The 72,089-nt window shown below is 35.2% G+C and overlaps 2 protein-coding genes across 7 annotated transcripts; both read left to right on the top strand.

Annotated features, from left to right (window-relative positions):
* The first annotated feature begins 9,082 nt into the window (after positions 1-9,082).
* LOC145691656 (galactoside alpha-(1,2)-fucosyltransferase 2-like) lies at positions 9,083-31,582 on the top strand. Of its 4 annotated transcripts, none has more exons than XM_081767020.1 (3): positions 9,083-9,406; positions 18,942-19,133; positions 27,379-31,582. In XM_081767020.1, exon 3 carries the CDS (start codon positions 28,385-28,387, stop codon positions 29,453-29,455), a length of 1,071 nt encoding a protein of 356 aa, XP_081623146.1. In that variant the 5' UTR covers positions 9,083-9,406; positions 18,942-19,133; positions 27,379-28,384; the 3' UTR covers positions 29,456-31,582. The 4 variants fall into 4 exon arrangements, with proteins under 4 accessions (XP_081623146.1, XP_081623148.1, XP_081623147.1 ...); XM_081767021.1 differs by lacking the exon at positions 9,083-9,406 and adding an exon at positions 9,451-9,473; XM_081767022.1 differs by lacking the exon at positions 18,942-19,133.
* A 9,342-nt stretch (positions 31,583-40,924) lies between these two features.
* Positions 40,925-68,851, top strand: LOC145691686 (uncharacterized). Of its 3 annotated transcripts, none has more exons than XM_081767029.1 (4): positions 40,925-41,185; positions 45,799-45,852; positions 46,398-46,615; positions 63,164-68,851. In XM_081767029.1, exons 2-4 carry the CDS (start codon positions 45,808-45,810, stop codon positions 64,170-64,172), a joined length of 1,272 nt encoding a protein of 423 aa, XP_081623155.1. In that variant the 5' UTR covers positions 40,925-41,185; positions 45,799-45,807; the 3' UTR covers positions 64,173-68,851. The 3 variants fall into 3 exon arrangements, with proteins under 3 accessions (XP_081623155.1, XP_081623168.1, XP_081623160.1); XM_081767042.1 differs by lacking the exon at positions 63,164-68,851 and adding an exon at positions 52,792-53,370; XM_081767034.1 differs by lacking the exon at positions 45,799-45,852 and having other exon boundaries at positions 40,926-41,185.
* Positions 68,852-72,089: the final 3,238 nt, after the last annotated feature.

The raw sequence follows: 72,089 nt of genomic DNA on the forward strand, positions 1-72,089 counted from the left end.
AATATATCCTACAAGTATCATGGCGATATATAACAAAGTAAGCATGATTTTTTTAAAAAAATCTCATTTTACCTCAGAAATTCACCATTTTCTTACCACTTACAGAACATGGTTTATTATAAACCTCAACTGTACTTTCCCCTAATTATTCTAGTGAAACTTTTTATAGTGCGCTGTGTTGGCTAAGGATGAGGCTGTTAGACACTGGTACGTTTGTTCGAATGTAGCCAACAAGAAGAAAATAATAGAAATAAAAAAGAGATTTTTTTCCAAAATTTGCCCTAAAATCTGGAATTAAAATTTTCTGTAGCTGGCAACACTACTATCAGACACACACAAACTATCTTAAGATAAGCTTTGGTATCCCTCTAATATATCCTACAAGTATTGTGGCGATATCTAATAAAGTAAGAATGTCAATAAAAAATATCTCATTCTACCTTTAAAAAAATCACAGTTATCTTCCCAATTAGAGAACAAGGTCTACTGTACTTCCCCTAATTATCCTATTGAAACTTTCTATAATGCGTTGTGTAGAGCAAAGACGAGACTTCCAGATACTGGTACGTTTGGTCCGATATAGCCAACAAGAGGGAAATAATAGAGACAAAACAGATAATTTTTTCAAAATTTCCCCCTAAAATCTGGAATTAAAATTTTCTGTAGCTGGTAACACTGCTACCAGACAGACGCAAACTATCTTAAATTAAATATTGGTACACAACGATATTTAAGGAACAAAACTTCTAATTACCAAAAATATATTACTGTAAACAGAAAAGTAGGGAAAAACTAGAAAAATCAAGGGTTAGAACCTAAATACGAATTTTTCGTGCGTTCCCTAATTACCCCATTGTAACGATCTGTACTTGCGTTGGTTAAGTAAGGACAAATGTTCGATTGGCGTAAGTTGACTTGCACTCAGACGTATAGGTACGGATTTATAAACAAAGTTTCTAATTTTTCCCCCAAATTTAGGAAAATTTTAATTTCCCTAATTGGCAACACTGCGCGCAGGCCCGTCTAATTGATGTCAACAGTTAGGTATCCATCCGAGGTATCTACCTGGCAAGTCTTAAGGATGTCTTTCTACAACGAAGGAAGCTACATGAAAAAAAGAAGTAAAGGAAATTCGAAATTAGAAAATTCTCGAATTTTTGACGGGTGAAATTTGAGAAGGAAATTCGACACCAGAAGAAAAAATAATAATATGATAAACTATAGTCCAACCATATCTTGCAAGAATAATATCCCGATATCTTAAATAGTGTCCACACACTAGCGGATTAAACAAATGACACACCCGTGTGTGCCACTTTGGCTACCTGGGCCACCGAGTATACATTTGATTACATTTTTTTTTTTGACTACTAACTCGTGTTGTTGTTGTAGTTATAGTCTCGACTAATAATAGTATAGTTGTTGTAAACAATAACTTTATAAGGAAAATTATCTCTCCGTTTTACATCTTAGTTCCAACACTGTTGGTGAGAAATGCAGGGTGTTTCAAAATAAATTTTGGGGTTTTAAGTCTTCGTAGTACTTATTACATTTTACGTACAATTATAAGCAATGCATCAAGTAAAATAGCACCTCAAACAGTCATTGCTACAAGTGTTCAATGTGAGATTCATTTGTCACACGGTACACATCTATTGTGCTGCCAAAATGTCTTGAGCCGTGGCAAAAATGCGAACTAAAGCTCACACCCTGACACACCCACGCGTTGAGCCAATAAGGGTTCAGCAGGTGCTGAGCGAGAGAGCCTTAGCGAAAGAGAGTGGAATTCCTTCAGCCGATAGCAGCGCCTGAAACGGTAGACTAGGTGTCAAGTCAATGTGGTATATTTATAGTCGATAGGCGAGAAAGGCCCATAAACTTTCCGCCATATGGCACAAAACACATTCAATTTAGGGGTCTCATTTCAAGTATACCATCTCCTGAGGATTTGCTGACGGCCAGATACAAACATTATGAGTGTTCACATTATGTCTTAGGTGAAATGTCTATTTATCACTGAAGACTACACGATACAGAAAATCTTCATTGTTATGCAGCAATATTTCACTTGCGAAATTGGCACGTAAACCGTAGTCTGTAGGCTTTAGACCTGTAGCAACTGCAAACGATAAGGACGTAGTTGCAAGCGTATCCTTAATATTCTTCACACAGAGCGTTGCACTGTACAGATTCAGTCTTTATTAAAACACAAAAAAACTTTCTGCTCTCTAGTCTACATCTTTTCTGCTTGCTCTTTCTAACGGCAGACGAAGAAACAATGTATGTACATGCGTGCGTACAAAACTGTTTGAGTTGCTCTTTCATTTGATATAATATTTATAATTGTAAGTTAATTGTAATAGATACTACAAAGTTTCAAAACCCAAATATTAATTTTGAAACACCCTGCATTACTTCAAATTGTGTCATCCTATATTCATGTCTTTTATATACATGTCATCAGGGCCGGTCCTAGTCAATTTGTCGCCCCATGCAATGGCATAATTTGCCACCTCCCCCTTTCTCCAGAAAGTACAAATCCTAAAAGTCATGATTTTAAGTATGCTACTCCAGCATGAACAACAAAGGTGATGGTAAGTGCAGTTGCACTCAGAAAGGCTTAAATATTTACTAAAAATGCAATCCCGTTGTGTCTTTTTTTTTATATATATATTAATCTATTACGTTAGTGAAAGATAAAGCAAACACACCTGCAGAGGAAAAATAGTAATCCTTTTTATAGAATTCACTATCGAGCTTCAATCTCAATGTATCAGTTTGCAATTCCAGTGCAACTAGCTCTTTTATCTTTATTTCTTAATTTCCCGTCAATATCTGTTAACATTAAAAAAAAAAAAAAAAAAAAACTTGTTTCTATCTTCAATGATAAGGAACTTGTTTCTGACAAAAATAAACTAGTTGTCATATCAAAACTGTGATAACTGGAACAGATATTCACTACTATTCGAAAACTGAATTTTTGCATTTGGCAACAATCAAGCAATTTGTGCTGGGATTTATTTAACCATTTGCTTTAGCATTGTCCATGTGGCCTTGACCAAATGCAAACTAAACATAATTTATGAATGTAGTATTCAAATAGAAGGTCAGCTTAGTAAATGTAACTACCATCATCATGAAGTCTGTTTCCAACAAGAAATATTTTATTTAAATAATATACTTATGACAGATTTTACCGGACCATCCAAACTTGCCGCTCCACGCAAATGCACGTGTTGCATATATTGTAGAGCCGGCTCTGCATATCATATATATCTAGTCGACAAATTATTTATATATGACATTTAGAAAAATACTATTAGGCAAATTAGTATTAGTTTTTACCTTTAGACAAGTTATTTGAATTTTATACTGTTCGTGACATTATTTTCGTACTTATTAAAGGCCTGCTTTCACGAAAAAACAAAATTTCATTTCTACATTTATTTCTTAGTTGATATTGATGAAAACTTCTGAAACCCGAATTGTTAATAGGTATGGCATTCATGTAAATTGTAAAATATTTGTAGCGTATCAGTATCTAGCGTTTAATTTATGTTGCATTTTACGGTGATTATACGTACATAAAAATATTTAATACTTAAATAGACGTAAGATGCATTAGAAATGACTATTTGAAAAAAAACGAAATTTAGAAAAAAAACGAGAGGCAATGTTTTTTTTTCTAAAAAAAACGTACATTTCTGAAAAAATACGAACGGTTTTTTTTTCTATTTACAACACTAATTGCTACTACTGTAGTTCGGCGGCTCCGTCAATTGATAAATTGACAAATCGAACTCATGGGTACCACATGAGTTGATACTGGCTGCCGTTTAGAGTTCTCCTCTGAGTGTACACAGGGGTTAAAGTGAATCTGAAAAGGTACGATGACGTCACACCGTTCCCCGTACCTATATTTGCCCATTGTATTTTTTTAGGAAGTGGAGGGACGCCATAGATATTTTTTGGAAGTGGGGAACGGTGTCCCCTCTCATTCCCCCCTCACTTTTAGCCCTGAGTGTAAGGAATACGCAAGTCCCCTGCATCGAATTGTCACTCCAGAGGAAATTCGATCTCTTGTGACAATCGTAAACAGTTAAGACAATGGTTGATTCTTCATCAAAGTACAATGTGTTTGTTAAAAACGCTAGATGTTGCTGGAATGATGACCCAGGGTGAAAGTGATTCATCATATCTCTCTGAGGCAATATGAAACCATCAATGCAAATCGTTAAGAATTGGGCTCCATGAATTGCATAGCAAACTTGTCCAGAAGTATCCACTAATGTTCAACAGATACGATGTCCTTACGTTGCACAACAATGTTGTCACGCAAAAGGCAGTGCAGACTCTTCATAAGTTGCAGTATGAAAACTTTCCTCATCGACTGTATTCCTCTGATATCTCTCCCACTGGATACAACCTCCTATGGCATTTCAATCACTTCTTGGGAAGCACTGATGCAAATCCCGGAGGATGAAGGGGACATGTCCCCTCCAATCTTGGAACTGGGGAAACTGTCCCCCCAATAATCCGATTTGAAATGTGTTTTTTTGGGGGGGGGAAATGTGATGATTTGTGTCCTATTACCACAAAGAAAAGTGAGATGAAATTAGTCTCCCCCCCCAGAATAAGCCTCAAATATGCCCACCTCCCAATGTTGAAGCCAACTCTGCTCCCTGATCCTCCACAGTAATATTTTGAGCATCGCTTAACTAAAAAAAAAAAAAGGGGGGGGGACACGGTCTTACTTGTCCCCCGCAATGTTGAAGACAGATTTACGCCGCTGTTGGGAAGGAAGAACTTCCCTGATGGCTGGGTGGTGCAACGTACGGTTGAGGACTTCTTTCGCCACGCAATCCATTTATTAGCAGAGTGGTGGCAAAAGTGTGTGGTTGTAGACATCGATTTTTTTTTCTTTGTAAATGATGCACTTGGGGCGAGCATTTCATTTACACCAACCTAGTATGAAGATAATGCTGACTTTAAAATAAGTTTTTGTCTGTAAGTTACTCATCTATCCAACTTTCCACCTTTCAGTTAAATCGACGGGTGCCAACATGGAGTTAGGTGATTGTTATGGCCAAAGATTAATGCGTTTGGTCTTGGATTCAATTTTCGATGTTGATTCACCATTATAAGACAATCGAGAATCTGAATGAATGAAGAGCTAGTGATTTCCAGTATAGACATAATGGCACTGATTGCTGATGCGCACAATTCAATTAATGTGCGCCATCTGTTCGGTTAACTGACTGAAGCCGTGGACTTAATCAAATTCTTCTACCACTCATTTCCAACTGGATCCTCTGTGCAATGGCGGCCTTTACATAAAGTAATCGCACGGGGCCCCAGGCCCGTATCCACGGGGGGCCGCCCTCCCCAAATTTTTCTTGGCCTCCCTAAAATTTTCATGGAACGCTTGCAAAAAATTTCGATTAATTCTATGTGTAAACACTAAGAATAAAATGCAATATAAAAGAGATTATTCCAAGAATTTTTCCATTTTAACTATTTGACAAACACTTCTAAACATATTTTAAAGGAGTTAAAGAAAAGTCTTCTCGAATCTCGATATGAATTGACACAATACATATTGAAGCAAGTTTTTACGAAAAGAAGGAATACGTTCATAATACTTCATGCCACAGTTGTAGCGATGTGGGAGGTAGGAAACGAAGTGTGAAGTGCTTGTTGCAAGCCAAATCATAAAAATAGGAACAGGAATAAAGCGTTTATCTTTTGTCGATTGCAATAACGGCGCTAGGTTCAAGGATGTTCTAAATAGAGGATCTGCCCATATGTATTTTCATCCTATTAAATCGATGAAGCCAAAAAACAACCGAGCATCGGCACGTAGGATTGGCTACTCTTGTTTCTGCCATCGTCTGATTGGCTACTTTCGTTTCCGCCATGATTGTTGGCTCAAAACATTGCGATCCTATTGGGCAGAGTGGGCAGAGTTGGGGTGCCGAAATTGTGACGTATGGCTTCAAGATTTTGTTGTAAGGGCAGATCCTCTATTGTATAAGATCCTTGGGTAGGTTATTGTTATTCTATTGTGTAGTTGTAGTACATACATGCACTGCAAAATCTTCGTCAACAGCAAACCTTAGATTAACTGCGGAACAATTAGTTGTGAATTGAATTAAGAGCTCCGAGTTCCGTTAAAGGCGATTGATTCTAGTAGGGTCCAACTTATTGTGGTGTGATATGTAAAACAAGAACTGTGGTGGAACATTCACCGAAAAAGTAATGGTTGCAAAGATTTTCATATGTTTGTTCTCGTAGAAGAATAAAGTTAAACTAAATTACCTTAATCAGATGAGTAACTGAGCAAGTGAACATATTTAACGTTTAAGTTAAGGATTAAATTCCGGGTTGTGGAGCCAGGACTAGTAAAAATTTGCAAGATTTAGAGGAGAAATTAAGTAGCAAAATGTTTTGTATTATATTTGGGATGGGGAATCCCGTGGAAGTAGCTAGTTTTCATATAAAAACGTTGTAAATTAAAACTATTTCTTAGTCGCGTACACGTAATAATGTTGTAATTCAACATGAAAGAAGCAGTGATGCTTTTACTCGATACTAGATGGCCCGACGGGATCTCATGTGGTTGGGATTCCACGTTAATCGGTAGGTCCACGTCTCATATAGCATCGCTGCTGAACAGGACGTTAAACTCAAGATCAACTCAACTCGATACTAGATGGGTGTAGCGTTTTACTTACATAGAGAAAAATCCGTTCTCCGGACAGTGGTATATTGTGCAAATATACGAAATCCTTTTGCTTACTACAAAAATCAGAACGGAGCATACGTTATCCGTATGCTACATAGGCACTAACCTTAGATATTACATCATGCTGTTGCAGGATGTCTGATGTCTAACAATCTTCCTTATATTATACATATATGTATGTATGTTATACACGTCCATTTGTATGTGAGATCCTGACCGCCTATATTGTTTCATACGGAAAGTATATATAGATGGAACACATACAGAAAGTATTATAAAACATACGTTTTCAGTTATACGCTTGCTGTACGTTGTCCAAAAACTACATGATTTACAAATCTAACATACGATATTATGTGTGCCGCATACATTTTTTTCTCAGAGTAGCTTTGAATAACATTGTAGTATTTTTTTTTTTTTTTTAGCTGTTTTGGCATGTGTCTTCTTGGTATAGTGTGCAGGTGGTTCCTTTATACAAAACGAATTTAATTTAAGATTTTAAACGAGAACTTAGTATAAATATTTTAAAAAAAAATACAACTGTAATTGTAAACAAGGGAATTACTTCAAAGTTTCACGTCCACCTAATTTTCAACAAAAAATATAATAAAATTTACAATCATGAATTTCTACTTAAACTTTACTCATTTTATGTTCTGTTACGTTATCTCGAGAGGGTGAGTACAAGGGAGGAACCACAATTACATATGGAAATGCATTATTAACCTAAAGGGGAGACTGGCGGGCCGCGCGGAGCACGGTTGTGGGTAGTTAATGGGGAGTGCGGAGTTGAGAGGGAAGAACGAGCGAAGCGAGAAGCCAAAGTAAGGTGGGATAACGCACTACTAGGTTACTTAGGTTAGGTTATGTGTACTTCGCACTTACCTTAGTACGTACTTAGGTTTGTTGAGCTCTCCTATCTCAAGCATAAACTCGTAAACGATTCTTGGTGGTCTTTGTTCTTTCATTCATTAAGCCATGAATATTCAAAAGATTAACCTCATTATCAACATCATGTTTTACAAATGTTAGTACTGTCAATTCACATCCAGCGCAAAGACACTGTATACTTGCAGGCATGTCTACTCGAATATTATCCACAATCCAACTGTCCTGAACGTAGAGACAAGTAGTTCCCTCTACTTGCGAATTAGTCCCGTCTTTATAACCGCTTGTCAAAAGATATTACACATAAATTACGCTTCACTTACATGTTATCAAGCACACAAGCAATCAAATTATCAATTTCTTCTAGGTAAATTTTCAAAATTTTGATAAAAACGGAAGGACAACTTCGCAAGTTAACCTTAACAAGAGTCTAATAAAGTTGAATTTCCTTATTTCACAGTAGATCATCTCTCGTTCTTGATCTTAATACACATGTGGGACTATTAAAACATTTATATTTTAATTCTAACACGTGTAGTTAGTAATACCCATTAAAAAAAAATCACTTTTTTTCATATTACACGGATGTATATTACAGAATGTTAATATGTGTGTGTGTAGAGGGGGATAATAGAATTAAGTAGAAGCAAAATACTTAAACATTCAGGAGCATATTTGATAAATTGCTGATGTTACTATTTGATGAACTATAATGTGGTTTTCTTGGCCCCCCTAACTTCCTCCTCTACATTTTTGGGCTGGCTACGGGCCTGCGGGGCCCCGATTTTCAGAGTTCTACCCTTGACATTTTAAAACATTTATGAGCAACAAGTTACTGGTTTTCAATAAAATTCTGGTTTTCCGTCACTGATTACATAATTTTGAGAAAGGCAAAAGCAATGCTATGGACCTATAGTTATTTAACCTATATTTATCTTTTTTATGAAGTGACGTAAGTTGGCTTTTTTTTAAATTTAGTTTTATTTTTTGAGTTTAATGTCAATTTCAGTAGCAAGGCTATATGAGACAAGACCTACTGATTAACGTGGAATCCGAACCACATGAGCTCCCGCCGGGAATCGAACCCAACTTTTTTTTGGTAATGACAATGAAATATTTATAATAAAACTACATTAAAAAAAAATGTCTAATATTCTACTGCTTTATTGTACAGGTGCCGGTACATGATTATGAATTAAAACAGTAAGTCCGTCCGGATACGGTAAAAAAAAAATGCATATTTAAAGTAAAGTGCTTTCACAAGAAATTTTATTGAATGGTTCTCTGGAGGAAAAAAAGGACAGTCTCATCTTGCGTACGGTTTCCACGTTTTGTGTATCTTCGTACTTGTGTGCTGATTGGGATCTTCGTTTAGTAAGTCTTGTTAGTTCTAACAATTGCTAACAGATGGAACTGAGTGTCATTAACGCGGTAAGGGTTGTCCAATGTTATCACTTGCTTGGTGCTGGAAGCACGGATCTTGGTTGGAATTATATTCTTTCAATTCTATCTGTATCTTTATGTCCCTTTGTTTCTATTGGATAAATTAGAAGTTAGTTGAAGGACAATACTGTTTTAGTGGGAAATTTTCGGAGATAATACTGTGTTGAAAATTATTTTATTATTAAAGTTAACACCCTAAAGTTTTGTTCACCTGAATTACTTGTTTCGAAATCTGAGAAGACAGATCTTGAACACTATGAATACATCACTGCCGGCGGTAATACGGTATTCTGCAGGCTGTCTAATATAAGCTTTTCTGGTCGGTTTCTGGTATGTTATTGATTAGTTTAGCTGTAATACAATCGTCAGGATATTTACTTAGAGTGAAACACCCTAAGTCAGTAGCACATTTACATTTACTAATTTAGTGCTTTTAAAAAAAAACGGAGTATGTTTAGTACAAGGGGTCCAGAAGCACGCAAAAAACAAAATTTTCAGAAGAAATGAATAATGCAAGTACTTAGACGTAACATAACGTAACCAAATTTGACCTAACCTAACATAAACTAACCTAAGCTAACCTGACCTAACCAAAACTAACCTAATATTGGTAGAAATAAGCGAAATACTATCATTTTGTGGAAAATTATGCGGGACCCCTACAATAATATAACATAAACTAAACTAATCTAACCTAACCTAAACTAACGTAACCTAACCTAAATTAACCTACCCTACCCTAAACTAACCGAATGTGAACAGAAATTACCAAAATTGTAACATTTTTTAGAGAAAATAGCTGGACCCCTTCTGCTAAACATAGGCCAAAAAAACTTTTATTCATGAGACTGCAATGGTATTCATTCTCAGCATAAACGTAAACTGTAAACAAACAGTATGTTGTTCCAACTTGTCATGTTATTTTAAATAGTATAAAAGTAATTCATTTCATACCCATTAAGAATACGGGTCAAATTAACATGAGAGTTAAACACACTTCGTGTAAATGGTATATCATAACGCCTTTTGGATTTTATTTAGGGGGGGGGGGGGGAAACGGAGGTTCATACTTCACAAAGATTGGACAGTTATAAAGTTGACGGTTGCTGTCAAGACACAACTGCGTGCAGGTTTACGTTTGGCGCACTACTCGAAATAATTGTTGAAAAGTAATAATTCTGTCATTAATTTCCTTATTTGCGCTGGGCGACATGAAAATATCACTTAGCATAGATAAAATTCAAGGGGACTACCAGAAGTAATTTGGGTCAATGTTCCGTTAAGGGGGTCCAGTAATTTCTTCCACACGAAATTTGCAATTTCTCCACTTCTTTCCATTGATTTTCGTTTGATTACATAATATAACGTTATATTAGATTAGGTTAGTTTTGGACCCCCTTAGCGGAATATGGACCCTAATTTATTTTTGAAAAACGCATTTATTCCGAAGTTGGGCGTCCGCTTTCTCCACGTTTTTTCACTGTTATCTCCTTTGTACACTTTCTACAATTTGTTATTAGGTTCATTACTCCGTGCTCTTCACAAACTTTTAAAAGGTTTTGTTCGTTATCAACGTATTGCTTCACAAATGTTAAAACTGTTAGTTCATTGCCCTTGTACATTCGTCATATTAATAACATAAATGCTAGTTTCTTTCCCACAATGCAACTGTTCGGTTACCTTGCGCCAAGTAGTTCCCTCCGCACGCCGTATAGTCCCATGTTTATAACCGCTTATATATAACACATAAACAGATTTTTCAAGACTCTTATATATTATCAAGCACAAAAACGATCAAATTATCCATATCTTTCCTGTAAATTTTAAAAATTTTGTTGGAAACGGACGCACAACTTTGGAACTTAACCCTTGAAAAATTACAATTCTGTTTAGATTTCCGTCTAAATATGGCTTCCGAATGTATGGCATGGAACCTACAGTGCAAAAACAAACCAATCTGTGCTAGGTGGACACTAAAAAGCACCAGTGCTATCTGAGTCAGGGCAGGGTGAAGCAAGTTGCATCGCGGAGAAGGGCAGGGTTCATTCGAAGTGAGCAGGCGCGTCAGCGATGGAGGGTATAGCTGAGCGAGGATAGTGGAAAGAAGTAGGTTTAGTTAAATTCCAATGACAGATCATCTCTATGACTTACCGTTTCCGTGATATTGGCCAAAAGATGGCCAATTTCTAGATATTTAAGGAGCCGTAGCTCGGGAACCATAAGTTGTAGCTGTTTAGGGTAGGTTAGGTTCGGTTAGTTAATGTTATATTAGTGTATGGGTCCAGCATGATTTTCCAAAATATGATAGAATTTCGCTTATTTCTACTAATATCAGGTTCAGGTTAGCTTAGGTCACTTTAGGTTAGGTTCTGTTACTGTACGTCTAAGTATTTGCATCATTAATTTCTCCTGTAAATTTTGTGTTTTTTACGTGCTTCTGGACCCCTTGTACTAAATATACTCCGAGAGATGATACTGATGTCAGGGTTGGAAAAAATAGTTTTTTTCTTTAAGAAAAAGAACAAAACATGTGTTTAAAACATGAAAAAGATGTTCGAAATGTTTTAAACATGTTTTAAAACACGAATGAAAAAAAAGAACATGTTTTAAACATTTTGAAAAGTTTAAAACACATTTCAAAATCGGGTAATAACTTATTTGTTAAGACTGTTTACTTGCAACTAGTATTACAGATTCATCCTATATATACTGATCAGTGCAACATTGATAACAGAAATAAAATCGTTTGACTAAAAATGGCTTTTATATAGTTTTTTTTAAAATGAATTTTTATTGGCCACTTGTTGTTCAAGATGATTTTCGAAAAAAAATTAAATATTTTCGTAGTACACTGGTGATAATGCACCTTAATATATCAAATTTCGTTTTTGTAGCATCAGCGGTTTTGGAAATGACTTGAGTGTCTGTATGGGATTCAAAATGCTGAGTTTGTATTTCCGTAAGCTGTCACTGATAACGCACCTTTTTTTTTTTTTTTTTTTCTAATTTAATTTGTGTAACACCAGTGGTTTGCAAAGTGACTTTCGAATGACCATTGGATTTAATATGACATTTTTTACGGTATTTGGCTCAAATAATTGTATTATTATTGGAATTATGCACACATGTACATAATTTTTACTCAATTGATCACCTGGAGCTGGATGAAATTGTAGTTGCAAAAATTTGATTGCTATTTCGCTGAATGCTGATGCTAATAAAATTATTTTAAAATAATACATTTTCGAAAAGTGATGTTTCAAGCACACTTCATGTTGTGCTAACTTTAGAATATTTTGTGCAAGCCTGTGTATTGGTTGTTGTTTAAATCAATAATTGTATTGAAGAGAAACAATATTTGGGATATTCAGAGTACAATGGATCGAAGTCTATTTTCAATAATGTTCAGTTTTGCTCAGCAAATGAACGCTATTTCAAAACGTAATATCTTTGCAGTCAAGAGTACGAAATAAATGAAACTAAAACCACGTGAAAGGGCGTGGGCTAGTTTCATATGACGGCCGCGAGACAGGAGCGTCAGTGGGGGCAGGAGGGCAGCCGCACCCACCCCCACTCTGAATTTCAGAGTTTGGGGGCAGTGAGGCAGATTTAGAAACTTTTTGATAAGAAAGTCCAACAGAACAAGTTTGAAGTCCTCACACCGAATAAATACGGAGGAAATATAGATGATCAAAACTGGAAAGTTGTAGGCACAATTTCCAGAATTTTAAGCAGGCCCGACGCTCGAAAGTAGAGCCACCTTTGGAATCCTTGGGTCACACACACACAATATATATATATATATATATATATATATATATATATATATATATATACCTCCTTGCGGTCAATGGATTTTAACTGCTCAAACTCCGTATTTATTTGGCATAAGGACTTCAATTTTGTTCTGTTGGACTTTGCTCAGCAAAAGGTTTCTAATTCTGCATTACTGTTCCAAAATTTGAAATTCAGGGTAGGCGGTAGGAGGACGGATGACCTCTAAACGGACGCCCCTCTCTAGCGGTAATCATAAAAGCTCTAGATTGCACCTTGTCACGTAGTTTTCTTTTCGGATTCGTAGTTGCGAATATATGACGTTTTCCGTCGGTTTATTCTTTTTGACACACCCTGCATTTACTTAATGTAATTATGCATCACTGACTATGACATTTAGAGCTTGAATTATTAATCTTTCTCACGCTGCAGCGTACACAATATCTTAAATTTATGAGCAGGGAGAGGGAAATTAGCCCTCCTGTTCCCCCGTTCTAGAAACGCTCTTGTCTAGCGGTTGTCCTATAAAACTCTAGCCCACACTACACCTTTTCACGTGGTTTTTGGTTCATTTATTTCGGACTCTTCGCTACGAAGATACTATGTTTGCAGAGCAAAGTTGAACCTTTTTGGAAATGGACTTGGATCGTTGTGCTCTGAACGACCCATATCTGAAAATATTTTTAAAAAGCCCTAAGTTGGAGCCAAATACATCCTACAACCCAAGTTTGTTCGAAACATATAAATTTAGTTTCTTCGGTTTACTCGAAATGATGTCCTTTTTTCTTCCCGTAAAACTCATGTTAAACGATTCCAAGTTGTACGAAGACTGGGAACCAACATGTATTGTATGTATTAACGAATGCCTGCAATATTTTAATTTCAGAATCGCAATTTAGTGAAGAGCCCTTTGTTTTCTGAATACAACACAAAAACTTGTTTCAATGATAATTGTTTAATATCATTTCTTCAAGTAGTTCAACCTTCGACTACAACACTTTCTTCTAAGTTAACTGTTAAGCATTTAAATACAATAGACGATTAAAAAAATGGAAAAAAGAGAGGAAATAAATTGTTGGTCACCACATCGATCTGCTGTAGCCACGAGAAATCAAAACAGTCACACGGGAACAGTGTTGCCACAGTCCTAGCTCTGGAATGGGCTGAAAAATAGTGCCAAATTAAAACAAAAAGGGCTGAATTCATTATTTTATCACAGTGTAATAATTACATGGCTCTATAACACGAAACTAAAAGAAGTAAAGTTCTAGAACACTCTGTCCCCTTTCTCCAAGAGTCCAAATCAGGAAATTGCTCTTTTTAAAAGCATCCAAATAGGAAGACCCTGAACAATTGTGGAAGTAGATGAAACTTTTCTCGCATGTAGGAAGTATAATAAGAGGCCGCAAATTAAAAGAGAAAACAGTTATCATCGTCGGTATGTATTGTAAGGAAATTAAACGCTCCTCTATTTCAAAGTGACCAATAGAGATCAAAACGGTATGATGGCCACATATGAAAAAAATGTATAAAACGAGGAAAAAATCAATCAATAATGAGATGTAGGGAAAGTCTTACTGACACTTTTGAAAATGTGACAAGCATGTGTTACATGGTGCTGAATTGGATAGAATTGTACCAACTTTTTTCACAAAGGGGGCTGAAAATGCCAACGTAGTACCAATGGTCCGATGAATGACAAAAAGGGCTGAATTTGGTAATTGTACCAAGTGTTGCAACACTGTATGGGAAGAGAATAGCCTTCTGAACGGGATCGCTTTTTTGTAATTTTCTTTCTTTGGCATATTTTTTACAAAAATTATAAAATAAAAATAAACATATGTTTAAAGCAAGACTTAAAAAAATACACGTGTTTAAAACAAAATATTTAAAACGTATATAAAATTTGTTTTAAACAAAATCAATTGTTTAAAACAAGTTTTAATCATTTGTTTTAAACATTTTGTTGTAAACAAAACAACCCTGATTGATGTTGATCAATACATAAGAGAATGGTAAATATTTTGGTATCAAATAGTAACCGGTGGCCACTAGTTTGGCCAGCAGTCAGTTGGATTGTGGCATCAGTTAATATCGGTACGAAAATGTTTAACATTCTATTAGGGATTGATTAACACCAATATCATCTCTCTATGACTTATCGTTCCCGTGATATTGGCCAAAAGATAGTTCTGATTTTGCGAGATTTAGGGAGCCAAATCTCGGGAACCGTAAGTCACACAGAGATTATATTGGTGTTGATCAATACCTAAGAGGATTGTAAATACTTTGGTACCAAATAGTAACCGGTGGCAACTGATTAACTGTCTGCTGGCTAACTGGCCACCGTTTCCCAGATATTGGCCAATAAAGTTCGAATTTCTACATATTTAAGCATCCAAAACTTGAGAACTGTAAGTCATAGAGAGATGATATTTTGTTAATTTTTGCGAGAAATAGAAGGTGCGGATAAAAAGATTTACTTTTACATCCATCGTAAAGCACTAGTAATTTTACACCAGTAATGCTACACTTGTAAATCTAAAATACGTGTGTATTACTGTGTATAAAATTCTGTCGCCTTCAGAAACGTGTTCTTATAAATATGTATTTTCATACAAAGTATGAAATTTTATCTGTAAATCTTCCGAAAGGTGGTGCGCCGAAACTACACCAGCACCCACAATTTGGTTCGATCCCAGCTTGCACCGTGTGAACTTTGTGGTGGACAAACACCGTGCTCGTGGGTTTTTTCGAGGTTCTCCCGTTTCCTCCTACTTTCTTCATTCAACCATTTCATTCATTCCACCAATAACCTGACATAATGGCATTTGAAATAATGCAACTTTATGTTGAGTTGGCAGCACTGTTAACATTGTGTTATCACAAAGTATGCCAAACAATGTCCCCCTGCCGATATTTGCACAAAATTTCAGAGTTTTTAGTGTATTAGTTTAAAAGTTAAAAAGTTGAATATATTAGTCTTCTTCTGATGTCATGCATCACCTATCGGAGTTTGTGCACATCTTTCAGATTCACCCTGTATATATGTGATTCTATAATTTTAATTTCCACTTTCTTTTCATAAATATTAAACAAACATTAGTAGGTGAATTTTAAAACATTAGCGTACAACGATTCAAGTTCTGATTGGAAATTTTTGTGTTTATTATAAGCGCGGTATTTTTTTGTTTTCGTTATCATCGTTTATATTCTACTAATCTTTCTATTCTTCCTACACTTATTGTATTTTTAGGTGGAGAATAGCGATAAGAATATAAAAATTTGAAATAAGAAAATCTATTACTTCATAAAATAAGATCATCAGAGTAACTCATTTGTGACAGAAAGAAACTTCATAACTACACTAAACAGTATTATTACGTTAGGAAAAATGTAAATAATTTACCTCCTTAAGATAAAAATTGCACAGATACTTCTATACTCGTGGTGGGCACAAAAACCGGTTTTTCGGTTCCGGTTTTCAGGAAAACTGAAACTTTTTTGAAAATTTAAAAAAAACTGTTTTTCACCGAAACCGGTTTCGGTTTTCTTCTAAAACCGGTTCAGTTTTTCCGAAACTGGTTCTGTTTTTAACCAAAATAGTGTTTCGTTGTTAACTTACTATTCAACCATAACTTATCCTTATCACTCAACTATAACAGAGAAAACCGAAATCAGTTTCGGTTAAAAACGAACCGTTTTTTGAGAAAACCGAAGTGTCATATTTTTCTAGAAACCGGTTTCTGGTTTTTATAAAAAACGATTTTGCCCATGGCAAACTCTGACATGTTATGTGCACTTTCTAAAACATTATATGGATCATTGGCTTGCAATAGCACTTTCTATTACGTCTTTGGCACCCTAACTCCATGATACTGTCCTGATTTAAAAGGATAGTGATGGTGGATTATCTTCCAAAGGAGCGAAGAGCGACTGGGAAGTACTACACACGTCTTTTAAGACAGTTACGCAATAACAGCAATTCACAATTGCGGCCACGAATTGGTCTCATCCACCATATTCGCCTGATTTCGCAATTTCTGACTTTCATCTCTTTCCAAAGCTCAAAAAGAAGTTGAAAGGTACTCATTTTGACACTGATGATGACGTCATGCATGCCGTAAATAAAAGTTTAGACGCCTTCGAAAATCATTTCTTACCAGCAGCATTAACGCACTTGAACATCAGTGAATGAAATGTGTACGACCACGTAATAGTCTTGTCTGTGGACTATGTTGAAAAGGAACACCATCCATAAACTCTCAGGTGCTCCATTCATAGGTAGCCTTAGAACTTGTGTATTTAAGCCTTCATGGACTAACCACTCATTGAGCCTGTCGAACACAGTGTAATAATTAATTAACTACTCACCTAAATAATGTTCCATTCAATATATAATTTATTTCCAATATTTCAGGTCGTATTTTTACCCATAGTCTTTACATTATTCAAGTGTCCCAAGTGGTAAAATAGTGAATATTGCACGAGATATTTTATCGATACTAGTGGTTTTACTGTATTTACCTGTTCCTATAGATATAAATTACTCTAGTTATTAGCTATGTAACTATTTATTAGTATGTGTAAATGTAATGTTAGTGCACTAACTTAGTTGGTAAAAATCTGTTAATTCTACTAATATCCAATCCAGGGGTAAGTAATAGCTCGGTGTAGCCCACCTTGCAGACGGCCATACCTGTAGCATATTTTCGTAAGAAATTGTATTCACTGGAAATTTTCATCTAAGCTCGTCATAGCCTTCAGATCGATTGTTGGTACTAAGTTTACTGAGCGAAACGTGACTAGTAAAGAATTCCATTTCAGCGATATTAAACGATTCTGTTAAAAAAACTTTAATCAACACAGTTGCATCACTTAAAAATGTAGAAGCTTTAGCATTCTGTTTCATCATTTCACCCCTGCTGTTATAAAGGAAACAGAACGAGAGAGAAAAAACAAAAAGAACCAATAAATTCTCTGATTGTTTATAACTAGGATGTGGTATTCTGTGCACATGTTTTGTTGTTGTTCCTGTAATTTAAAAGCAAAAACATATCTTATATACAGAGGAAGATATGAACGAGGCATTTTTTTAAAACCTAATATTATAAATAAATAAACAAAAACCAGTTGAGAATGCTCCAATAGCATTGCCAGAAGAAACTTAAAAGAAATATTTTTTTTTTTTTTTTTCGAAATTAATATGAAATTGTATATTATTTTATTTGATTAAATTCAATAGATAATACAATTACATATTTGGAACGAGCATAGGGAATCGCGGTGGCTCAGTGGTAGAGCGTTCACCTCCGGTGCTTGAGGTCCCTGGTTCGATCTCAGCTCGCGCCGTGTGGACTTCGTAGTGGACAAACACCGTACTCGTGGGTTTCCTTGGGGTTCTCCCGTTTCCTCCCACTTTCTTCATTTCACTCATCTCTCATCATCACCGTCTCCTTTAGCCTAACCGGCATAACTGTAGGACGTAAAACTTACAGATTTCATTTCATATTTCGTGCCTTCTAACAAAAATAGAATCATCAAAACATTCACCACAACACAGTATTCGACTAATTTAAAGTGGCCTCACAGGTGTTAAATCGGTCCGCTAATCTTCATAACGAGCACACTCATTTTGAGTCGTGGATTCATTTTCTACTTCGTATCCGGAGTCGGTGGTGTGGCCCTGTATCCAGCTGTCTTGGAGGCGATATAGTGTGGAAGGGAACGACCTATATGTGAGGTTGATCTACTAGGATTGAAATACCTTGGAATTGAATAGAAAACCGACTATTGATATGACTCTCATTGAATAGTATATAGTATCATTTTTCACAACTACTGTGTTGCAAACGGACGTAAACAAATCACTAACGGTTATAGCAAGTTATTTTCACTTCTCATTAGGACAGTTTACAATACCAAAAAACAGCGTTAGTATTACAGTGTTTCATTGATTTAATGAAAACGTATATGCTTGTAAGTCATAATTCTGTATGCAACTAAAATATTTTAAATTTATAATGAATATGCGTATTTTTTGGGCATGTTATATACATATGAATAACGTAAACATATGATTTGATTATAGGTAAAAACATGTTCGTTATACAGCAAAGGAATATTATGGTGGAAACCATACTTAGACAGGGTGACTACAGTGGATGAACTAGTTATTGTTAAATGTGTTACAGAAATAAATGGTTATCTCTGACTAGTAGAAGTTCTACCGAATAGTCCGATCCTGATGCTGCTTTAGTACTATTGATTTGTGTACTAGAAGGTAAGAAGAGTTGGGTTTGATTGATTTATTCAGTAAAAATAATGACACGTCACAGAGATAAACAAATGTTATTAACTAGGTAGGTTATGAGTTGTAATCAGAGTTGTATTCAGTTATGCTACAAATTTAATTTAGCATAATTGAATAGGAGATAGCAAGAATTTGGGCGATCGACGGGGTTCGGAACAGTAGTATTCTTTAGAGGCAAAAGTAATTCGCTCTAATATTGAGTTCTTCTGTGCCATAAAATATAGGAGTATTATTAGATGAGAATCGAAATATTTCAACATACCATTCAAACATGGTGATTTGTGATGGTGGTGTGCATAGCGTGTAAGGATCCTCGAGTTTAATTAGTGCTTTCATCTGAGACGTAGATCGAGGTAGTCGACTAAAAATAAAAAATTGACCGTAAAAAATAATTATTACAAAAAAAGTTAGCAAGATTTAAAAAAAAATGCTATTAGCTATAATAGAGTTTGCTTTTGCAGTTGTTGGATTAATCTTTAGACCAGTAAGTTTTCCTGTTGCTCAAAAATACATCCTTCATCGAACGCTTTTAAAACAATTCTTACGTACGCAATGTGTTCACAGTATAACTAATCAACTGTCTCATTATTTACTTTCTGGTGCATTAATATTTTTAACATCAGTTTGTTCAATGTACTTTTATTCTTGATAGCAATTAGTGTGTTGTTTTTTTTTTTTTTTTCTTTTTTTTTTTTTTTTTTCTTCTTTCGAAAATTTGACTCCAGCTTCGATAGGTAACTAAAGGCCAACACACCGTATTTGATACGAGTATCATCCTCGTTGAGTTTAGTCAAGATCAGATGAATTTCATCAATTGTGTAAAATATATACGTACTATCCTTATGATTTTAAAAAAATAAAAAATAAAAGATCCAATGAAGGATGAAAATCATACATCGAAACGTGTGGCCCAACCTGATTGGACGGTTGAAGAAGGAGAAAAAATATTTGAATGTGCTAAAATGTTACAATAATGTTTACAAGTGGGATGAGGTTGCAGTCTTACTTTGGCATATAAATCATATCAGCCGTACACTTAACTGCTAAAGCTCATGAGATATCTGCCTGATAACTTGTGGGACTTCCTAGAACATAACAAAGTGCAATAACTCTACGTACCAGGGACACGACAAGTTGCTGGTAGTCCGCTGGAGGGACGTGTAACCATATAGCTTTGATAGTCGTCTACAGTTCGGTGGTTGTTGCACGTGGATGATCCTGGGCACGAATGGCCCGTTCGATGATATCCCGCATGCGGTGGAAGTGGCCAAAATATTTCTCAAACCAGCTTTGTGCACAATAGCGGCCGGGTAACATGGCGTATTTTCATCGTGGAAAATCCCATTGTTGGTACGGTACACAAAGTCCATAAAAGTCGGAAGATGGTTACCAAGGAGCTGAACGAAGCAATGACTGGTCAATGTCTAGTTGAAGCGGAATAGGCGATCCAACGTAAAAATACCCCAAACTATTACAGAGGCACCATCAGCCACAATGATCTCACGGGGTCTGCGCCACACTTGCACCGGACCATTGCTGCATACCGACTAAAAATGTGACTCATTTGACCACGCTACACGTTGCCAGTTACCTAAGGACTAATTCACGTATTCCTGAGCCAACGTGAGTCGCCGCTGTTGATGGTCAGCGGTCAATAGCGGCGCTGGCGTTGGTCTGCAGCTGCGATACCCCACGGAGACCAAGTTGCGCTGCGCTGACCCCTGGGAGACGTTGCTTGAACGTCCTGCATTCACTGTCGTTTCATGCACTGTTGTTTGTTTGCCCAGACGTTACCGGTCACGATCATTCATCACACGTGGGCGATCAGTGTGTATCCCTTATAGGTCGTAATGCCTCCAATTCTGTACTCACGGTCCATCCGTGACACAATGTAGCGAGTTACATATCTAGTAGAATTTCGAAATCAAATGCCCCATTCGTTTAGGACCAACTACCATTCCGTGTTCTCAAACGCCGGTTATTCCTGTCGGGTTGCCATCACCATTACAAGACACTTCAGTGCACTCACAAAAGACCAAAGATAGAGCTGAAACCGCTTCACGCCGTTCGACTTGTTTTCCGCGATGTTCTCGCGACGTCAATTAGTTCCTACTGCTATTTCATAGATTTGGCAGTTAAGTGTGTTGTTGGAAAGTTCGGATAATTTATCTAAGGCAAGTAAAAGTGAAAATTACATATACTGTCTCTAACTTGAACACCTACTCTGCATTAAAGTAGGACATTTTTTTCTTATGTAAGTTTTAGATCTTCATACTAAGCAATTTGATCGTACAATTTTTTTTTCATGGACATAGGTACGCTTTTTTTTTTTCTTTTTTTTTTTTTTACACTTACTTACTTACTTGGGGTTTCACTTACTTACTTTCGGCTCTTAAAAGGCTCAAGGTACCTGTCAGTGCCCATCGTTTGAACGATTAAATTTTAAATGAATTTACCTCAGTTTCTGTCTGGGTTTTGTCTTACGTTCGTCAGCTGTGGAAATTCCTATATGCATATGGTAAGCACAGTAAAATGTGAAATTATATAAAAATGTAGAGAATTTATGAATTTTTGACTAACTTTGGTAAAAATTGCCGAAATTTTCAATAAGAAGTTTTTCTTAACAGCGTTTTCTTAAAGTATCGAGTGCAAACTCATGACATCATATAATTGTGGTATAAAATTATCAAAGAAAACTATATTTTTTACTTCTAGTTGATTCATGAAAGTATTTTGTACTTCCTAGCTTTCGACTCTTCTAAAGTATTGTTCACGGGAATAAAAACATGAGGAAAAACAATACAAAACATCGGGAAAAGTGGAAAGGATGGACTCACCGGGGTAGAGCAGTGCGAAATATACCGAGGAACGCGATACTTTACCTCGTTGAGTCCGCTCCTTTTTTATTTTTCCCGCTGTTTTTATTGTTTTTATCGTTCGTGAATAAGGCTGGAGAGGAGAGTTGAAAAATAGAAAGTAAAAGATATTTTCGGCAATTACAATTATAAGTAAGTAAAATGACAGTGTTAACTCTTTGAAGCACGGTGGTTCATATATTATAGCATCTTTACATAACGTAACATATTGCTTGTTGAAGGGTGTTTTTTAATAATGAAAATATACAAATACCTTCATATTATTAGTAACAACAATTTCACTTTTAAATATTTGAACTTGCACAGAACGACTCGGAAGCTTTTCTCCATATTATTCAAAGGTTTACTGAGTGGCTCAGTGAGAATTAAAATACGTATTTAAGAGTGCAAATTTTATTAATGATAATATAGCGGTATTTGTATATTTTTATTTCTAGAAAAATTCTTTTGTTTTATACTTCCTTAATGCCTTCCTTAGGGTGTGGTGAGTTTGCAATGATGCTTTAAAAGAAACGCCGCTGAGGAAGGTGGGAAATCCCATTAAAAATTTGTATTCATGCGTCAACTCAGTTCCTTAAGTTGTTAATGTAGGGGATTATTACAATGTGAATTAAGTCCAGAATATATTAGCATACAATTAAACTGGAAATATCAAGGTATGGATGTAACGTAATAATTATGGAAAATATTAAATTACATGTTTAAAAAGTCGTAGATGTTTTAGTGTTCGAGTTCGAGTTGATATAAAATTATTAGCGCGATTATTCGCAAAATTGTGTAACACTATTAGCGTTGAACGAAAATAATAATAATAATAATAATAATAATAATAATGTGCCCAAAGATGAGACATTCAGCGATCCATAGATCTCATCGAGCAGAGGGTGAATAAGTATAAATGCTCATACATAGTTTTTGAAAATCGAGATATTACGCTGTATGATAACGACTCTATCTAGTAAGATGAAGCTGATATTGAAATGTACCCTCATTATACAGGGCGAACCTGAAATATGTGCACAAACTGCTTGAAGTGATTCGTGACATCAAAAGAAAACGAAAAGTCCTCTTGCATGTTGTCGAATTCCGCGTTGTATACGAGTGACAGGAGTGTCAACTTGAAATCGACAATCGAATCCTGACATTTGGAACGAAACAGAAAGATATGCATAAACTGCAGAAAGTGATACGTGACATCAAAACGAAGTTAAATGTGGCTATGAACATCAGGAAAGTGGTACATTAAGCAATTGCGCAGACAGAGGTAGTTTGTACACATCTTTCTGTTCCGTTCCTAATTGTCAAGATTCGATTGTCGATTCCAGGTTGGCAACCACTGTCTCTCGTATACGACGCGGAATTGGACAACATGCAAGAGGATTCTTTGTCTTCTTTTGATATCACGGATCGCCTCCCGGAGTTTGTGCACATCTTTCAGGTTTACCCTGTATTTTTCGTTATGACACTAGCAAGATAGCAGTAAAAAGTATAGTTAATGAAATGTAGTCCCCAAAATTATGATTGGCATTAATTAATTTTTACTTTACTATAATATTCTCCATATCAATGTATAGATCAGAACGATCTGCTTTTGAGGGTAAGTTATCGTTGTATAATTTTCGAAAGAGTAAAGAAAAATGAATTTCTGTGGCACCAGAAAGCGTATCGTTCGTTTTACTTTTTTTTTTTTTTTTTTTTTTTTAATTCTGCGGGAACGTATTATTTATTTATTAGTGGAATATGTTAACGAGTAAATTATATCTATTGTGGTTTCTCTTCTAATTGTCACGTACATAATCTCTTAACAGTAAAACTAGGATTTCCAAATCACTAAACTCATTGTTTCAATACGACCCCTAAGTTAAAGAAAAAGAGAAAACCTTTCAATTATTGAAATCTTTACCAGTACACAAAAGTTTTCTTCATTTCCTTTATATTATTTAGCCACCAAAGTCGACAAACTTTTTAAAATTTTCTTCTACGTAAGTAGAGCAGCCTACATTTTAATACATTAACTGCCACACAAAGAGAAAATAATCTTCTCGTAAGGGACCACTATGGTTTATTACGAAAATAGATTAAGACCTTCGGAAACAAAACGAACTTTCTCTTTCAATAATTTTTTGCTGTATGTCTGCAGGTCATCCAACTGCAGGGTTTTGTCCAAGGCGACACCCATTAGATTACGTGAATGTAATCACAAGTATTCGCCTTCACACCATTCAGCACCCAAGGTGAAAATACTGGATAGTCATATTTGGCTCACGAGGCCCCGAGCTTGAAAATATCGTGAGTTAAATTCAGCTCACGTATATCAGTTAATATGTTAATACCGTTGTTACATCTTGAACTGTCATTTCCAAATAGCCAATGCATTACGTAGGAACACAGAACTTCCGGAGGGTGTCACTTTATATTAGCTTTAGTCCTCCTCTAAAGCTAAGGAGGAGGAGGGGGTGAGGTAGGAGAATGGAATAAAAAGTGTTGGCAGTATACAAAGAGTCATGGGTCCACGAATAGTATGCCTCCAAAGCCAATTCACTATGCCATTGATATTACTTGTTTGCCTGCGACCACTGCTCTTTTTCAAGACCAGGTTTTTTTGCCTGTCCTTTGTTTCTCCATATATTTTACTAAGAAGGGGAGCACCAAACTGTAGCATTACACAGCTTCCAGTTTCAAATAGCTGATCTAAAATTTTATAATGTGAAAAACATGCTAATATAAATGTTTATACAACAAGTAAAATTTTATAGTTAATACAATGTAAATATCAATACAGTCATCGAAATGTTTATTATAGTTGTCAAGAAAAAAACATGCAACTTGACAACTTGACATTAAAAAAACCTTGCCACAGGGAATTCGGTTCCTTCAAATTTCCGACATGGATTTCGGGGCAGATTTTCAAATATACTACTTTGGGACGCAACTGTTTTCTGGAGACGCCTTTTAAGTTTCGATGGCACTGTAGTTTGCACCTGTTAACAGGCATTTCTGCCTATTCCCTCTCACTTTATCATTCATTTGCTGCTGTATATTCTTATTATCGATTCAGCGTGTTTACGTTGTCAATCGTCGGATAATATTAAAATTTCGTTTGACTTACATTTAGTGTTTAATTTTCTTTCTTTAAATAAAGACTGTACAAAAGCCATTTTCTGTTACATATATGCAGCATATATAACCATCCAAAATTCAGCGCTCAGGTCGGCGGTTGCCCGATTTTTGAATGTCAACCTGAAGGAATTACAATTTTGCCATTCAAATTAAACAAATTATCTCCATTACGTTTCGAAGCACCGCAGGTTTTTTATCAGCAGTGTTAGAATAGAAAGGAAAGGTAAAATTATGATGTAAAAGCATAAGAACATGGCTTAGGTCCGTAACTTTAAATTCATTGCTGTTCTCCTTTGATGAGCCGCGTCCAAGTTGAGTGCATCTAATTAATTTTCTTGCGCAAGATTCCTAGGTGATGGGTGGGCTGCTTTCACCGAATTTTCCGTATAAAAATTCAAAAATAGTTCAATACTTGCCCAACTCGCTCGAGTCCAGATTTAATCAGGGTTTTTATTTGTAATAAAAAAATCTTCCATTACCACAAGAGTGACCATTCAAAGCAAAAGGAAAGGATTGCGAATCTTTTTTTATATAAATTAAGAGTCCAACGTTTGCGCCCCGAGGCTAGAGAAGACGGTGATAATGATCCAAATAGTGGAATGAAGAAAGTGGGAGAACCCCGACAAAACCTGCTCACGAGATGGTTCTTCACCACAAAACCCATTTCGCGAGTAAATTTCTACATTAAAAATTACACAAAATTTGAATTCGATAACCAAAGAGATGGACAATAAATAATTAAATAGAAGAGGAATTTAAAGGACGTTTATAATGAAAGAGTTTGTACGTTGGTTATCACTAAAGACGTGAAAGGAATTAACAAGAAAACGTTTTATGGTGTTGCAAGGTGTAGTTCCATCAACAGAGTCAAAGAAATATAAAGTCTGAATCAGGGCTTGAAAAATCTTGCTTGCAAGTACTCGCCATCCATAGCCAGACCATTTTGCAGTCACAGTGTTTATACAAATAAACAAAAATAACTTTGCGACACAGTGAACATATCAGTATATTTTTTATTTTGCTTATTGGTATCTATTTCAAAAAAAAAAAAAAAAAAAATGACTGCTATTTATTCTTAAATTCACGTTTGGGATTCATCGGACTTTACTCCCCAAATATAAAAAAGTACTCGCCATTGGCGAGCAGGCGAATGTATTTTTCAAGCCCAGGTCTGAATATTTAGAATGTGATGGTAATTTCTGTTCAGTTTGTTATAGAGTAAATCCACAATTTAACAGACAGAGTTTGACTACTCTCGCAAACGTAGTTAGAAAACAACTGTTGGGACTAAAACTTTGACCAGATTTTTAACAGACCCGACGATAGATGCGATTGTAATGCAGCAGTAGTTTGTACACACAGTGTGTGTATCTGTGTGTGTTTCACTCTTCCAATATACAGTTCTAAGAAGTCTTTTGTTATTAATATGGAATATACATTAAATATTTTAAATTTATATAATATATCAGAATTTCAAGTGTAATGTCTAGAGACCGGATGTTAAACAAAATGCCTATTCTTTAATATTAAAGATATGATCAAAAACAACATTTTAAAGTTTATATGTGGGGGTTATAGTTTCAATTTAAGCCAATTTTGTTTTGCCTTTTTGCTCCTTACTGCCAAAGTGCCTATTTGCCTGCCTATATTCCAGGTTTTTAATGCCTAAACATCCGGTCTTTATTAATGTCCTATTTAACCCCTTGCACTGAAATGACGAGTATTGCTCGTCATGGCCTCCCGGTGCCAAGTTGCACAATGACGAGCTACACTCGTCATAAAATTTAAACTATTGTAGCATCACGTAGGGTTACTATATTGGTTTTGAAAGTTATATAATGATAAATCATCTATAATACACTTTTATAAGTTATAATTCATTTATCTAATTCAGAAAATAAGTCGTAGTGGAAGGGGTTAAATATTGTTGACAACACTACAATTTGCGATTTAACTAACTTCTAATTTTATAGAATTTTCGCCCCATTCAGTGGTGGGTTAAATAGTCTGTTAAATTGTGGGTGTACCCTTTTTTTTTTTTTTTTTTTTCTTCAAGAAAATGAACTGTTTAAGAAAAATAATCTTGTAAGGTGTTGTTTTCTCGAATTTGTTTTGCTACAACAATATAAGTAGTAAATGTTGCTGTGACATCGGCAGTTACATAACTCGTCTATGGAAACCCAGTCAATTAATTTTTATCATCCTTTATATTGTTTCAGATCTGAAAGTGCCTTCGACAAAATACAGCATCATGTAGTGATACTTAAATCATCGTTAAGAGCTGAGCTAGAGAAACAAGGTGAAATTTTGTTCGCTGCAGGAGCAGTTATTGACAATGATGATAATAGACAGCCGTATATCATTTAGTATGTTTGAATGCTTCAACTTCGGATTTCATATTTCTTGCATTAATTACCAGCCGTAGGTGCCTGATCAAATTGATATAGTTGATTTTAACTCAGGGATTTTTCTGGTTCTTGCTTTATTAAAATTACAGCTTTCATTGTTAAAGTAAAAGACATTGTTTGGCCATATGCTGAATGCTTTTGTATTTATATTTTAACTTATTTGCAATGCAATAAGTTAAGATACCTGAATGAAAATGTTCAGGCGAAAGCAAATATTTAATAATTTATTACACTGAAAGGTGCTAATGATTAGATCTGTCTCTAAACTTCCATTTATATTCGTCCGAAAATAATTATTATAATATAGCACTATATTACAATGTGCCTAGGGGAAAGTGTTAGAAATGAAACGAAATCTGTTAAATATGTGTATTGTTAACTAATTGCTTTCCTCCAGTCTAAATAATTTACAGTAATTTTCGTATTATTATATTGAAAGATTATTTGTTGGAATATATATGTATATGAAGAATTGTTTTTGTTATAAAAAATATTTCTTTTTATTGTTAATGTTGTTTAAGAATATATGTTAAAACATGTAATTTATTTTCCGTTTGTGTAAAAAATATATCTAGTCAATTGTATAGTATAGTTTATATGTAGGAATAAACTCCTATATGTATAGTTTGTTTAATGAGGAGAGGAGAAATTGATTTCGTATTATTCTGAAAGAACATTATTTATTAATGTTGTGATGGTTGGTGTAGAAACATATAAGTCTGTTATTTCGTACATTTACACATAACTATGTGGCCAGTTTTCTGAATAAACTAAATTTTCGTAATATTACACAGTTGAATATAAAAGCAACTTAGTAATGATTGTCTATGTAAATTATTCAGCCTGCCTATTATCTCCAATGATGAGATCTATGCAAAATTTACTTGTGCCTGCTATTATATTTGCAATTTCTGTGATAGTATTTGTACATAAATTTGTCTTTCCTGTTTATTTACAAAATCCTTCAATGCGTGCTTTGAAACACATAAGAGATTATGAAAGGTTCTTGTGTCTTTCATGGACAACAAAACTACGATATCAAGCATATGAAACGCATGATTGCCTTCCAAATGGAATAGTAACCGTGAAACAGGGAGGCCGTTTGGGTAATCAAATGTGGGAATATGCCTCGGTATTTGCTGTTGCGAAATCTTCTGGCTTAAAACCATATGTTCCCTATTGTATTCGAGCCGAATTGGAACCATTGTTTTCTAGTCTCACTGTTCCTACTTTGAATCACATATCCGATTGCCTTGTTGATTGGCAGGGTATATCATTTGATAAGAACAGATTTTCAAATGGTAGTATCTTACTTCCAAAGTATGTTCTTATGCCAGAAGTTGTGTTACATTGGCTTCCAAGCATTCGGAAAGAGTTTACCTTTCGGAAGTCCCTTGCTGATAGAAGTGAAGAAATTTTAAAGTCTGTTACAAGAGGCAGAACACATAATACTTTTGTAGGTGTGCATGTGAGACGAATGGATTATAAAAATTATCTATGGAGAAAGTACAATCTATTACCGGCAGATCCTTCCTATTATTTTAAGGCAATGGAATACTTTCAAAAGAAATATGAAAATGTGCTGTTTATCGTTTTAAGTGACGACCCACACTGGTGTCGCGAGTCATTGCAACACATGCGTGATAATGTATTTGTTGTGAGTCGAGAAGGTGTCACTTCACCTGGCGAAGATTTGGCTGTGATGTCATTTTGCAATCACTCCATTATTGATTATGGTACATTCGGTATATGGGGAGCAATTTTAGCAGGGGGTGAAACTATAGTATATAATGCGTCAAATAATGCTGCGGTAGCAGTCGCGAAACTACTGCCCAGTTGGCATGTTTTGTCTGGAAATAATTTAGTGACGCCTAAAACGCCTGCATAATCTCACAAATAAATAAAAATAATAATACAGCCTGTATCGAAAATAACGTTAACATTCGTAGCCAAGTTGTTAATATATATATCCTTCCAGGTTCGGTTTCCAACGAAGGATGCAGACGCTTTGGATAAAAATTCTGTTAGTGGTTCGGATCCCACTTTTAAAGTAATATCTTTCTCATATAGCTACAGTCTGAAAATAGATATTAAACACCAAAGAGCGAATCAAGAAAACGATTTTTTTTTAAATGTCCACACTAAATTGTGAAAACTAATTCTTTAAAATCAGAAAAAAACCTGCAAAATATGTATATAGTATTCAATCTTGTAAAGCGTATTATTCAGCTTATTCTTAGGTTACTCTATTCACGTATAATATATATATTAATTCACTTTGTTCCATTGTGTAAAGGTGCTAACAGTAGTTCTGCGAACACAGAAATCGATACTTACTTATACTTTTTTTAGTCCATTATGCACAAGTGTATAATTCTTGAAATGGAACATAATCTCACAAAGTAAGAATTCTAATCAAATATGTTTGCGATAAATGTAACTATCACTAAAATTTTAAAGCTAAGTGCTCATTTCAGGTGCAAATAATTGTAAATATGAACACACAAAAAAATATGAGTTCATATGTTCTTCATACCATTAAATTAATAGAAACTAGAGATCTTCCGCATGTGTTGTGCAGTATCAATAATTTCTTTGATTTTTTTTTTTTTTATGAAATATATTTTTATTGTAGTAGGAGCAGTGGCAGCTCCTGAGGAAAGTCACGTTAGTAAGCATATACAGCTTTATCACTATAAGCCAAGGGAAGGAAACTTTCTAATATCATATTTCTTGTATACCGTACACCAATTAGAACATTAGATAAGTCTTCTTCCCTTAACTTGTAGCAATAAATTTATATTTATTTTTATTTATTTATTTATTTATTTATTAGTGTGACATCCCCCAAGAGCCGCCGCTGCTCCTACTACAGTAAAAAAAAAATGTTAAGTCTTCTATGTAAAATGTCAAAGAAATTGTTGATCTCACAATACAAGCGGAAGATGTCTGCTGCACTAGATAGAAGATAGATATGGAAAGGAGACGAAGAGAATAAAGAGATGAAAGCAAAATAACAATTACTTTTATTTAAATTGAAGAAAAGGAAAGATAGCACAAAAAGCCACACGTTAATACCTACGAAATATATTCTCAAAATTTTGGCAGATTTTACTTTTTTTTTTTAATTTCATTGAATTTCGTGTAGATTTTCAATGTAACTTCCGTTTCATTGTCGCGAAACTAAACTTTCATTTTCAAAAATCTCTAAAAGTTTCTTTTATTTTCTATGCTTTACAGCATAATTTTTGCCATTTTAAGTTCTAAAATATCACACAATGCAGAGATTTCTTCAGTTCCGGGAAGATATGATAGTCGCTTGAAGAGAGATCAGACCAATAAGATGGATGGGATTAATCCCAACGAATTCGTTTTACATTACCTTCGTGTGCTGAGCAGTTGTAGTCTTGCATTTTCTTTTGCAACAATGAATGCTTAAGGAACATTTCCAGGTCAGTAACCGGCCGAAAGAGTAGAACGAAATCTGTGTTTGTTGTAATTCCGTTGATAGGTGGTCCACCAAAATTATCCAGTTATAATTCCAGAATGCCATTAATTCTTACTTTACAAAAAAAAAAAAAAAAAAAAAAAAAAAAAAAAAAAAAAAAAAAAAAAAAAAAAACAACTAAGTGGACGTCCCGTGTCCTGCATCATTTTTTAGATTGATATTCGGATTGAAATATAGGATCCATATTCTGTTATTTGTTTGTAATTGTTTCCAGAATGTTCCTGTAACAGGTTAACAGCTCTTGAAGTTGATATCAAATGTCGGGATCTGTGCAATTTCTGCTTTGATCCCAACAAACGAGATAGCCAGCGAACTGAAACTTTTGTATTTAGAATCGAAGATAGTGTAGAATCACTACCAGGGCTTGAAAAGTCCCAGACACCAGGTTGCTGTGGCCTCTGGAAATTCAAATCGGACCTAGTTTTTTGAGTTAGTATTCCCAATCTTTGACTGCCAGTAATTTTGATATTTATGTGTTTGGATGAATAAAAAGTAAATTATTGTAAATTCGTTATGAAGTTTCCAATTTACTTTGAACCTTAATATAGATGGATTCATTAGAGGACTTATTCTGAAAAGTGGACATTTGATAGAGGGGCATTTAGGTAATCAAGAAAGATACCTGCTGAGAGGACATATCTTGCCCTAATTATAATAGTTACAAATTTACTTGCGGAATACATTAGGAAGATGATGTCCATTACAGATAATGGTTTGCTGCAATCACTTCATGAAATTTGCAAACACACGTTCCAGCAATCCACCGTCTATGGTCACATCTTCTTCAATTTGAAAGCCACATCACGAGCATAAGAGATGTAATGTGCACGACGGGTAATCAGTGGAAGATATAGTGAGAGGTATTGTGTAATCCCGTGTGCATTTCTTGTTAAAATTGAACTAACACTTGATTTTTATTCTTTCGGTGATGCATTAAAATTCTGACACGGTTGCCATTTTTTTTTCGTTCATCCGAATCAAAGATGGCCGCCTTCGCGAATGCACAGCGCTGTCTTTAAAAGCCTATATCTCCCAAACTAATTGACCAATCTTCATGCAACAAACACCAAACAAGGTAGAAAATAATATTTTTAAAAAAAAAATTGACAAGAATTATTACTTATCAATGCAATTAATAACGTGAGAAATAATTTTATTTCAAATTTTGCACATTTTATGATGAGTTTTCTTTATATATTTTTTTAAAATAACAAATAAACGGCAAATAATTTAGAACAAAGTTGTGTATCTTTTAAAAGAGTAATGCATTGTCTTTAAATTGTCATGTATATCATTCAGTTTGGTTAAGAAACAACGAAATTATAAAAAAAAATATTTTTTTCTTTCTTGATTTTCCCACATGATTAGAGGGGGCTAAGAGTAATAAAATAACCAAAGAGTCACTTTGCTGAAATCTTTCCAGTGTTGATTTTATGATACGATGAAAGAGGAATTGAAGTGATCCCAGTCTGACAGGTTGGCCGAATCCAATATGGCGGCCATCAAATACACCCGGTAAGCACATATTATATTGATCCATGGGTGATATTTCTGATGAGCGAAAATTGATACTCTAGTTATTGCTTTTACCTCTGACAACCGAATTCAGAGCGTGCAAGCACATGTAAACAAATTATCCTCTATTCCTACGTCCTGCTCATGTTTTCTTTCGGTATTAATTCAATCATGTTAAATATTGTAAAGCACAATTTTATTTGCTTTAACAGACTTCATAATAATAATAATTCAACATCTTTAATAAAACTTAATGGGTGGTGAAAATAGTTTGCTCAGACAACACAAACAATTGAAAAATTATTAAACTTTGTGAACCCAAAAGTACATATTTAAATTGTATATTATAATTATATTTTGCCAAGATAACGCTGAAATAGAAAGTACATTAGACAGCGTTATACAGCAGCCGTTATGCGCAATATGGTAACATGCATCATCAGGAATAAGCACCATTTGTTGTTTCCAAAAATAAAAAAAAAAAAAAAGTGCGCACGTAGGATCTCTCTCTGTTGGTATATGCATCAGTATGTTTATTTTAAAAAAATACCGGCCATTTGCTTGATTCACAACGCTGTCTAATTATAAAAAAATATTTTAAAACGCAAAATACATGAATGTGGAGACTTAAATGTAGAGTAGCGAATGTTTGTGACCGTAGTGTTTATCAAGGAGACTGGATTTTTTTTTCCTTCAAACAATGTGAAACTGTTTCATAGTTACATTGATTCTTCTTCAAAATTACTTTCTTCATAATCTAACACATGATCTGCTGAATTTTCACACTCATCTCCACACTGACACAATTCCGTGCAAGGTATTTTGCATTTTTTGCAACGGCACGCATTGCATCCAGTTTTCAATCGTCTTGTTAGCGCAGAGATTCTCAGGAGCGTTCATTTGTGGTGGACGGAGAAAATTCACATTTGATAACTTCTGTATTTCTGATTTCAGATTACGCTTATAGTTGCCATCAACTATCTTTCCATTTTTCTCAGAGAGAAGATTAAGATAAGTTGTATTGACATCCCGCATAATTATTATAGCATCTTTATCCCGATAAAATGTGCATTGCAAGATATTTAGTAATTCGATGTCAGTCAAAACATCCGCCGAAGATATTAATAATCCAGTTTCATGTGGTTCTGATAAAGATTTTCTTCTTCCAGCATACACCAAGCATTTTAAGTGGTATTTCATGTCATACGCAGTTGCGCTCCCGGGTTCGTTCAACAAGACGAGAAGGCACTTCAATTCATCAGAACTATTTTCAACAACGTTCTTAATTTTTTGCCCCATGGACAACGTCTCCACTAAATAAAGTTCACCCTCAGCCTCTTGGCAAAATATGCATTTGTTTTTGTCAAATGGAAAGGTAGAAGACCTTGTTGAACTTGGAGCATCCACTGTTGTCTCCGAACTTGCACTATTCACTGTTAATTTCGATGGACGTCCTCTTTTCGCAACCGTAGGCACTATGGATCCATGTTTTAAAACCTCATATCTCCGCTTCGATTTATCATAGTGTACTTTGTGAACTAAACTAGAGTAATAGACTGTGAAAGAATGCTGCCTTTTCCTGCAGATGCTCAGGAGATAACGGTTTAAGAAGAGATGCAACCGCTGAATACTGAAGATCACCAAATTTACTTCTGTCCACTGCAATTGTTATTAGCTTTTTCTAGTGATTGAAGAGATGGATTTCGAGTTACGTCTCCTCTTTTCTGATCCTGGCACACGATACAGAAATTATAATCAAGTTTTTTCGGATTTGGTGACTCCATCTTGTAAGTTAATTACACAGTTTAATTTCTGAAAATACAAAAAAGAATTGGGGAAACACTTTAGAAACGAAGAGTAAGTCACAAGAGGACTACAGGTAACGTAAAGCAAGTGATAAGATACAATACTTACGTTGCAATTGAAATTCATCAAGTAACCGCACAGTTTCCCCTGCTAACTGTTCCACTTTCCGCTGCACTTATATACTTTGTCCGAGTACTAGAAAGTTCCAGAAAAAGTTGAATTCTAATGGAACCTTCTAAAACCCCATTGAATTCTAATGGAAATTTCTAGAATGTTCGAGAAAATTTTAGAACATTCTATAATTTTCAAGAAAGCTCTAAAATGTTCTTGAATTTTCGGGTAAGTTCTAGAATGTTCGGGCAAGTTCTATAATGTTAGAAAAAGTACAGAAAGTTCTAGAACGTTTTAATAAAATACCATAGAAGCCTCTAGAGCCTCCTAGAACTTTCCATTAGAATTTTATGGTTATTTCTGGAAATTTCTAGAAGTTTTGCATAAATAGTGATATACTGGAGGTGCGCTAATAGGGGAGTCTGTCAGGGTATAACGTGAATTGTCGAGGTCTTTTGAATTTGGCTAATCAGAGTGTTCCTTTAACCGCGTATATTCGACGATAACCGTTTGGGATCAGATAAAATCTGCTCGCCATGTAATTTTATAACAAAATGACGAGTGTCTATTTACTTTATTTCATGGTTCTTACATATTCACTTTCAAATGATCGGCGACAGTTGCCATTTAATAAAGTTGATGCGTTTCTTGCTTGTAGTACACAATCGCTTAGAAAAAGAAAATGTGGGAGATGAATTTAGAACACCTATGGCGCATGCCTAGCGCATCTTGTGCTGTTAGGGTATCTGAAACAGTATGTACCTAGAACAGGACAGATACATGTCCCAAGTGACGACATAGAAACAAATGACTGTCAGAGTGCGAAACTGGGCCAGGTATATAAATGCTATATTTGTGGTACATAGTTGCAAATATCAATTAGGTGTAACAAGTATCTAAAACTGTAAGTAGCTGAAGTACATACTTAGCACATGAATATCATTTGTGCCAAGTGTCAGGTTTCTAAAAAGTAGCTGGGACAACTAAATGGCACATGCCTAGCAAATCTTGTGCTGTTGGGCACTTGCGGGGTGGTTACCGATATATGTAAAAGTAGTAGAATGGCCGATATTAGTGTCGAATTCATAGTTTTTGCGGTCGCTGAGATCAATGGTGATACTCCCACAAGCGTTGAGTTCCATATACAGCCCCCATTGGCTGGGAACCAAGGGGTCTCAGGGACCGTTTACCGGGACATGTAAAAGTATTATTGACTGATATTAGTGTCGAATTCAGTTTTCGCGGTCGCTGAGGTTAATGGTGAAACTCGGATTGCATTAACTTCTAAATTCATCCCATTCGGCTTTGGGCCGGGGGTCACCGGGATAATACCGAGAAATGTAAAAATAATCCAAAATGACCGATATTAGTGTCAAATTCATAGTTTTGGCAGTCGCTAAGATGAATGGTGATACTCCCACAGGCGTTGACTTTCAAATACAGCCCCCATTGGCTGGGAACCAAGGGTCTCAGGGGGTGTTTACCAGGATATGTAACTAGTAGAAAATGGCCGATATCTTTTTCTTCCGTTGTTCTGTTTGTTTACATAGATATTTTATCTGACCCGTGCAAAGAATGGGCATTTCAGCTAGTGTATATATAGACTCTAGTGAGTGATACTGTACTTCCATAGTACAATTCGTTTTCTAGACACGAGTCGTTGACACATTGATATTTTGATCGGCCATATTGGGTTCAATACGTCAACGTCCGCGAAATTTCAAACCAATAGATGTGTAGTGTTCATACATATATCAATCTGCAAAATATTAAGACAATCTGCCCATGGGAAGTGGATGAGAAATTGCTTGCAAAAGTCGATTGGCATGATCTTCGGGCGGACATATTGGATTTATCCTTTGCTGTCGGCCCGGCATATTCATCAGTATTCCTTCATGGCCCTCCTCTATCTAAATATATGCGCAGTTTCCGGATCCCCGATTCTTGGGAGAGAACGTTTACTTCTTAGGCCTAGTATACACTTTAGATTAAAACCGTGCTTAATCAAAAGTTCTAATTACACCCTAATTAAATTTAACTTGTTTTAGTTTGACCATCGACCGCCTCAAACTCGATCCATACCATTTAGCTACACTGAAGAAAACAAAGTCCAGATATAAGGAGAAAACGAGGATAAAATGCTTTCTGTTGGGAACACCATGACAAGACAGTGGTGTCAATCGTAATACTGGGTGAAACACTTTCATTTCTATGGTGACATAGTCAGTAAGTGAGAGCACCAATTACTCCTGTGAAAACAGTAAGCACCGCTCTCACTTACTGACTATGTCGTCATAGAAATGAGAGTGTTTCACCCAGTATTACGATTGACACCACTGTCTTGTCATGGTGTTCCCAACAGAAAGCATATTATCCTCGTTTTCTCCTGAAATCTGGACTTGGCTTTTTTTTTAGTGTATATGCAATTATTCAAAGACTTACAGTTAGTAATACGCATTGTGTTGATTTTTGAGTTGATTTGTTTTAGTTTAACGTCCCACAGTTATGCTAGGGTGGCTAAAGGAGACGTGGAGCTACTGATTATAGTGGAACCACTTCGGTCGTTCAACTGTACCCACATCGGGAATCGAACTTGGGACCACGCGAATTGTAGTCAAGCGTGCTGTACAAAGTCTCGTCTCGATACCATCCCTACCTCCCCCGTCTAGAAAGCGAAAGTGTTCAGAAGTGAATGGAAATTTCCCTCCTTCTTCCCCTTCAATTACCACATTGCTGTTTGCCATGTGCCAAATGACGATGAATTTCCTTGTTGAATTATTGATACTTTTCAGTGGAAAAAATGATGAAATTTGAAACTTCCAAATCAAGGTAAGTAGATCAACGTAAAAGGAAAAAACAGTGTAAAATTTTCCATATAATTATGCGTGCAATCCAAACTTAATTAAGCTTAATTAATTTCCGTGTAATTAAGCTTACAGTACAAATTTTATGCCTACTTTTCTCACAACTTTATGGGTTGATTGTCCTGTGCTGTAAGCGCTCCATATAATAAACGTAAGCTTCATCAATTATTATAGTAGAAAGCAATGGATATACGAAGCCAAGCACTGTATTTTTTGTTTCTGATTTTTTTTTCTTCTATAACATCAATCGTTTTCGATCCTTTTTACAAACCAACTCACTACAAATTCTCCATATAGGGGTCTATAGAAAGTGCCCCCCCCCCCAATAAAGAAGAATTTTAAAAAATGCTAGGATGTTTATTTTCAATAAAGAGTTAATACACTGAAGGTCAGCTCCGTAAGTTTAACGGCTTGCGAGATACTCATTTTTTTCCCGCAAAAATTCGGATTCTCACTACCTCTTTAGGATATTATGCATTATAATGAAAGCAATATAACATCCCAGTTTGGATTAAGGCCTAACTATATACCAAAAGTAAATTTCATTTTACTTTGCAATTTGACCGTGATGATCAGGCACACATAGTTACATTAAATTTTTTATATGATAATTTATATATTACAGTGATTCAAAAATGTATTTTTTCCAGTAGTTAGCTCTTCTAAAAACTCACAGGTCTCGAAAGCCAAGTAGTAGTATAAGCTATTATTACAATTACAAATATCAATATCCAAAAGTGCTTGAAGTTCTTTTTTTCACTTTGTTAGATATACTCACCTCAGGTAAGTAGACAGAAACAAGTGGAAAAGGAAGGGAAATGAAGGTCTTGAAAGTAAAACGAAGACAAATTTACCAGTATTCAGAAGATACTGTCTACAATGCAGTGAGCAGAGTGGGTCGGTAGATCATACTGAGTTGGTGGGTCGCAGTGGGTAACGGTAGGTCACATGCTGTTGACCCACGACCCACTGACCCACTCAGAAAACTTGACTCACCGACCCACACCATCTCTGGGCGCCCCACGCGACGGCCCTGTACATTTATATACAGGACCGTCTGTATACCTGGATGCGGTGATAATTTCAGGGGTGAGCTCTCTTAGTGCTCAACTTGGATTACCAGTATTTCTCCTTGTTCTGCTTTCACATTCTGTGCGTATTCAAAGTTGCACCCGAGGTAAGCCTGGAATCATTGTTTGGATGTCCCTTTTGGCTTGATTGCAGGTCTTTTGGATCATTACTTGACGTAATTTCGAGGGACAATGTAATATAATGGGGCCGTTCATACTTCCTTGATTAGGACCTAGGATCTGTCTCGGAACCTGCGAGCTTACAATGAATAATCGTAAAGGCGTGTTTATCCCACTTTCCATTGCACGTCTCATTTATCGCCTTTCTCCCATTTCTAAGTACATCCACTGTCTCATTGCTTTAAGGCTAGTTTTAGACGGAAGCATTTATCGTAGCATTTCTGGTAGCAGAAGTCGTATCGTCGATATCCTACCGTGTAAAGTAGCAAATGCTATAGCATTTCCCATGCCATGGCATATCCTATGGCATTTCTTGTCGATAGAATCTGCTCTATTTCGTAGCATTGTCCCCAGCATTTCTGCTCAGATTGCAGCGCCGTGGTGTATTAAAAGGAAGCGAAAGATTCTGTGTCAAATATCCATGCTCTTTGTTTTGTTTGGGAAATTGAATTGTAGTAAAGAAAAATGAGTTGGAGTAAGGATACTATTATTATGTTGATTAAAAAATATGAGGAACATCCTTGTTTGTACAAAGTTAAAAGCGTGCAGTTTCACTATACGAATTCACACAAAAATTCATTAAAAAAAAAAAAAAAAAAACTTTCTCGTTTCATTTATTGTACCTTCAGCAATCATTTCTGAGATGTGCTCTTGCGTTCTCCGGTGCAGGTTCACTTTAACAGGTGGCAACGTGTAGTTTTACTATACGGATCCATAGTATAAGTCGTAGTAGTAGTGGTAGGAGGAGTAAGTAGTAGTAAGAGTAGGAGTACTTAGTAATATTAACAGTAGCAGTAGTAGTAGTAGTAGTAGTAGTAGTAGTAGTAGTAGTAGCAGTAGTAGTAGTAGTAGTAGTAGTAGTAGTAAGAGTAATAGTAGTAGAAGTAAGTGGTAGTAGTAGGAGTAGGAGGAGTAAGTAGTAGTAAGAGTAGGAGTACTTAGTAATAGTAACAGCAGCAGTAGGTGTAGTAATAGTAAGAGTAGTAGTAGGAATAGGAGTAGGAACGGGTAGTAGTAGTAGTTAGAATAGGAGTAGGAGTAGAAACGGGTAGTAGTAATAGTTGGAATAGGAGTAGTAGTAGTAGTAGTAGTAGTAGCAGTAGTGGGAACGGGTTAGAAGCCCCGAAGGGATTGGTTGGGTCCGTTCTCGATACAAAATGGGGAAATTACAGACTTGCCAAAATTTTATGACAGTTTATTGAAAATTACGTGCATTTCAGGTTCGACTTTAATTTCTATATTTCCACGTAAATACGCATTTCAGATGTAAGTGCACACTATATTTCCATTATTTATATACACTACTCTATTAAAATATTAGAAATTCCTTCTGTAAATTTTAAAATCTATGGATCTGTATAGTATAACTGCACAGTTAAAAGTCCTTTCTATCATAATAAGCATATGCGAAAAAGGGCTTTAGAAGAAATAGTGACTGAAATATCTGTTTTTAGTTTTGGAGCCATAATTGTGCTCTTCTCCAGTGATTTGTTTGCTACGTCACGACAAAATGGTTATCAAAATGCTTCCGTGTAAAAGCACAATATACTTTTGATGCCATAGAATATTATACGAGATTTTTGGCAGCACATCTGCTACGAGAAATGCTACGATAAATGCTTTCGTCTAAAACTAGCTTAATAGTGGTATCCAGGGGTAAAGGTAGGTGGATCTGAAAAGATAGGGGGGCGCATGAAGTCATGCCGTTCCCCGTGCCTATCTTTGCCCGTTGTAATTTTTTAGGAAGTGGGAGGATATGATAGATATTTTTTGTAAGTGGAGGAACGTCGTCTCCGCGTTCACCCTCACCCTCATTTTTACCCCTGGTGGTATCGTAAAAATGAAAAACAAATATTTTATTTCGAAATTGGACTGTAGGCCTATAACTCTCTCACTCTCTCTCTCTCTCTCTCTCTCTCTCTCTCTCTCTCTCTCTATATATATATATATATATATATATATATATATATATATATATATATATATATATATAACTCTATGGCCTATGGAACCCGGAGGTTCAGTGCCGCGTTCACAAAAGCTCTCCACTGACTTCTATCCTTAGCTAATTGGATCCAGTTTCTACTTTGTATTCCTATCTCTGCGAGATCCATCTTAATATTATCCTCCCATCTGCGCCTAGGTCTCTCTCTCTCTCTCTCTCTCTCTCTCTCTCTCTCTATATATATATATATATATATATATATATATATATATATATATATATATATATATATATGTGTGTGTGTGTGTGTGTGTGTGTGTGTGTGTGTGTATTTCAATCTGCTGAACATTTTGTTTTGATAGAGGTGGTTGGCAACCCTGTCTGTCTGTATTCGACTTTCTTCAATAGTTTGGCTGGATGAAACTGGTTTATGCTTGTGTTTGTGAATTTCACTTGGGTGAAGTTTATGTGTAGTGTTCACAAATGTGAATATTATATTCCTGTATGGTGGTAATCTTGGCAAGAAAATGATTAACTTCGTAGTTATAGAGTTCAGATACTGTGCAATACGAACGTAAGAAGTAGCTGCTCTAGGCTTACTTCCGTCAGTGATCAATAGGTAAGGAGGTAAAATTGAAAATAGAATTGTTTGAAAGATGGATATCAGGTAAAGTAGTGGTATAATTTTGATTAAAATTAAGAACAAAAGTTAAACTTTGAAATTATTGTGTTTCTGAGCTTCATTATTATTAAGAACTGCTGGACGCTCTTCAAATATCCGACACAATGCCTGGGACGTATAAAATTCTACCACAGCTTGTTATTCATGACCATTAAATTTAATTAATTTCACTAGATACAACTTAGCTTATGCAGATTATGAATACATCCGGTCTTTGGAATATCCGATGGGAAACTACTGAATGAAGAGAGGTCATGTTTGTTAACTTTCACTAGTCAGTTCCACATCATACTTCTGTTAAAGCGTACTATCAGTTTTGTATTAATTACTTGTGTATAAAGCTTGAGTTTTTACTTAGGGATCTACTTTATTTTTACTAATTTGAGTACTTTATTGACTTAAGACATTTGTGACAAGTTGTTCGTAATCAGATCCTACGTTTGTAATTGTAATTATACGCATCAGTGGAAGCATCGTCACGTAGCTTGCTTGGTATTATTGAACTAATTTCACAAAACGAGCTAATAATGGATACAATAAATAAATTATGTCCCAAAACAATATATTGAAACATAGAAACAGTTTTTCCTCCCCGCAAGTAGTTTTCTCTTCATTCCAATACTTGTATTGACTAGGATTGAATGATTTTTTTAATAATATGATTTAAATTAAATTTATTTTGGACTAATGTTCCGCAGATGGCGGCCCCAGATTAGACCCACATGAACCTTTCTTTCAACTTCTTGTTACTAATCTCCGAATTGCTATTCTCCCATTTCCGTCAATCGTTTTGGCATTTATTCCGAAATTGGTCATCCGACTGGTTTTCTACAAAGGGCGTAATAAAGCTACGAAAATTTAAGAATCATCAATTTTTAGGACCGCTTTAAAAGGGTGTAATAGAGTAAGGTAGGATAGAACAGAGTAAGATAGGGAAGAATAGAGTAAAGTAGGGATAAGTAGAGTAAAGTAGGGTAGGGTTAGGAAAGTTTTGACCCATTTTGTTGAAATTAATAGAATGTAATCTTCTCTCTACATAAGGGTACCAAATGGAGCGTCTGTACACCTGCAGCCATGTTCACAATACAGATGCTCGTTACCTTTCCACAGTCCAATCATGAGGTAACCTTGCACGAAGTAGTTCCTTCCGCTTGCCAAATAGTTCCATATTTATTGCCGCTTATAAAAAAAAATAAACCCAACTTTCGCTCCCCCTACATATTATCATGCACACAAACGAGCAAATTATCCATTTCTTCCCTGTAAATTTTCAAAATTTAGCTATAGAAACGGATGACCAACTTTGGAAATTAACCTTTCGTTTTTAACTACTAATCACTAATATCTCTTATTTTCATGCTTTCTTTGCTCTTCACTAGATACGTATTCATCTGTATTTTATTAATGGGAAAAATTAATACCTTCGAACCGTTTAGTGTTTTAAACTACACATTCTTTAGAAATAACGAAAGCAGTGAATCCTTACCTAAAACATTTCCAACCAGCACTACAAACAACGCCGTACTGTAGTATTATGTAAATAAACTTCTGGAGGGGGCATTGGAGCGGTGCCCGCTATCAAATATATGTCCGTGGGATATAAAAACGACACAACTCATGCGAAAATACTTCTTTCCTGTAACAGGTTGCCACACAAGGATATATTTAGACTATATTCATGAAATATCAATTACTCGTAATAGGAAATTCACTCTTGCTGCGGTAGAAAGTGTTTGTTAACTGAGGAGTTTCATTAGTGGTGCAGACTGACTTTACGAGATCTGAGTATAACATGTGGACACGTGACATAAAAACTGTAGTGCATAAAACACGAATTAACTTAAAAACACAAATCAACTTGGACTAGGTGGCCACTAAATAGCACGAATGCTATCTAACTGAGTCAGAGCAAGAGCGCAGCATGGAGGCCCAGGCAGTAGCAAGGGGATGCGTCCGTAGGGTTCAGACGCATCAGCCGCGGTGGGTATACGAACAAACGAGGATAGTTGAAACACTTCCATGGCATAGAACACATGCCTTGTGTGTGACACAGTTATGGAACACTTATATGCTCATTGTGTACACTGCCTTCACATATCATTTCACTTCATCATGTTTCTTATGAAGTACTACGCGGTAAAGAGCACACTTTCCGTTTTGTACTTCTATGTTATTATACAAGTAAGAGGTAAGATCCCAATATATAATTTGATTACTTCATAATCCTGTTGTGGAATCAACTAATATAGCCTATTTCTTTCGTGCATTTTAAAAATTTATGCCTCCATAGCACTCAACAGTTTGCTCTATTTCATCACATTCGGTTTAGATTCAAAAAAAGGGACGAAATTTTGAGTATGGACGATCCTTGGTATACGGAGTACAAATACATCATTCACTAAGCGAATTTAGGCAGTCCTAAATCACGGCGTGAGAGTAGTTGAGTTTAAAGTCTAGTTCAGCAGCGAGGCTATATGAGACGTGGACCTTCTAATTAACGTGGAATCCGAACCACATGAGCTCCTGCCCGGAATCGAACTCGGATCTCCCACGCCAAAGGCGCGCACGCTAACAGCTTAGCCACGAAGGAACTCTGAAGACGTGAGAGGAGAAGGAATTTAACTACCATTACATGTTTATTGTGAACCGTTGCGCATATAGACAGATTTGTATATGGAGCTTTCTTTGATTCACAGAATAGAAACATCGAGTTAATTTCCATGAATTTAGTTAATTCTACGCCAGAGGATATAATTTCGTTATTACTACAAATTTCTTTCGAATTTTAAAGGTAAAAGCTGACAGTTTAAAGTATATTCTTCGTGCGATACAAAATACGAATATTTTACTTGCACGGTCAGTTTGAAATTCCACCCCAAAGGGAGTAAGAGAGAAAATACTATTACATGATTCTTCTGAACCGTTAAGGAAATTAGATATGAGAGAGACGTTTTAATACGCAGGAAAGATGTCTTATTTGTTTGCACGTATTCAATATAGTGAATACAATTAAGAGGAAGATTCATACAAACCACTGGAATTAGGGACGAGTTGGCAGTGTGGGGTTTTTGAAACTCCAAATTCTTACTTCTGAAGTGAGTTCCTGGAACCAGAAGTTATATGGTTCAAATATTTTCAATTTATTTCATTATCTACATACTGAACAAAAAATGAAATGAAATCTTAGAGTTTTACGTCCCACTGTTATGCCGGCTAGGCTAAAGGAGACGGTGATGATGAAAAATGAATGAAATGGTAGAATAAGGAAAGTGGGAGGAAACAAGAGAACCCCGAGGAAACCCCGCACATGGTGTTCGTCCACCACAAAATTCACTTGGCGCGAGCTGGAATCGAACCAGGGACCCCATGCAACAGAGATGAACGCTCTACCACTGAACCACCTACTGGACAAAGAACATGTACTTCAGTTAGCTGTTTATAAATATACAAAGCGATACTGCATAATAATTACTACTGTAGAGAAGATATTGTGTTGTATTCTTTGTTTCAAAATTCGCGTATTTACTGTAAGTTGACCAGTTTTCAATAGAACCCATAGTAGCCAAAGTAAATTTGTCGTTTCACACCTGCAGGATATATATATATTAACCAAGCACGCTTTTATCGAAATTGTTCTGGCGAGATGTCATTGTTTACGTCAACATGAGTATGTGGTCGTTGTCCGCTAAGGCCATGATGAGATTCAGAAAAAGACCGTGATACCGCAGCCAAGTACGCTGTTTTTGTTATGGAACACTCATTACCTAACTGCAGTATGTACTACTATATCATCAACAGATGCATTCTCATTGGTTGGAATTATGTGAATGAAAATAGGTTTCATTTGGTGAAGCCACATGTGGATAAGTGGTAAGAATGTTCCAATAATAGTCGACAGTTGAAGTGGCCCAGACATACTTAAATATCGGGTACATTCATCTGATGCACTTCCTACTTATTGCACGAAATTGCCCGTTCACATTGTGAGGTGTGTATCATCTCTCTGAATATTTGAAAGATTCTTATCAAATGGTCCGAGTAGGTAGAGAACTTTTCGGGAGTTCCAAGTTGAACTGTTTTGCGTTTTGGAGGATAATGACACTTTTAGTTTTGTGGCCTAATTCATGTTGTGTGTGTTGCTGATGGTTCAACGGAGGAACATTGCATGGAAAGAACGTTGTCAATAATACCAGTCCAGCTACTAATAGGGAAAATTGTGGATGTAATATAATTCATGTTAGACTTTTTCCTTCCTCTTCGTTAGACCTTCCTGCTTGCGTTTGGAGCTGACAGAACCTCAGAAACTAAAATCAAAGTATAAGATACTTCTCTTATTTGTCTTATTGACTCTATTATCGTCCTCTGATCCTTTGATTTCGCCAAGTATTTATTGTGTTAATCATTGTTGTTTAATTTTTAACAAAATTTTAGTTTATTTGTTTCTAATTAATCATCGATATTACTTTCATTTTACCTTTAGTGCAGCATTTATGTCTTTTCTTTTATTCTCGTATGTTTAATTTGATTTTATTTTTGTTGGTGCTTTTTAGATTGGCAGTATGGAATCTTTTGGGCCACTGGCCTCACTGGCAAAAATGTTGCAGGTATAAACTTCTAAATTCATAATGTATTGCACGGGGTAAAATATGACTATTTACGATATCGACAGATGAAAGCAATTCATTTGATATCAAAGCAAATTCGTCTGTCATTTTTCAAAGTCTGTTTTGCTTGAACTGTCTCCTACACTTGGATTAAAATTAAGTTGCGTACATAAGGTTTTTCACACTAATCTCTTCTTTCATTACGAATAATGCATTGCTGTTGCGAAAATTGTGTTCAAGTATTCTCAACTAGCTCCTAGCACTTGAAACAATATAGTATGAATGAAGGTTAACAAGAACGAGTGAAGCTTAAGTTCACGTACACAATAATAAGTATTTTTCCGATATATATAATTTTGTCTTCATAAAATATCAAGCCAGATCCAGAGATAAGATTAGAAGTTACAGTGCTAGCTATGTTTGAAGCAGAGACGTTTTCTTTGCAAATTTAGGATAAATAATATTTTAATTTGAAATTTGTATTGCCTTTTATTGTCTTGCACAGTTTTGTATAACTAATCTCTCTTATATTTCGCTTTCCACAGAAAATGGACCGCGGTGATTACAAGGATGACTCCTGTGTAACCTACGAATACGCTATGCCATTACGTGCTCAGACAGATGGACAGTATATACGACGAGAGTTGGGAGCACAAGAGGACAGCCAGGATGGTATTCACTATAGAATTCAAGCAATGAACATACGTGAGGAATCAGATAGCCTGCATGATGTGACGAGAAGGCTAAAACATAGTTTATCAAGGTATGTGAAATGTTTTTCTTGGAAGAGAAATAGAACTGCACTCTTTTTGCAATATATAGTTGCCGGTACAATTTATCAGGATTGATATGTTTAAAACATGTTTTAAACGAGGGCTGTTATTTTATTCAGTTTGTTTTAAACGTTTTAAACAAATTGTTTTAAACGTTTTTTTTTTTTTTTTTTTTTTTTTTTTTGTTTTTTTTCGATGGTGGTTCGACATGTTTAAAACAACTAAAATATCAGATTGAAGAAGCTAATTTAATTTTCTGACAAACAACCCATCCTCCGCAGGATTTGTGCATGAAGTAAATTACAAGCAGAGTTATATTCCTATTATAACAGCAATTACTGAACGAAATTCTGTACGTCAATGTGCGTATAACTAAACCAACAGAAATTCATGTGAAGTATTTGAACATTTCTTAATTTTCAAGAATAACTTAGGTTAAACACACTATACACTATTTTAAGAACCAAATTCACAAATTCAAAACTTCGACTATTTTTTGGTCACTATCATTTCCATAATAATGAACAGTTCTCATATAAACTAGAAGAAATACTCTGACAAATACAACTCATAGAAAAGAGTAGTGACTAGCGTACAAGGAGCAAATGACATTTTTTAACTAAACAGTTTTCAAGATACTTCTCTATCTGCAACATGGGTAGCTAACAATGATTAGTGTCTACGCCATAACAACACAATTAACCTTTAGACGCCCGCCAGGAATTTTAACAAAATGGTAAGCCCTCACGTTCGGGGCTCTGGTGACCCTCCTAATTATCACACAGTCAGGATTTATACACAGTTGGAAAGCTTATAGACCACAGATTCCAACGAGGTAACATTCGTGAAATTCCCGCCGTATTTGTAGAAACGAACAGACATAAAATCATTAAAAAATATGAAAATATTGACTTGCGAGCCCCTGGCAACTCTTGCAGTCACCTGCGCTGACAAAATGATGCTAATGTGTAGGCCACATACTTGTGACAATAATATAAGAAATGGTTGCCATTGCGTAATGAATTCGTTTCATGTAGGAAGTATTAAAATAATGGACAGAAAAACATTCATTGAATTAGACATTCTCTCCCCTCCCCCACGACAGTACCACGTCCAAGTGCAAATCAGTTTTGCTGCACACATCATGTATACGAACAATAATTATGCTTCTGGACCACTTCAGTATATCTTGCCTTACATGGAACCGTTCTGAAACTAAATGTAAATTAGTCAAATTTGACCCCCTCTTCCTCTACAAACATAAGTACATATACAGGTTACTATTATGTAGGGGACTACTTCATTGCTTCATATACTAATTTTTGTGGATGTACCACAAAGGGGGAGGAATGGCCTCCAAAATCTGATGAAAAATTTAAAAAACGAACTTAATCCTCCCTCTCTCGGCCGTACATAAATACCCCCTACATACATAAATTGTACGGATGTGCACGAGCGAGTTTTCATTGAAACTCGACTCGACTCGAAACCGACATCATTGAACTCAACTCGAGAACTCGGCTCGAAAAATTTCCTCCAACTCGACTCGAGTTTCGAGTCGAGTCAAGCCAAATCGAGCCAAATGCTGTGTGTACTTTCAAGTACTTTCTTCAAGTATCTTACATAGACAATATAATTATTATCAATGATACTTACTATTACTACAAATTATTATTATTATAACACCAGTGTGTATATACATGAATGTTAGGCGTTTTGTATCTGAATACTAAAAACTAATTGACTGCTGACCTCGGAAAAGGTGAAGTCAAGGAGGCAAGGACATCGTTAACGAGGTACTGGGTTTCAGTTCCGGAGGAGCAAGTACCCAGGCTGGAGCCAAAAATCGTTAAAAGTTAGACTGCGTCGGCCAAACATGTTCAAACCTGCTCGGCTCGGGCTCTAGCGGCTCGGCTCACAGCTCATACACTATCGAACCGAGCCAACAGCTCACCCAACAGCCGATGACTCACCTGAGCCGGGTCGGTGCCTCATCTCAACCGAGCCGGCTCGAGCTGCTCCTCAGTTGAACCGAACTGAGCCAGTTAACATCACTACCTGGGTTGGGCTTCTGCTTCAGCTCAAAAATTAGATCGTGCAGGTCTCAGCCTTGGTGGTAAGGACTACCGTATATACCAGTGTTTACATGGGTGCTCACATTGAGGCTGTCTCATTATAAAAATCCATAGTCGTCTTGTTAATCGAGACGAGACGAGATGCGAGCAGTGTCCCATCTTCTGAGCAACACTGAAAATGTTCCATATTACTGCTTACATTTCTTATGACTTTCGCTTTCCAGTCTAATCAGGCCATAATTTTAAAACGAGCGAGCCGTTTATCAAACTCGACTCGACTCGAAACTCAACCTCAAAACAATGACTTGCTCGAAACTCGACTCGAGAAAATTACCTTTGACCCGACTCCAAACTCGACTCGAATTTGCTTCGAGTTTCTAGTAGATTCGAGGTTTAGCTCTACTCGTACCCATTTTTAATAAAATGCATACTAGCGGAAGGCTTCATTCCTTAGGAGTACTTTGGTACCAAATCATCTTTCTAGTGTAATTAGGGGTTGAGCTATTGATGTTTGTTGTAAAAATAAATGTAATTTACGTCAAAAAACTAAAACTCCGAAAATTGGCTAACTTTGCCCCCTCCCTGCTTCCCCATATAAGCAAGAAGTACAAAGACACTATATTACAATGTAGTGGCCTACTTCATTGCTTCACATACCAATTTTTATGAATTTGTCCTCCAAGAGGGGGAATGGCTCCCAAAAAAACGTTTAAAAAGAAACAAAAGAACACGATATTTACCCACCGCCACGTGGTACCCCCACATAGATAAAATGCACACCGGCGGAAAGCTGCATTCTTCAGGAATGAATTGGTTTCAAAACCATCTTCCAGCTTTAATTAAGGACTGAGCCATTGAGGTTTAAAGCCCTGATACAGCAGTTGCGTCTATGGGCGTTTAAAGATTAAGAATGCAGACGACCAGTAGAACACAAAGAAACTACATATTCAGTGAACAGAAATTGGGAAAATCCCGATTTCTTTTTCCGGAATTGAACATTTGGACGGATCGAGATTATGGAAGTTCCCGAAATTTGATCTAACGGTTGAATATAGATAGCAAGCAATACCTGTGAGCGTGTAAAAATGGAATATATATGCCTATTTATATTATTGTTTTAAACAAAATAAACATTTTAAACGTTAAAAACGTTTTAAACAAAGAAAACATGTTTTAAACATAAAAAAACGTTTTGTTTTTTTTTTTAATTTTTTTTTCAACCCTGTAATTTATTGTGTATTCTGTTGAGATACTTTAATTGATCTATACTTCTATGGAATGAAGTGATCAGTGTTAAATTGAGAAATTGTCTTAGAGTTCGAATTCAGATTTTGAAAGTTGATAAGAGGAAATACATAGCTCAAAGTCGTCACTGTGTAAACACAAGTTGTTCATGTATCAGCTGCAAAGAGCAGGTATTATGGCGCTCTCTGAGGACGTAGGATTTGATATGTGGGCTGAAATTCAGGCGCAGTGCATTTAGTCCTCTTACAGGGTTCCTACAAACTGGAAAGTCAGGATTTTATTACCAGCCAGGAAAAATCAGAAAAAGGGATCCTCAGTTATGGATAAGTCTATATATATATATATATATATATATATATATATATATATATATATATATATATATATATATAGAGAGAGAGAGAGAGAGAGAGAGAGAGAGAGAGAAACCTGGAGAAATAGTTTTTGTTTGATTGTTGTAGAATTTTGGTCTCTTGCAGGCCTTGACAGCGAAGACGATGGAGAAAATTTAATTTCTGCACTAGTGTTATACTGCCAGAAAAAAAGACCTCTAACGCGCATGGCCATAGAGCTTTGTCATCTTTGAGTTCTAACATGATCCAGAGATCCCCTGTGACTGGAGAGGAGATATTCCTTACTCCTTCTCCAATGCCAATATCCGTGATAATGTAGTAGTTGAAAATGTCAAGAAACAGTACTCCTTATTCTGTAATCTGGGAGTAAAGAAGCTTGAGGAAATTTTCCAATTTTGCTGTGAAGAAAGACTGGATATTTGCTCCTGTAACTTTCTCATGGACAAGGAAGATTTCAAATAGTTGTTTATTGCATGTTGTAAAGATCAGCATGACTTTTTCTCACGGCAGCGCGAATTCGAAGGTGTTTTTTTTTCGTAAATAAGTCTTTGTTAGTAGAGAACATGCTGGAGAAAACAGTTGTAGCACATTGTTAAGTGTACGATAGTATACTAGGAGCAGGTGGAGTCCGGAATATCGAGATCTCAAGGATAATGCTAGGTTATGTTTCAAATACACAATTTCTATCAAGAATGTCTGGACCAGAAAAAGGTAGAAATGAACAAGAACAGAAGAAAGTTGGGAAAAGGACATTGGATACAAGGCTCAAGGAATTAGAAGAAGAAAGTCAACGTGTACGTCAAGAGAATGAGGAAAAACAATATGTAATTGGTGCAGAAATTAGAGAACTGAAGAAGAAAGAGAACTTTACTCTGTTGAAAACGATTATGTTAATTAAAACTTTGCCAAGATGCTGAACATGAATGTGTTAAACATTTATTCTTTCTTGCATAGTTATGGTATTGCGATGTTTGTTGCCGTCCTTATTATAATCAAAATTTAATTAATATAGATTATGTAATGAATATGTAGCTATAACAATAGTAATCAATCATTATATCAAAGGAAAATTACTACGTTGTTGGTGAGGAATCGTCGGCGTGGGGAGAAGAGAAGGCCGATTCCATAGAAATTTCTATATTCAGGGAATTTCTATCCAGAGTCATGCAAAACAATAGAAAAACCAGGGATTCTTTTTGCTTAAAACCTGTAGGAACTCTGTCTGGCAGTTCTTCAGTCGTTAGTTAAAGCTGAATGATTAAATTTTGATCAAATTTATCTACCAAAGTATTGTGATTTTTGGACTGAAATGATTCGCTATAAATTTAGTTAGGTAAGATAACGGAATGAAAATGGTTACTTACCTCGTATCGAAATTCTAACTGTGAAACGTATATCATCCCAGTGAAGTGTTTGCGGAGACAATATTAGAGGCTTAAAAGAATCACCTTTAACCTTCAACTAAAAAACTCACCTATATTTAAAAATATAGAGAAATTGCATACAGTTTCGATGATTCATTTCACTAACCTCGGTGCGATGTGAGAAAGCAAGTAGATCTTTTAAACTATTAGCTGAAATGTCCGGTCTTCGCACGGGGGAAGTATGTTTATAGGAAATAGTGACTCGTTATAACTTGATTTGTGGCTATTTAATAAGTTTCGTACTTTTATGTATGAAGTGCACGGTTATGCAAGAATGGAAAATTTGGTGAATGGAAATTCATTTAAAAAGAAAAGCAACAATAATGCTATTAAATTCGAATGAAGAAAATTGTAGTGAAAGGAAAGTCTGGTTTGTATTTAATGTTATTTTCATTTTATTTCATACTTAACTAAGTTGTTTTATTATAATACTTGCTTATAAACTACATTTGTTATCTAGTGGCTAGATTACCTCCTCTTTTACGTTTCGGCATTCTGTTTAACGTTATTATTACTTAACACACTTAAATTCCATTTAATACACTGTTCACTAAGTTTTACCTTTAGCAATTTTTCACTTGTTACGTTTTAAACATATCACTGGCATACAATTAACTGTCCGGCAATTTCACTTTTCCTTGAATCGATCCAAGTTTCCCTGGCATATATTTAATTTCCAATTTATAGAGAGTAATTAATTTCCTATAAACGTATTTTCCATGTGCGAAGAACGGGCATTTTAGGTACTTTGTGATAAGTCTGAAACCATCATTGTATTTTCAACGATGTCTGTAGACATTATATCTTCTTCTTTTTAAACAAACTTGTAAATAAATGTAATGGCTCAGATTCCGGACCATCGTTGCCTGTTAACTTTCTTTGATGCTATTTGAGCACATTGGTGCCAAAGAGCATTAAGTAATTTGAAAATGAAACTGACATGTATTTAACTTTTTGTCAATGTACCTCCCAAAAAGTTGTTTCTCAGTAATCTATAATTTTAGTTAATTATGCTTCTGAATAAGTAATTCTTACCGTAACTCTGAAACACGTTTCTTTTTGGAAACAGTGTCGCTACTCTATGTGCACTCTTATTGTATTGGCGCATGGCGAAACTCAACCTGGATCAGGTAAACTTCAGGGGCGCCACAGAGATAATTGTGTTTAGATATGGGAGGCAGCCTTTAGTAGAAGTAGTAGTACAGATAGTAATAGTAGTAGTTGGTAGTAATAGTGGTAGCAGTAGTAATAGTAGAACAAATAGTAATAGTAGTAGTAGTAGTAGTAGAAACAGTAGTAATAGTAGTTGGTAGTAGTAGTAAGTAGTGCTAGTAGCAGTACAAATAGTAGTAGTAGCTCGGATTCGGTTAGGTTAGATTAAGGTACGTTCTGTTGTCTGGCTCCCATGATCTAGACATAACCCCACCATTTTCCTTTCAAAACATTAAATAGGTTGAGAAGAACCTGAGCATAATGACAATGATACCTGTAAACTTTAATAAAAATGACCCCGTATTCTTAATGTGTACCTTCCTAGTGGTGCACATTCTAGAACATTTTCGAACCTATAGGTAAATAATATAACATGCTGGCACATTCTACAACAATTTCGAATATTCTCGAACATTCTAGAACTTCCTGGATCATTGTAAAAGGTTCTAGAGCATCCTGAAAATTCTAGAACATTCTCGAACCTTTGGGAAACTTCTATAACAGTCTGTAACAATTTCCAAGATTGTTGATAATTCTAGAACATTCTGGAATATTCGATCAATAATGATTTGTATAAAAAGAAAAGCAACATTAAAATTGAAAATACAGAAATGCACGCATTGTTTTATTTATTTATTTATTGAACAAATTCCCAGGTACAGCATAACTTTGCCATTTTACACAGGGACAGGCTAACAGAAGAACTGTAAGAACTGTAGAAAATTTAACCCATTTATTTATTTATTTATTTATTTATTTTTAATCACAGTTAACACCGTTGCTAGGGCGTTTTCTCCCTCTAGGACCCCTGCTGGTCCAAACCAAAACCTTCTTTATGGATGGGAGATACAGGGCTACAATACCGTATAACTCCCATGGGGCTCCGGGTCTTGGTTTCGGAGCCTTTGTGGTACGCACGGACAAACCACACTTACTTATGTATATATTGATTTACTGTGCGTCCACTATTATCATTGAGCAGTATTGGAAGATATCTAAGAGATTACATAAAGACATAGTCACCACTCCGTGAATATATACAAAATTGTCCTTTTATTTCTGGTCTTCATGAAACACTTTTCCAATGAACAGAAAGTGCAGTAAAAAGAGTAAAAGCGATAGTAGATAAAATATAAAAGCGTGTGTAATAAAGAATATTAACAACCGAGGAAATCATTAAAACACTATTTAGAGCAGCATCCGTCGGACTGTTCCCATTATTCATGGGAGGCGGATGCTATTGTAGTATTCATTACAAATAACCAATGTGTAGTGGACTACGAAAAAAATACATGTACGTATACCAAACCTTAAAACTTGAAACAAGTGGTTAGTCTTCTTCGAACTTTTCAGAACAAATGTTTTAACTACCTTTCTTTTTTTATGCTTCTCCAATGAAGAAACGTGTGTGTGCAATCGACCTGTTTGAGTTATGCTGTCCAGGAAGATCATTGAAACTGTTCTAAAATGTTTTCTTTGTGAACAGTTGCACTAGAAGCTTGAATTGATTTTAACAACTAGTAAAGTGTGACCACTTCTCTCTTAATTTCTGTAGCTGAAGCCAACATTCAAAGGCACTGAAGGAATTTCTAGAGTTAAGAGCAGAACTTTTTATACGAAGTGACCTAATTTACTCTATAAAAAAAATAATTATGAATGTTTCTAAATAGGTAAAAGCCGAAGTACGCGAGCGTTTAATTTGATTAGTGTGAACTTATGATTAAGGAAGCTAAAAGAGAAAACAAGTTGCAGATCGAGCCTGGGTTGTCCCAAAATTCAGAGAAAACATATAACTGCTTGTTTTACAAGTTGATGCAGAATGAAAATTGTAGTATCAGAAGCAAGTTCCATGAGGCTTGTCAAGAAAGTAAAGATATAAACACATTTGCAGGTTAGGGGGTGAAAATATGTGCTAAAGTTGGCAACACTTTCAGTAGCATTGATCTATACGACTAGGATTGGGGCTGTACTGAATCGTGTGATTGAAAATAGCAGCGCGACGTCCGTTTAGACAGTTCCCCTCACCTCTGCCGAACTTCACAAAATGGTCTCACACATTTGTGCACGAAGCAATTTTAAGATATTCAAAAATTGATTGGGGAGTGGGGAGCTGTCTAAACTGTTTAACGATTAACGCAAAGTGGCTACAATCGTTTGTGTACGCAAACTTTTTGTGTGTGCACAAAAGGTGTGATATTGGCCTATCTAGTTTAGGCGCAATCTCCCACAACAGTTAATTGGCGCCAAAATTATCTCAGTCGTTAATGTATCGCTTGTGCATGTAAAATTTTCATTTGTGAACGAAAGGAAGCGTGTTTTCTAAGAACATTACGAATGTGTAGCGAAAGATTTACTAATTTTTAAAAGACAACTTTACTATATTTATCTTCTTACCTTATTTTTTTAACTCTCTGAACCTTACTTAACTTATTCTTACAACACTATATTTCGTTGTATTTATTTATTGCACTCCGCGTCAGTTCACATCTACATATCTATATACAACTCCCCTCGCATACTCTGAAAAACTGACACAAGTGAGTTGTTCTACCATTATCTATCTTAACAAAACTAAACACTCATTTAAAGTCTCAACATTTTTTATTTTGATTCTGGTGAGAAATTAGAAAGACCAAATGTTATTTCAAGACTTATTTCAAATTCACATAACTATAGCATTTCTAATTTTATAGAACAGAGCTTCGATATAGAGGTGTGTGTATGAACTTGAACCACACTTAGAGCATTAACTATAACGTTAGTGCCATTGATCAGTTCATCGTTTGTGCATGAAACCCCATAATTTCTGTTTAATTAGTTCCGGAAATTTAAGAAAAAACTGTTGGGGCTACCATTCATTTCCAGTAATATCAATGAAAATAGTGCATCATATGTGCTCACTTCTGCAGTTAACCCCACCGTTTTTGTCTTAATAGTTCCGAAGATTAATATCAATGAAGAATAAATCAAAAATGAAAGCGGAAATCAACACTGGATGCAAATTCTTATTTATTTTCGTATAAAAAATTTACATTACCTCTCATTTGAAGCACTAACGATAGTCCTAGTGCCATTGGTTAGTGAACCGGTTATAATAGTTGATCCACGAAAGCTTAATGTCTGCTTTATTAGTTCGAAAGCTATAAGAAAAAAAAAAAAAAAAAGTAGGGGGGGGGGAGCAAATTCACGCTGATAACCCTACTTCAAGCATTACTATAAAAGTGTAGTGTACCTTGTTTGTGCTTCATTAGTTCCTGAGATGTAAGAACTGATGAGAGACAAAAGGTGGCCTCAACCATTATTTTGCTTATATTTCCGTAACTAACGAAGCACAAACGATGTAATAACTAATATGTAATACTAATCCTATTAATAGTATTTCGAGTAAGTGAACAATGTAAACTTTTCATTTGAGAAAAAAAAAAAAAAAAAAAAGCAAGAATTTGTATCCAGTTTTCAATTGTGCTATAATTTCCTGAACTATTAATGGTGCGAGCGGTCTCGGGATCGATTTGCGGAGACACTCGTTCAAAAAAGTGTAAAAGCGTTTTCAAGCCATCCATCCTGAATGAGTTTTTCCTGTTTTCCTCATTCACACCAGCCAAATGCCGGGATGATATCTCACATACTGGTCCCGGGCCGCTTTCTTCATTCCCAATTTCCCGAGCAGTGTGATCGGCGAGTGTGGCGGGGCAACATGGTCATAGATGCCGAAAGCCCAGAAATCAGTAATTCTTAATCCTAATAACCCTGAACTACGTGTTAAAGCAAATTAGTCGGGATTCCTGCAGAGACGAGCACAAAATGCACTAACAAATGACACTATTTTCATCATTAGTTCTTGAAGTGGGAGGCACGGTGAATTTTATCCCCTCACCAGTTCTGTGCTTGTATCATTGGAGCTAATGCACAAACGATGCCCCAACCAATGACACTAATGCCATTGTTAGTGCTCCAAGGGAGGGGCAAAATTTACTCTAGTTGATATAGCTGTTCAAATTTTGTCAATTCAGTATAAAGATATTTTTGCTGGACAGCCGTAGCATAAAATTAGCTCACTTACCAGTAACGCTACGGGTCTATGGTTCGATTTCCGTCTGAGCTATGTGAATACTGACAAGGCTTACCCAATCTTGAAAAAGATGTAGCTCAATCAGGGCTTTAACTCAATACTAATAGTAATTCAATTCATAACATTTATTCAGGTGCTACCTTTTTAAAATGTTAATTTATTCCTAATTTCTTCGAGTGTGCATATTTTTTGTAATATTTTTGTGTTATTTCTAGCGAATAGCTATCTATTTGTTCTTATTGCATCATGCATTTAGTTCAGACATTTTTATGGTTACTGCTAGCTGGTGGTAGCAACTACTCGAAGAGAGTTATACCCTCTGTAGGGATAGATGAGATAAAAATCTGGAATTACCTAAAAATGTCCTGCAGCGTTCTTGACCGAGTTTCATTTCTTTGACGAGTTCACATGAAACAATATTAAGTAACTATACATTAAAAATAAACACATCTAAAAAAACATGTATATGTACTATTAAATGTTAAAATATCATCTAAAAAATAACTACTTCACTGATGCCATTTGTAGAGCACCTTAATACCCACGAAATACTACGTGCAAAACGATAGTACCCTCAATTACTTTTTTTTTTTTTTTTTTTTTTACTTTATGAGCATTAACGATCAAATTAAAGTACTAACCAGTGAAAAAAATTGAATTTGCAGCACTTCAAATTGAAATATATCTGGACGGACCGAGATGCCCATAATATAACATACTTCTAAGCACAAACTTGCAAATTCAAGCACTAATGCTACAGTACGGTTGCTACTATGTAAAATATCCACTCAGAATGTATCCAGGCCAACCTGAGACACGTGTAATTTGAACATTCGCCCGCTTACAAAAGGTACATTAACAACTGAAACCATTTTGATGCCAATCGATGGGGAAGGTGTTCGCGCCATGAAGAAATATGCCGGAATCTGTTACAAAAAAAAAAGTTTGCGTGCACAAACGATGCACTAAAGATTTAGATCATTTTGGCGTCAATATGCGCTGATGGTGGGGCTGACGCTTAAATTACATACGCCAATATTTCACATCTCCTGTTGAGCACAAACGAAAAAATTGGGTGTGCAAATGTGCACTAACTTTGTATTTTATTTTATTTTATTTATTTATTTATTTATTTATTTATTTATTTATTTTTTTATAACCCACAATATCTAGGATGAATATTAACAGACGAATATCATATTCACGTAGAAATTAAATGTCGACTAAAAGCAGGGAATTCGTGTTATTCAGTTCAAAATCTTTTGTTGTCGCGAATTCTGTCGAGGAATTTGAAGCTTAAAATATACAAAACTATAATCATGCCTGTGGTTCTGTATGGTTGTGAAACATGGTTGCTTACTCTGAGGGAATAACATAGACTGAAAGTATTTGAGAACAATATCCTGAGACGAATATTCGGACCCAAGACGAACGGGAGTGGGGAATGGCAGAACTTCATAACGAGGAACTACATAATTTATACGATTTACCGAGCATTGTTAGGGTCATCAAGTCGAGGAGGCTTAGGTGGCTTTCAAAATCTTGACTGGAAGATCAATCGGAAAACGGTCATTAGGAAGACCTAGGTGCAGATGGGAGGACAATATTAAGATGTATCTCGCAGAAATAGGAATACAAAGTAGAAACTGGATCCAGTTGCCTAAGGATAGAAGTCAGTGGAGAGCTATTGTGAACGCGGCATTGAACCTCCGGGTTCCATAGGCCATAGAGATAGTTAGTTATAACCCACGTCCAAAAATGTAGTTCAAAACTTAGATTGAAATGATAACCTTAACCTTAAGATAGCCTTGTATGCAAAGATAATAACTTTCTTCGATCTTGTTTCTCAGTACACACCTAGTTTCAAAATTGGCTCATAATATATATTTATGAAAAGATCTCCAGAACAAAATACCATTAAAAAAAGAAAAAGTTTGGGAATCATGCATAACATTTTTTAACTTTCGATCAAATTCGCAGTAACAGTGTTCAGCTGCAATCTGGAACAGAAAGCAATGCTACTGCATTCTCTTTGTTTTTGTAGTATATTCTCGCGTATTAGTACAGACAAAATGTCTTTCTTCATGTGTGAGTTAGTTACAAACCGAAAACGTTTCACTTAAAAAGAAAAAAATGCCTTATTTTCTCAACCTACATTTAGATAATTACTCACGTAAAAACGAGGAAGAGTTGTACTGAAAGGGAATAAAATCTCTTAAGACAATTACAAATGCGCTTTCTTTTTTTCTGCGTGTAATAATATAATTTGAAGCAACTACATCACAAATGCTTCACTTAACAAAAGAAATTACTGAAGATAACCTCTATTTTCTCACCGCTACACTGGAATAATTTGCATAGATATATATAAGAAATGAAATGTAAAAATGTTCGACGGTTAACTCGTCTTTCACCACTGGACCGGTTTTAATGATTTTTGGTACCCGAGTGGATCCTAACTAAACTTAGGTTTTTATAACATTAGTTTTCAGAAGTAGCTTATCCTAAGGGGATTGAGGAGTTAAAAATTTTGTGCCAAAACTACAGTACCTCACGTTCCCATTAAGTCAGAAAGATGAAACTCTGTATATAAAGTTATAGAAAATAATGGGACACATGAGCCAGCGTTTTTGAAACTTTTAGGGAGGGGCAGGGGGTATTTTCTATATAAATAAAATAATTAATGTAACTGTTTGGCCATCAACTCCTTCGAGACCACTGCACCGAATTTGATTATGATTTTTGATACATGAGTGGACAATGGCGTAACTTAGCTTTTATTTTATTATCGGCGTGGGGAAGAGAAAGGGTGGGAAGGAGGAGCCATTTAAAAATCGAAAATGACCGTTATTAGTGTATAATTCATAGTTTACGAAAACAGTGAAATGGATAGTGATGCCTTTAAAGTCCAAATTCATCCTCCATCAGCATGGAGATGAGGGATTCGGGTGGGAAGATGTGAAATTTCAAAAATAATCGAAAACGACTGATATTAGTGTCTAATCCTTTTGGAATGGATGAGTTGAATAGTAACACTCTCAGGTCTTTGTAGTAGAATGTAAATTGAGTTTTAATTGGAATAATGGAATCTAGATACACTGTTGTTATCATCTTAGAAATTGCAATTGCAAGTATTTATACGGTAAAAACGATTGACTCGCCTTTATGTCGCTGGCTTTTAATGTCTGTGTTAACCAGCCTCAATATTTCGATTCACTCTGGAATCTTGCTTTCGAGCAGTTCTTCTGCTTCACTGGAAATCCAGTTATTTCTCCGTGCTATTGGTATTGTCCTGTGCTGTGAAGAAAAAATAGAGGCCATAAAGCATTCCAAAAAATCACATCATTACATTATTTTTTATTTCAGAATTACTGAGGGGAAAAAATTAGTAAAGGAGATATTAGGTAATTGATTATAAAATAGGAGAAAATGTATATAGATTAACTATAAACGGTGTACTTGAGTAGACACACAAGAGGAAATTAGTGTGGATTTTTTTTTTTTTTTTTTTTTAATAAATTACCAGGAAGATTCGATTCCTGGCTGGAGCTCATCAGGGTTTGGCCAAGTGGGCCCAGCTCGAAAAAACCCGGGTGTGTTTTCGGGTTGGACCCACCTGAAAATCTTACTTTAAAACCCACCTGGGTTTTTGAGCTTTTTGTTAGTATATATTGGTATAACTAAGGTGATCACATTGAAAGTGATTTTTATCAGATTTTAGACATTCCTTGGGCGAATTAGATGCTTTCACGTTAAGGTATACAACAACATTCAACATAAGACCTTTATAAAGTTCTAGAAAATATTTTCCGTGAATTGTGTGCTCGGCGATTCGGCGACACCGATGGACGTTATCCCTCATAAGTTTGACTCGTTGAAGGCCATAGGTGCCGGTACTAATGGTAAATATGTAAATACATTAGTAAAACTATTAGTATTATTTCTTACCTTTGATGTAAAACACAAGTAATCATCAGTAAAATTTGGTTTTCCAACAACAACAGTTTAGTTCAGTCATTTGTTGCTACTCTTCAAATAAGCATTCTGTAGAATCAAGACCAGCAATAGCGTAAAAATTCTTGTCAAATTTAAGAAGCTTAATGCTCGGAGTTCCGAAGACTATTTAACACTTAATATTTCAGGTGCTGAATTCAAATTTCCGTACTAGTGGAAGTTTCGATGTACAGTAAAGAAACCTGTATTTTCGAAAAAAATCCGCCGTGAAAGAAGTGCTCGAGAAATTCCCGCAATTGAACGCAGAAGCATCGGAAATGAATACTTCAACAATAAAACTATTTATTTTACGCTGGAAGATATTTAATTTAATTTAATACATTTTGAAACAATTACTTTGAATTATATCTTTGTTAATAGTTTTAAATTAATTTTCGGAAAAGAACTGTCTTGCAACAAGTGCTCGAGAAATATCCGTAATTGAACGCATAAAGTATCGGAAGTGAACTTCAACAAGAAAGCTATTTATTTTGCGCTGGAAGATGTTTATTTCATATAAGACATTTTGAAACATTTATTTATTTCATACAACATGAATTGTATCTTTGTTTTAAATTAATAGACCACTTTTGGTATTCATATTTGGCGAACGTCAGTCAGGCTTCTGGATGACTTGATCTACATTTGTTCGTTTGTCTGCCGAGCTCATTCATGGCTAAGAGGTTAGCGTACGCGTCTTCGGCGTTGGAAGACCCGGGTTCGATTCCCGGCGGGAGCTCATTTGGTTCGGATTACACGTTAATTAATAGGTCCCGTCTCATATAGCCTCGCTGCTGAAGGGGACGGTAAACACAAAATCAACTCAGCTCGTTTGTCTGCCTCTACCACACACAATACAGGGTACAACTTTCGGTCTTTTAAGTTAAAATTTTGAGTACAAGCACGAGACACACTAAATTTTCTGTATAGATTTTGGCGGCATACCAACGTAAAATTTCGAAATAGCGAGTATCCACGCTACAAAGCGCAATTTTCAGTTTTTTAAGTTGAAATTTTGACAGTGGAAGCACGAGATATACTAAATTCGCTGTATAGATTTTCTCGGCGATCCAATGTAAAATTTCAAAATGGCGTCCATTTTTTCAAAACAGCAGTGAGTAGAAAATTGTTGCAAGCTGTGACAATGACAATCTTGAAATATAAATCACATTTTAACACTTTTACCCCAAAGACATTGAAATATTTTTTAAAAAACGATTAAACCCGAAAATACCCGAAAAATCCCATATGGGCCCAGGTGGGTTGGGCTTTAAAAAAAAAAAAAAAAAAAAAAAAAACAGGTTTTTTCAAACCCTGGAGCTCATGTTGTTCGGATTCCGTGTTAATCAGGAGGTCCCGTCTCTTATAGCCTCGTTCGCTGCTGAAAGGGATGTTAAACTCAAAAGCAACTCAACCCAAATTACCAGGATCAAAAATTCACAAGTGAACATACGAAAATCGTTGCTTAAGAATTACAGTTATCTTCAGATTGTTAGTGGACAAATATGAAATGAAATCTTTCAGTTTCACGTCCCACGATTATGGCGGCTAGACTAAAGGAGACGGTGATGATGAGAAATGAATGAAGTGGGAGGAAACAGGAGAATCCCGAGAAAACTATTGACATGGTGTTTCTTCGCCACAAAGCCCACTTGGTGCGAGCTGGGATCGAACGAGGGACCCCACACACCAGAGGTAAACGCTCTACCACTGAGCCAACTCGGTCCCTGTCGACAAATATGAATCAAGCTAAAAATGTGATTTAAAAAACTGTGGTCTCTATTTTTCCTTCATAGGGTAGGAGAATAAATTACATCAATCGGATGGAGAAATAATTCTATTTCCAGCAAAGCAGAGGAAATGATCGAGATATTGAGACTACGTAGTACATAGATATTAAAAACTAACGGTACAAAGTTGAGTCAGTTCTTTATAATGCATATTGTACCCTACAAGTAACTGTATTTATACAATAGTTTCAAAGCTTCGTACTAAGGCAAGTATCTGAATCCGTAATATTAATGAAGACACACCGATTATTATTACTACTATTATTATTAGCTTATTTCAGTATAACAGAATTTCATTACAAATTAATTAGTTCCCCCACTATTTCGTTATACTTGTATTGGCAAATAGAGTAAACTTACTTTTGTTTTTACAGATTGTCTTTGCATTCAGAGTTGCAGGGAGAAGTGCAAGCGATAGAACTCCTGCAGCGGCTGAATGAGAGGAAGAAATCTCAGTATTTGAGAGATGAACACAGAGTGTATCGAAGTCTTGCAACGAAGTGGTATAAAGGTCAGCCTATTTGTGATGTATGTGGAGTCGTTCAATACTCTGAAGATTGTCTTCTGCAGCACAAAAGAAAGGCACATAAATTGGATCTCTTTCAATGCGACATCTGTTCACAGATCTTCAGTAAAAAACCTCAAATGGTTTTACACCGAAGAAACCATTATATGGGCCGGAGTTACAAATGCGAATTGTGTAGAAAGGTTTTGTTTAGCTATTCGTGTTTTAAGGATCATCATAAAATGCATGAAGGGGATAAACAATTTATGTGTGAAATCTGTGGAGTCATGTTTGCATTGAAATCTCATCTTAAAATGCATGTTCGAAGGCATTCTGGCGGTCGATTTTACATGTGTAAAATATGTAATAAAACTTTTGGGCAGAAAGTAGCATTGCAGTCGCACAGTCGAATCCATGGCGTTGCCGATTGTCAACTTGTTCCGTTACCTTGCGACGAATGCAATCGCTCATTTCTCACAGTTGATCTCTTAATGAAACATAAACGAATTCATTCTTCATTGCGTAAGCGTTTCATTTGCGAAATTTGCGGAGAAACTTTCTCTACAGTATTTTGGTTCAATAATCATAAACGGGTCCATATGTGGGAAAGAAGTTATGGATGCACAGTGTGTGGACGATATTTTCCGTCATGTGTCCAATTACGTGTTCATAAAAGTTCTCATATTGCTGGCAAATCTCATTCATGTAATGTGTGTGGTAGGAGTTTCCGTGTTCGACCACAGCTTACTCGACATATGCTATTGCATTCTGGACAAAAGACTTATATGTGTGATGTTTGTGGTGTTCTCTTCAGACACCTGTCCAGTCTCATGGTGCATATACGAACTCGTCATATCAAACTCAGTGTTCACAATTAATGATTCAAAGGTTTGATATGTACATACATATATAATATGTATAAAAAACATAAATACCGAATTTTGATGTAATTTTTGTGAGTACGTTAGAGGTTTTTTTTTGGTTTGTGAAAATATAGATTGAAACCTTTCAAATCTCTCAGCAACACAACTGATTGTTCAAACCCACAATGAAGTATTATTAAGCAAATGGCTATTTAAATTTTGTATACATACAGAAAATATTATAATAGTTTGTAAATAGTGCTATTGTATATTTTCTTTTGGTTTTGTATGAAGTATTTATAAAAGGATTTTGATTTCATATATCTCTTCGTTCTTTAATCTATCAAGAACGGTGAATATTTTTAATATAATTTATACTATTTCATTTCATAACTGTTTTGTAGAATTTCATGCATATATTAAAATATTAAACTTTTTGTGTATCCAAATAGTATTATCAGCTGTTTCTGTCTTCCGCATATTTGCTACAAGTAAAGTGCAAAGAGTACAGATTTGTTAAATTGCCCGGTAAGATAAGTGTGTAGACCTCAGAGAAGTATACAGGTTGCTCAAAAATTCCTATTGACAGTGTCTGGGATGTGATTCTACTGATGAAAATAAGTCTAAAAGTCTGTGGATTTAAAAAAATATAATGTGCTTCGTTTGTGAGTAGAAATCTCATCAAATACACGGAAATAAACTTTGCGACTACATAGCATAAAGCTCAAAATCTTACCTTGTACACAGATTTTGAGTTTTAACTTAAATACTCAACAGTACAGTTTAGTAACTAAGTAGTATGAACTCTTATGGTCTTAGAGGAAGTTCTGCAGAAATTTTTTAGAAAAATATTTTGAATTTCTCGAAGGAAATAGACAATCTTGGACAAATTGCCGAGCAAAGATGTACCAATATGAGAAATCTTTTCGGGAGCCTCCCCAACTGGATACTACTGTCTGAAGTGCAAAATGTAACTTCCTTCTGTATTTTCTACACCATTTTCCTTAAAATCATTAAAAGTTGTGCTGTGGAGTCCCAAAGATTATTTTTCGAGTATTACCAAGTTCTTTTCTTTCGTTTACACGAGAAAAGTAGAAATTCTGAAATATCCTGTATATTTCAGGTACAATAAAAGCATTTCAAAATAGTAAAAGAAACTTTGTATAATGTAAATATTTAGAACTTATTTCTAATTTGTCACGAAGAGATTCTTGTTACCATAATGGATGAGATAAATATTCTCGTTGTGCATTTTGGAGTTTCTTCATGTGAAGTATCAAACTTTTTTTTTTTTTTTTTTCATTTTATTTCATAACTTTTCAGCAATAATAGATGGAAAGTTAGATAGTCTCACCAGATGAAATTCTGAGTTGTTGAGTAAGGTATGCTTAATACAGAGACAGAACAACCTTCATATTGTTAATTCCTAGCAGGAAAGTCAAAACAATGTTTGGCAGTCTTGTACCAAAGTCATTCACAAGTTATATAAGTAATTCTGTTTTATATTTTCTTTTTGTTTTGTATGAAGTATTTGTACGGGGAATTTTCAGTTGATTTTTTTTTTTTTTTGTAAAATAAATAAATAAATAAATAAATAAATCTCCATCAAGAAAATGAATAATTCTGCTTGATAACAATTTAAGGCTTTGAAAGACATGTTAATTGCTTGCTAGAGATTTCAGTTATGTTTTCGGTGTGTTATTTTTTTTCTTCGTTTGTTGTTATTGCCGTTTGTTGACATACTGACTTGATATATTATTTTGTATAGTATCAGTAATACCCAGTTGCATCAGCGTGTATAAATCGAAGATAATCGTAGAAAGCGAGAGTTATATGGATAGATCCTCTGTAAAGCTTATGGTTCACATTTTCAGGTATGTTTGAAAGGGACCCAAAATTCATGACCTTTTAGACGGTAGATATGATTGAACATAAAAAGACAGCACATGATTAAAAATTTGACATGCATTTCCGCGTAATGTGTATGTCTCCCTACAGATCGACGTTTAACAAGGCACTCAAAACACTTTAATTACTATTAAGATTATTGTAATTCGTGAATCTTTTAATATATACTACACAAATATGATCTATATACTCTCACAAGTGTTGTCTAATAAGGACTTCTTCCTATTTTTAAGAAATATATAGCAGAGTGATAGTAAACTAGTTATGTATGTACCAGACATGTAGCAGATAGGCTAGACGTTCTGGTTGAATACGTACTGCTAGGGTTCAACTAGCTAATTGTCAGTGGCTTTACACTAACAGATCGTATTTGGATTCAACTTGAATAGTAGTTCTCCTTGATGACCTTGTTCTTAGAGGTATAAGATCCTGGAGGATAATCACATTATAATTGTATAAACACAATGGAAGCTAGAATTGTTATTGTATTTTATTATCTTTCTTATCCTTGTTGCTCACTTAAACATCTGTCAATGTAAGTTTTGTTATTTTGTCGTTAATTGTTATTCCCTATCATGTTAACAATGGAAATAACAATTGTACTTGAAAAAAAAATGAAATCTTTGAGTTTTGCGTTCCACGGTTATGCCAGCTAGGCTAAGGGAGTCGGTGCTTATGCGAAATGAATGAAATGGTGGAATGAAGAAAGTGGGAGGAAAGGGAGAACCCCGAGGAAACCCACGCACACGGTGTTTGTCCACCACAAAGTTCACTTGGTGGGCGCTGGGATCGAGCCCGGGACCCCAAGCACCAGAGGTGAACGCTCTACCACTGAGCCACCGCGACCCCCAACAATTGTACTTGCATTAACGCCATAGGAAACAGTTTTTGTGTTTCATGAACATACCTGCAAGCTTGTATTATTATTTTGACTTCTGACATAATAAAAACGAAAGAAGTTGTATTGATTATGTCTCCGTTGTTTTAATTTACGTAATGTGTACATTTAGTATGTCTGTATATTTTCGTGTAATACACGAAATTGACTAGAAGAGCATTAAAAGACAGATTGATTGTGTAACAGTCTAATATCTAGTCGCACATCACGCCATGTGGTAAACGAAATAGTTCCATCGAAGTTCCGATTCTTTCTTGGATAAATAAATCTTTCAACAGAAATTGGTGCAAAATGTTAGATAAAAATAACCTGTAGATATAAGTAATCGATTGATTTCCGTATACAACATTAATCGTCGGTTAGTGCAATTGGTCATAAAAGAACAAACTAATATGAAGAGAGGGACTTAATGACTTAAATTCTGAGAGACGTAACATTTTTTGCCGTCCCGTTGACGTAACTTACTATAACACTTTCTATATATGCAGTGCTAATGTAAATCGCTTGAAGAACTCAAAAGAATGTTCTTCTTTGAAAAACTTATATTGAACTTTGAATTTTGATTTGTTAATGTAGAAGACAAATATACAGGGAAACATTGATCGGACACTGAAAATGTATTTGGTCCTTGACTTTTTCTGTATAATTGAATATAATTAGTCTTCATTTAACAGAACCTGTTCAAGTAAGAACAGAAAGCCATTTTGAATAATTGAATATCAATATTTTGTGCGTCCATAATGTCATTAAGGTTTTAATGATATAGCTCCTTTGCTAAAGTTTTAAAATATATCTGATATAAACCTACCATAATATAAATGAGGTGCATAACGAAAAAACAAAAGCAATACAGCAGCGTGGGTGCATCTTCAACCTCGTCTTAAGGTTTCATAAAAGATTCCGATGAAATATAATCTTTTTTTAAATCTGATTTTCAAGTTCAGTTGGTTATTATGTGTAGAGTTACTGATATTGTAACATTCGACGTTAGTACCCCTTATTACAGTAATACTTTTAAATTTCTACTTCTGTATAGTATGTGTTTAAAAAATACATAGTATGTATAGTAATCTCTGTAAGTGTTAATGCGACTGGTAGTCCGTATTTAATATGGTATTTACTTTCTATAGATAAAGTTCAGTATAATCTAGTAATATCGGAAACTTGTCCACAGGTAAAATAAAATACGACACCGTGGGATTCCGTTAAGTACAAATGTCATTGTATTATAAATAAATACAATTATTTTCAAATTCCTATATTCATATTTGACTGTATATATAAAATACAGTACTAAGGAATTTTTAACAGTATATTCTAAAAGGTAAATAAAAGATAAAAAAAAGTATATTTCAGGGCCTGAAGTGAACGGGGGAGGGACAAAGCATTGTATTTCCTTAAGATTTGCCAAATCATATCAGTGATAAAATATAAAAGGACTGATGTAATGTTACTTTCATCCACTTATCGTAATTTTCAGTTTCAGCATGACATTTTCCAGTGACTATGCTTTGTAATATAAAGGCTGAGTCGGTATGGCATACCAATACCATATCGTCTATCTGTGGCATATAATAATGTTCTATATGGCCTGGAATAATTGTATTGTTTCCTCTTCTGGATATACGATATGTAATAAGTCGAATCCTCACAATAAAGCTGGCATTATTTACCTGATTTTCCATATTTGTTTATGTAATATTTTGTATAGGAGACCTTTGTTTAAAAAAATCGTCATATAATAATATGAAAGAGAAGACAGAAGAGGAAAAACAATGTATAGTATGTGAGGTGCATACCAGCAATATGTATCCAATATTAAATAATGCAAATAATTATTCATCTTCACTTTAAAAATGCCTCACTTGTATGATTTCTTTTTTTCTTTTTTTCCATTAAAGAAATGGTATAATTTTAGAAATAGAAGAAATTAGGCAACTATTACACCGTTCGCTCCTGTTGTCAACTTACTTAGTAATTTTAGTTTAAATATTTTTGTATTTTGTGGTGGTATGTATTTATTTATTATTTTTAAAATCATATGTGATGGAGTTTCGTAACAAACTGATTGAACTTGTACTTTGTGCTCTTGTTAATAACACATCGTAAGACATTAGAAAACATGTTCGTATATCTCCATAGTAACTTACACTTCAAAAAGTGAAAAAAAAAAAAAAAAGTTGTTAGTAAATATTTTATTTATATATAAAAAGAAAATATAGTTTTCTTGTATTTTTCTGTATCGTATATCTTCCACATTAATGAAGTATATAGATTTGTTCTTTGATGCATTATGTAAAAGAAAACATCTGATTAAAACCTAAATCAAATTACCACAATGTTTTATATATTTATTGAAATCTTTCCCAGCCAGCTAACTTACCATACTCGATTAGTTCAGGTTCTAAGCTCCATGAGGTTGAATAATATCGCACCCTTGTCCCTTACAATGTTCCACGTAAATAAATTTATAAGAAAACTTGCACAATGTGGAAAACTTGTTGCCTTAAATACTTGTTAATTTTTAAAATCAAGTAAAACGAAATATTTTAATTTTAATAAGTTCTACGAATATGCCCTGTAGGCTAAGGGAGACGATGGAGCCCTTCCCGCTGGTGAAGTGATTAGCGCGTGTCTCTCTGGTGCACGTGATTCCGGGTTCGATTCCTGTAGGAGACCACAATAAATTAATTTCGTAATCATTCACTTTCATTAATCATCCGTCCTCTTTAGCCTAAAGGGCATAATCGTGGAATGTTAAACTAAAATAATTCGACTGTGGGAAGTAATGACAAAACCCGAAGAAAATTCACAGACAAGATGTTATCCGTCATGAACTTACATGGCCTGGGATTCAACCAGGGACCCTCCGCGCCAAAGGTGGTAAGCTGTCTACTACTAAACTTTTGTACCTTCTTTCGTTAAGTAAGAAATACGGCTGTTATTTCAATAGCTTTCTCTGTTGTTTTTCTTTGACTCTGGGAGAGGAATTAGATAATTGTTGGTAGCTTTTAAGTTTTATCTATTAACAGAAGAACAGTGTTGTAGGCAGAACACTGAAATTATTGTAATTTGCAAATATTCCAATTTTGTAACGTATGTAAACATGTTTTAAATGTATAAAAGAACGTCAAATGCTTGAATTGAACGGATTAAGTTAGGATTGTTTCCGAAATCTAGTTCAGGCTAGTGAGACAAGGTCAAAACTGATTTTATTTTACCAGATAAGGACGCGAACTTCTCAGAAAAGGAAATGTGAAATGCATCTGCATATTGAAAGAAAATAGCATCATTCCATGATCACATCTAGATTTGAACAGCAGATATTTCACAAGAAGTCATCTCAATTTGTTTGCAGTGTAGCGAGGTCCATCTTAGTCCTGCCTCTGAGAAGTCACAACTCCTAGAAAACTACAATGTAAGTATCCTTAAATTTTAATCAAGCAACCGATATTTTATATATATATATATACATAAGATACTTTCATATCAATAAACATGAATCAGATGCTGTTTGTCAGTATCAATATAAATTAATTTTTTGTGACAGTAAAGTAAATTTGTGAAATAATATAGTGTTGTATACAAGTACACACTGCAATAATAATAAAACAGTACTTAAGAATGACCATTTGTATCACTGTTTTAGGTAAGCCTCACGATTTTCTTCTCAGACACGACCTGTTAGAATTCAAAATCAAACTGAACGTAGAAAAGCTTCTGACTTAAGTAGAAGACGAATTATTCTAAGTGTTCATTGACAATGGAATAGTTACATACTATAATATTACATTAATAGTTGTCCAGTTTCTCACAGAACTACAGGTATATTTTTAAATTCCTAAGTTCGAAACTTCAAAATAACCATGTTGGAATGGCTGGGTTTTTGTTGTTCCTGGAAATAAAATAATGCATTTAATTCTTTGTTTTCAAATTAGGCTAAAAATTAAAAACGGAGTTAATTTTCCATATGCTTTATTAAATTCGGTTTATCAAATGTAATAAGTTTGTTAAAGTGTGTTTATTAAATTATTTTAGCCTCCACTTTTCCCTGCCTTGGCCGATTACTATCGGACTTATTTATTGCAGACGCAACTGCCTCTTGCCTTTATTCTCTCTCTTATACTTTGATATTTCGTTTATTATCTCGCTGTCTTTTCAGCTATCAAACCTCAGCAGATTAAGGTGAGACACATTTCTTTTCAGCATGCACCTAATATTTAAAACCATGCCATTTTATCTTTCTTTTTTTGTTTTGTTTTCTTTTTCTTTATTTAATTCAATTTTATGTACAGAAAATAACCTGAAAAGAAAAAAATAATTGATTAACAAATAATGATTGGGATGCAGCCTATTCACCATCCTGAAAGTAAGAAAAAAAATAGAAAATAAACAAGACAGTGTAAAAAAAAAAAAAAAAAAAAAGCATCATCTCATTTGGTGTGAATTGTTTTGTAATTTATTTCTTCCATGATTCTGTATGCATTTATCACACTGTTTCTCATCCGTGTTTATTACACTAACAATCACAACACTGACACACACACAATATTAAAAAGAGGCTTAGAAATAAAACGACATAAGTAAATAATAAAAGAAATGTAAGTTTGTACTATAGTTCTGAGTGAATTTTTTTCTGCTAGAATTTTATATGTTTTATTGACTTGTGTCTTTTCAAAGTGCTATTTGTTCAAGTACCTTCTTTGTTGGGTTCGTTCATTCCATAGGTTTCTCACTACATGCTCTGTTATTTTTTGAAAGTTGTCGAATTTTGTTCTATCCTGCCGTAAGCTAGGATCTTCATCACTAAGTTCATCTCTGAGATTCCTTATTACTTCGTAGTTACGTAATTTTCACAATTTCGTATTACATGTTCAGCTATTTGGATTTCTCCACATGAACACATTTAATCATTTTCAATGTTTAATCTTTTCAAATGTGTTTTGAAAGGTCCATGTCCCGACAGCGCCTCCGTAGTTTCCTTGTTTATTTCACCAATTGGTAGGTTGAGAACCAATAACTGGATGTTTGGTTCTAATTCGAAGACCTAATATCTTGTAGTTCTCATGGAGGTATAGTACATTCCAACATATAACATCCATGTGAATGTTTCATACCTCTTGTTC

This window comes from Thermobia domestica, chromosome 1 (assembly GCF_964235325.1).
Source record: "Thermobia domestica chromosome 1, izTheDome1.hap1.1, whole genome shotgun sequence".
Classification (NCBI taxonomy): Eukaryota; Metazoa; Arthropoda; class Insecta; order Zygentoma; family Lepismatidae; genus Thermobia; species Thermobia domestica.

Excerpts from the sequence above, each read along its gene's own strand:
- LOC145691656 (XM_081767020.1), top strand. The coding sequence starts at position 28,385 with ATGATTGTCTATGTAAATTATTCAGCCTGCCTATTATCTCCAATGATG.
- LOC145691686 (XM_081767029.1), top strand. The coding sequence starts at position 45,808 with ATGGAATCTTTTGGGCCACTGGCCTCACTGGCAAAAATGTTGCAG. Across the intron at positions 45,853-46,397 it reads CACTGGCAAAAATGTTGCAG|AAAATGGACCGCGGTGATTA; the intron begins GTATAAACTTCT and ends CGCTTTCCACAG. Across the intron at positions 46,616-63,163 it reads CTAAAACATAGTTTATCAAG|ATTGTCTTTGCATTCAGAGT; the intron begins GTATGTGAAATG and ends TTGTTTTTACAG.